The sequence below is a fragment of the Vicugna pacos genome, unplaced genomic scaffold (genome assembly GCF_048564905.1).
Source record: "Vicugna pacos unplaced genomic scaffold, VicPac4 scaffold_131, whole genome shotgun sequence".
Classification (NCBI taxonomy): Eukaryota; Metazoa; Chordata; class Mammalia; order Artiodactyla; family Camelidae; genus Vicugna; species Vicugna pacos.
The window spans coordinates 106,614-170,188 of record NW_027328811.1 but is presented as its reverse complement, the minus strand read 5'-3'; the positions used below and the strand labels follow the sequence as shown (position 1 = coordinate 170,188).

The 63,575-nt window shown below is 41.7% G+C and overlaps 2 protein-coding genes across 2 annotated transcripts in view; both read left to right on the top strand.

Annotated features, from left to right (window-relative positions):
• Positions 1-2,881: 2,881 nt before the first annotated feature.
• Positions 2,882-34,284, top strand: LOC140695080 (uncharacterized). Its single transcript, XM_072958007.1, has 5 exons — positions 2,882-3,212; positions 4,554-4,677; positions 29,488-29,627; positions 29,790-29,937; positions 34,066-34,284. Exons 1-3 carry the CDS (start codon positions 3,157-3,159, stop codon positions 29,539-29,541), a joined length of 234 nt encoding a protein of 77 aa, XP_072814108.1. The 5' UTR covers positions 2,882-3,156; the 3' UTR covers positions 29,542-29,627; positions 29,790-29,937; positions 34,066-34,284.
• A 23,789-nt stretch (positions 34,285-58,073) lies between these two features.
• The window catches only part of LOC140695078 (trafficking protein particle complex subunit 9-like), a 72,870-nt gene continuing 67,368 nt past the window's right edge, over positions 58,074-63,575 (top strand). The window contains exons 1-2 of the mRNA XM_072958004.1: positions 58,074-58,384; positions 58,662-58,782. Coding sequence (XP_072814105.1) covers positions 58,333-58,384; positions 58,662-58,782 — 173 coding nt within the window. The 5' untranslated portion in view covers positions 58,074-58,332. The remainder of the gene's footprint in view (positions 58,385-58,661; positions 58,783-63,575) is intronic.

Genomic DNA, 63,575 nt, shown 5'->3' with positions numbered 1-63,575 from the left:
TCTCAGGACAATTACTGAAGTCATACTTTTCTCTTTGATTTGAAATCCCACCTTTACAAAATACTTATGTACACTAGAGTCTCTTTTTGAGCTCATGGTTCCCTTCTGTCAATCTGCCTTTCTTACTCCAGCACCATAACTTACATATTGTAAAAATTTATTTAATAATTGGCAGTCTGAATTTTTTTTCATTCTTTTCTTCCATCCCAAATTTTCTTGTCTAGTATTATGATTTTATTATTCCTGAAGAATTCCAAAATATTTTGTTCAAGTTAAAAAAAAATCAGATTGGAGTTGTCATGGGAGTTTTCAGTAAGTTTTGAATTATTCTGATGAGAACTTACATCTTTACAAAACTGCTTTCCTCCATGCAATTTGTTGATGTCTCTACATTCTCACCTCTTACTTTACCCCTCAGTACAGCCCTGAAGTTTCTCCATTTAGAACATGGGCATTATTTTTTAACTTATTCCAGATTATTGTTTATGTTTTTGTCAATTTTGTAAGTGAAAATTTTTTGCTATTATATTTTTAAACGCTTAAAACTGAAATTTAGAAAGGAAGATTCGGTTTGTAAATACTCACTTTGTAATTTGTCATTTAAAATTGTAAGTATTAAGTAGTTGTTCCAGAATCCTTTCTTTTTTGTTTTTAAAAATTTGTGTCGAAGATTCTCAAAATGTTCATAGCTAAGTAGTATAGGTGGGGAGACAGATGGAGAGAGGTAGTGTGGCTCATGTACAAACTGTGAGCAGTTTCATGGCTGCCTTTAGGCTGGAGAAACCACAGAAGAGCCCAGGTTAGACAAGGAATGGCTTTGTATGCACTTGAAAGCCAGCTTTCCTGCCTGTATGGTGAAGCCTGGTGGGCGTGGCAGGTAGATGATCAAGGTCTGATCAAGGTCATTTGCTGCACAGAGCGCTGTGTCTGTGAGAAATGGTGACCATTGCCATGGCAAATGCTTGGTGCCAGGAACAATGCAGGGGAGCTGGGGAGCCTGTGTTAAGGATTTTCCAGTCCTGGGAGTGGGAAGATAAGACTCTGCATTCAGATCTGAGTTTGAATTAATCCTCTTTAGTTTACTGGACCTCTGACTTTTGTCAAGTTATGCATCCTGTTTGAACTCCTGCTTTGTTGTCTCTCAAAACAGAAGAATTACAGCCTGCTGCTAGAGTGTTTGATCAGGGTAAATGATTTGTGTCTATAAGATGCCACGTACAGTCACAAGCTCAGTGAGCAATGAGCTGTCCCCTCTTCTCCTGCAACTCAGTGCTCGATAAGTCATCAGCAGAAAGCGAGTCCCTAATTTGTATGTGGTGCAAGGAAGAACAAAACTAACGTCTTGCCTTTCCCTGGCAGTATTCTTACTTCTTTGCTTCATGTACCTCTTTCCTCCTTCACTCTCCCCTTTCACCTCCTCCACCAAGAGCCCGAGACTCTCTCAGAACACTAGATTCAAATTATTTAAATGTTGGCTCATTCCCATGAAATGACAGTGACTTAAAAAAACTGTACACATCCCAGAATTCATTGTATTTGATTTACACACACACACACGTGCACACACACACACACACACATCAGGCTACCTCCCATTTACTGAGGGAGAAGGGCCACTTTTTCTGAGTTTTCATTTACTCAGCGTGAGAGCAGTCTCTTAAGCAGAATTTCACCTGGCTTCGTGCATGGTTTTTTAAATTGGATTTCTGCTTTTTGTCCATAAAAATATTCTCCTATTAGAAGACAGGAAGTGGAGACATAGATATTCTGCTGAGATATTGGTGTTATCATATTTGAGTTTTAATGGACATAAGGCGGCATAGAGTCATACATTATTATGGATGAGAATCCTTGATGATGTAACTTGGACAAGAATCTGGGTCTCCTGCCATCGTGTCCATGCGGGTGAAGAGGCAACTGGGTGGGGGATGGCAGGGAACCTTCTTGCTTGAGTTCCAGGTTCTTGTTAGTTTTCATTGCTCAGCTGCCTTTAGTTTATGTCCATGAGGCCTCTCATGGGAAGGTCACTATGTCCTGAGAGACTGAGTTACTAATCAGCAGAAAGCTCTGGACCCACTCATATTTTCCAGAGTTTTTCTGCTGACCTGCTGACACTTTATATAAATGAGACCTAACAAACTACTGGATATAAAATCCTTATTGTTATCATTTGCCCTCAAGTTCCATAGGAATGGGGTGCTGTCTCAGGCTGTCTAAGGCTAGATCTGAACAAAGATAGGGTGATAGGCTCCGCTGCTGGACCCTCCCCAGTCGAATGGGATTTCCACCTTAGTTTTTAGAATCAGGCAGATGAGTTCAAATCTTGTCTTTACCAGTTATTAGCTTTGTGACCTTGGGGAAATAACTACTTTTTTGGTTCCAATTTTCTTTATCTGTAAATAAGTTCAGAATTTATTTTAGGGTTTTTGTTTTAGAATTGAATGTGCTAATTCCCTAATTTATTCCTAAAATACTGATCACATGGTTCTATGCTGGTGCCTTAGTAGTTGATTGCTAAGGGACTCAACAGTGAGAATGGGGATGGGGCCCCCTGGATCATACAGCTTATATTCCAGGATATGCTTGTAAAAGACAAGATTGCAGTGGATTTTTAGTAAATGTCCATTCCTTTCCTAATCCCCATTGATTGTGTATATATCTTTATACTAATATATGAACAATTTTTTTTTGCAGTTTAAATCTCTTTGTAGTATTTAAAGAATGTAACTATAACAAAAATACGTGAAATAAAATGACTTGACTTTTATTTTCCTTTCAATAAGCAAAACAAAATAAAATAGAAAAGAAAAGAAAAAGTATTGAAGGAGTAGAAATAATTTTATTTCCGTGGAATCAACTCCCTATGTTAGGTTTTTCCATTGTGTTGTTCAACATCATATAAAATTGACAGGTTGTGACTTCAGTGTTGATAGCTAGGTGAGTATAGTTTCTTTTTGTGGTTGTCTTTGATGAATTATTTGCACTAGATCATAAATGATGTGCATGTTACATATTGGAAACGAGGAAACATTGGAGACATACTACCTCCAATGCAGTCATTTTGTTACCGAGTCCAAACTCGTTCTGCTCGCCGCATGACAGGCCAATAAACCGGGAGATGAGGTGTTGGAGCAAGGAATAGTGACTTCACTTGCAATGCTGGCAGACCCAGAAGACGGCAGACTGATGTCCTGGAGAACTATCTTCCCCAAGTAAGAATTCAGTCTCCTTTTATACTAAAAAGGGGCGGGGTTGTGGTTGGTTGTTGCATACTTCTTGCTTTATGAATTGTTTGTCCTTTGAATCCGCTGTTCTTGCAGCTGTCCATGTGGATCAAATCATGGTACCCCTGTAAAACCTCCAAAAAAACAAAGGCTATTCTCTATTATGCAACTTGCCATCTCTACAGAAGTGCAGATGAGCTAACATTTTTAAAGATCAGGGCCAGGAGAATAGGCTTTCCTGCAGATTTCAGGCTAAAGGCAACTTTCTTTTTCAAATGGTGCAGAGCTACCAAGTCTGAGCCTAGGAAACAGGGCACAGGTTTAAACCCAAAGGAACAGATTTAACATAGGGTAAAAACTGTTACATTTTATTACAATTCCGTTTCCAGCTTCATAGATAATATTAGTAAGAAATATGAGCAATTTTGTATTTTTGCTTCTTAATAACCGATAAGTGTACCAACTATATTTTGTGAGCAGGGATGCTGTGCAGGCATTGGGGTGACAGCATACTCTTGTAGGGGGTGGCCGACCCTGCAACATCTCTGATGCCCCGTGAGTGTTGGTGAGGGTCCCCGTAGCCAGGGGCTCTCTTCAGGAACCAGCATATGGGCATTGACCTCTGGAGACCTCTTTTTCGGCTGCAGGAATTTTTTCAGATATTGAGATTGAAAAATCACTCCAGCTGGGAATAATTAGGGAAAAAAAAGAAAAGGAAAAGGGTTTGGAGTAGAGTAGAAGAGTAGGACTTAAGATCACGGAGCCTGAGTGCTTGGCAGCGGGGCCTCGGGAGAGAGGGGAGCAGAGGTGGGGAGGGGCCTGGCTCCGGAACCAGCTCCTGTAATTGTCCCTGCACGCAAGCCACATAGCTTTAAATTGGCCTGGGCCACCTCTCTGGGCTGGATATCACCCTGGGCAGAACCGTGGTATCTGTAAAGTAAAATGACTTCACAACTATTGCACAGAGCTGCAGGTGTAAGAGAGCCTAAGCCTGTCTCAGAGTGCAGGGGACAAGCGGAAAGGAATGGCAAAATTTCCACTGACAATTGAAATTTTGTTAAATAGCCTGCTACAGTTGTTTGCATCACTTGAATGAATGCAGGCATATTTCTGTGGGCATTTATAGGTTCACTGAACCCCACCAGCCCCTCTTGCCCCCATCGGAGATGGGCTTTCTCAAGCACAGTGCCCCTCCTGCTTGGGTGGAAAACGCTGCTGGTCCTTGCCTGGGGCCGGGCTGCTGCAGGGCACTGAATCCCCGAGGCACGGCCTGTGAGACACGACAGGAACATCTCTGCTCTTGACTGGGTGCCTCCGTTTCCCCTGCAGTGTAAAAATGCCGGTGACTGAGTTAGAAGCATGCTTCCAAGCTGTCCATGTCCTTGGCATCCAGAAGCGGAGCCTGGAAGCTTTCGAATTTATCCAGAATGCGGTTTACATTCACCTTCAGCAGGTGAGTGTATGTCCTTACACAAGTGGAGGAATTACTGCAGTTTTCCTGGAACTTTCTCACTACAAGTCCATTTGATTTTTCTGTGCTAGGATTCAGTATGGCCTGCTAAAAACTCTGGAGTGAGATCTTGAAACCCTGATGAAGAGCATTATTTATTTCATTTCTCTATATGATACTCTTTTACTTTTAAAATTCAGAATTTTTGGTTGTTTCAAAAATTTTTGGGGGGGTTGGAGAATCATGTTTACTCTTACCATCTTTGCAACCTGTTGCTTTGTGCCTCTCACCTGTCTTCTGTCACTTGTGAGGCGGTTCCATTTGTGACCCTGTCCGGGTTGTTCATGTTATAAAACATAAAGCCTGTAAAAGTACAGTCCCTTTTCCTCCGAAGACATTCCACAAATACTCCTTTAACCTGGGTGTGGTTTTAAGAAGACAGAATCTTTAGAACATGTCCTTGCAGGTTGCTAGTGCAAAATCCCAAAATCAATAGTCTAGCTCAACATCTAAAATCTTTCTAATTTACCTTGGAATTGTATGGATAAGTGAAGCAGTTTGCTAAGAACTCAGACCAGGTTTAGAATACAGGTTGGTGTAGCTCAGCAGGTCCTCCGAAGCTGATGCTCTGCCAGAGGGTGGGGCCGAGGGGAGAGGGCGGGTCCTGCCCTCCCTGAGGTGACAATTTCATGGCAAAGACTTTCACCTGGCGAAGAACTTGGAGTTTCTTCTAAGAAGAGTGGGTCTTAAAAGAGTCCAAAAAGCGCGGGAGTGGCACAGTCCCATTTGTCTCAAGTAGGGGAGAGCGGCTGTGGACCCACTTAGGAGACTCGTGAGTCCAGGTGGGCAGTGTTGGTGGCTTCCACTTGAGCTGTGGGACGGTCAGTGTTTAAAAGCGAACATATTGAAGGCATGTTTAGATGGTAAAAAGGAAAGGATGAAGGCTGGCTGTGAATGCAGGATGGAGTAAGGCCCAGGTTTCTGGGTGGATTAATGAGGTAAATGATGGTCCTTCTGTGCTCTGAGGAGGGAAAGCTGCAGAGGGAGTTCTGCGGAAATCTGATGAGTTCAGCTGTGGGTAAAGTGAAAGGTTGTTAGATGTGTGGTCTGGGAGCTCAGGTGAGAGCCAGTAGTGAGTAGGGGGAGGTGAGAGGGACTTTCAAATAATTTTGTATTGTGAACATACAAATAAGTATGAGTAATGACACATTTAACACCTCTATATTCTGGATTTAAAGCCCAGTAACATTTTGCTATACTGACTGCAGAGGTTCTTAATATTTTTTAATAGAAATAAGTAGAAACAAAATAGTGGAGTTAGTGAGCATCTTAGAGTAGATGTGTGTCCTTGTATGTATTTTTATACCTCATCTGTTTATAACCATAATCTACAAAAAGTTATCTTGCTTAGCATAAGAGTTAAACACAGGGACGTGACACACATTGTTGGGGGTTGAAGCTGATCTTCTCGGGCAAATTATGGACCCTCTCTTTGCCTTAGTTGCATCGTCTGTGACTGCCCCAGGGCCCCTCATCACAGCTGATTTCCTAGAGTAGATGTTGGGAGGGAGGCTGCTGAAGGGAGTAAGAGGTGGCAACTGCTAGGGATATTGAAGAGAGACAAAAACAGATTAAAGCCGATAAACTGAGTACAAATACCCTCTAAATAGAAGGAATCCCGCAGTGTTTTGAGCCGCTTATCATAAGGGAAAGAAAATCACTTGGATCCAAAGCTCTTGAGCATATGAGTATTGTGGGTGGGAGGGTGTCATTATAAAAGTGTTGAGAAAAGGCCTCTTTGTTTTCCTTGACATTACCAGTAAGGATGGGGAGCAGAAGCGAAACCCTCTGCTTACCGGTTGAAGGTGCTGTTTTGTGCGAAACTGACCAAAGTTTGGAAACCAGTCATCAGCGATGCTGGCAAATGAAGAGGCTTCTGGATTGGGTGGGGCACTTGCTGTGACTTCCAGGTGACCTGCTGGCTGGGGGCTGTGTGGCGGGCAGTAGTTTTGCAGGGTAGCCCGGGCATAATCCCTAGCTCTGATGCTGCTGGTCTGATTAACAGACCTGGGCGCACACTGTCCTAATGGGGCAGCTCGGGATGTGGCCCTGCCGTGCTGAGAGCGAGAAGAGGGCTCCCCTGAGGAGGTGTCCCTGCAGAGACTGGAAACGTCCTCCTGCAGGGGAGGAAGAGCCTCTGAGCAGCGGGCCGGATGCACAGGCAAGACCAGCATGAGCACTGATGTTTCCGGGAGCCGAAAGTCATACAGTGGCCCAAACGGCCTTGTTCCTCAGAGACTGGAGGGAATAGATGCTGAAAAGGCAGGCTAGGGTCAGACCCTGTGGTGGGCTATGAGTGACAGGAGAGGATTGTTCAGGCAGGCATGAGACAACCCTGTGGGCGTCCCAGCTGGGGCGTCACGCCGAAGGGAAGAGCAGAGTTATAGACTTTGCCACTTATTAGCTGTGTGACTTTGAGCAATATCACCCCACCTCTCTCTATATATATCTTCATCTGTAAAGTGACACAGTGACAAGGTCGTGTCATCAGAAGTATTAGCTTAGCTCTGATCCTCTTTGTCGACTCCTGTCAGTGCTTCCCTGCAAGGTTCTGCAACGGCTGCTTTTACCCTGAGACGGGAGGGCATAGAGGGACACTGTAATACCCGAGGGAAGGAAGGGGTTGCTTTAAAAGCAGACATGTAACAGCCTGCAGCTGCAGACCTGCAGGCAGTTTGGTTGACGGTCCTTGAGAGGACTTTGGAGGCCTTAGCGTCGTCTTAAGTCTTGTTTCCTCTTGGGGACCGGATTTGCCTTTGGGGATTGATGTTGAAGATTTGAGCTTCTGCAAAGTTGTTTTCAGAGATGTGTATATACGTAAAATATCATATAAAATAAAATGATTTATTTAACGTGTGCGAATTTGTAGCTGTTAGGAACAGCTCTGTTGGCCTGGTCTCCACGGAGGACACCAAGGGTCAGCAGAGCGTGCAGGAGGGCAGGCAGCCTGCAGTGCTTCTGCGGGGTGTTCTCCCCAGCAGGGTGCTCTGCTGAGTTGAGTCTTCTACGAGTTTTGTTGCCAGAGGAGCAGACAGCAAATTAATGAGTTCTAGAGGGATTGTATAATGACAGGAAGAAATAGGAACCCGGAGATTTTCTGGACTAAAACACGCTTTGGTTCCTGATTCAGTGTGTTCCATTACAGAATTGATGAGTTGTGTCTATTCTGGAACGTCATTGAAATAAACGTTCAGCCTATATGTTAAGGGCTTTGTTTTATTTGGCTGGAGGACTCGAGCCGGGATGACAGCCTCTCAGATCACTCTGAGGGACTGCTCCCAAGAGGTAGGGGAGGAGCTAGGATATATAGAAGCTTACAACAAAGACCAGGTAATTGGAACAATAAAATATTGCTTGTTATCTAAAGAAAACCAGATATCTCAAGTTCAAGTATTTACTGCTTTTCTATGTATGGTGAGAAGCAAACATTTGAGTCATTGAATTCATTCCTTTGGCAAGCCCCTGGCTATCTAGGGCCAGTATCCTGTCCTTTCTTACTCTGAGTCTGCTCAGAGGGCACCACTGTGAGTGGCTGAGAGGCCGGGCTGTAGGCATGTACTCGCTGGGGGTTGGCAGCAGCCGCTGATGACTCGGATTCAGCATTCTTTGTTTACTGTCATGGTTGCAGTATTTTCATGCACATTGTAGTATTTTCATTCACAGTGCTCCCACTTGGTCCTAAATTTGACCAATATTTTGAGAGAAATTTCATGACCAATTTTGTCCCACGGTGCTAGGATGGCTCATTCCTAGTTCAGGTGAAGAATCTTCTAAGTTGCCATTCAAGGTGTAAGTTTTTTTTTGTCAGACCCTGTTGATACTAAAACTTCTCTGGATCACATGTCTTACTAGTCTATTATGATACAGAAAGTGTTTACCCATCTTTGCTCATTCCCATAAATAGAATCACACTATTATATTTATTTTATTCAGGGTTATAAATTTTATCTGTTTCTTCAAGATGTTTAGCCATCATCAATCTTGTGGGCCTAGTTACACATTGGGAAATGTAACAGACAACAATTTTATAAAATAGACAGGATATAAGTAATACAGCTAGTAACGTTAATAAAGTCACGAGTAAGAATTTAATAGTCGAGAAGTTGTATTTTTGGGTTAAAATTTTGCTTGTGTTTCTGAGTTTGATCCTATGAGAAAGTTCATATTTATGGTCAGGGTCAGAGCAGGTATTAATTGGCCAGTTGAAATCTCCCACCTTGTAAGATCAACAGTGGCCTAAACAGAACTATAAATTCTTTTTAGAATAACGTTTCTGAGGGCTATCTAATTAGAGCCTTGGAGTAGGGAAACCCACCAAGGTAACACAGAAGTACTAGACATAGGTAATTTATCATAAACTTAACAAGTGGAGTAGATCATAATCAAAGGTTGGAGAAATTATCAAAGTAATTGGTATACAGTCTTGGTCCGGTGTCTTGGGTCAGCTGTCTAGCTCAGATGTCGTCTTCTTCTCATCCTGGTCTGGTAGCTTTTTCTCCATTTGGGCATTGTTTTAAGGTGAGCAGCACTCGATAGGCCAGTGCAGTGCAGGGGATGTTTCAGATAGGAAATGAATCGGAGACTCCGTTTCCTTCAGCTTTGGTGTGTATGGTCTGGTAAAGAGTACCTGAAAAAGGGTCCTTCCATTCAGGTTGGAGACAGTTCTTTAAGTCATGCCTGTTGCAGTATGTATAATCCCCTGGCTGCAGGTCATGGGGCATTGGAACTTTACCCAAGGATAGATTTCTGAGCTTCAGAAACAAACCTAGAGTATCCTTTTCATAATTCAATTAAACCGTACAGTAATGTGACATGACAGCAAGGAATAATCTGGGAAGTGTCTTAGTAAATATGGACCTCAATTAACAAAACTAGAATTTAATATCGACTAAAATATAATTTATTTTCTCTCTTAAGTTACCCTCAGTTTTCTCAAATATAGCCAAATCAAGATTAATTTTTTACAAGTTAAGTCTGATTATTTGATCATATAGGCTTTTTTAAATTGGCTGTGTTGGAAGTTTTAATACGGAGTCTCAGGGTAGAATGTTAAGGTTTGCTAAGGCCAAGAAAGACACGTCAAGGCTTTTCATGGGTTTCTGCCTTACAGATTTAGGTAAATTCTTTTCTCTTTAAAATCCTTAAAATATCTTTATACTCCTATATCTGTTAGGAGATGATCTCCCTAATTTGTTTGATAGAGCCACTGGGAACCTAAGTGTTTTTAGTCTCTTGAGGGATCAGATAGAGGGAAAAGATAAGTGTTCCAAGTGTGATTACATAGGTATAATTTATCAAATTGCTGTGAACCATAACCAGCTTAAGGAGAAGAGATTATTTACGTCTGGGAAACAGGTTAAAAGCCAGTAGTATTTCAAACAATATCAAAAATTATAACCATATTCAGCAGGTTAATCAGTCCCTTGTAACTAATTCTTTTAATGAGAGTTTTCATTAGAACTTTAAAATGTCTTACCCAGTTTAGTTCAGTGCTATAGTGTGAAATTTATTAGGAATCAGTAAATCTCCTTGAAGAGAAAGCATTTTGCAAAACCATCAGAAGAAAACAATTAACTGTCTATAAATGACAAAAATTTAAAAGCATGGTTAAACACCGTTACACTATAATCAATAAAGAAATCTGTTCACTATACCCATAATTATCACTGGTAACATTTCAGATATACCAGAATTTTAGGGAGTCCATATAATTTCTACAATATCTATATTAATAATATTGTCTCATTCAATATAACCTTAGAAGATTTATGATTCATTTGACAATTCCATGTTATTTAAAATGCCAAATGAAACTTTATAGTTAAAAATCTCTCTTTGGGATGTTTCAGCGGCCTTCTGTAGCATCCCAAACTTAACTGGAGATTAAAAGAATTTTAATTAATTAAATTAATTTTTATTTAATTAATTAGAATTTTATATTTGGGGAGCTTTTTGAAAGATTTCAGAACACTTGATCAGATAAACATATAGATCACTGTAAAGTAGTACTAATTCATTAACAAGAAAATACGTCAAAAGTAAAGGCAGAACATATCAGCTAAGTGGTATAAGAAGTTTTACAATCTGTTACTGAAGGAGGATTAACATTTTAAGAAAATTTTTTCCTCTTAACAGAGAGAAAAACAATTCTAATCTTGTACCAGCTTACTTCTAAGATTCATTTACGTTGCCCAATTTGTTTCTAAACTTAGCCAATTCTGACCATGTACAAAACTCTTCCCTCAGGGTTCCTTTTCCACAAGCCTTCCACAGCTTTCTATACTTATATTAGTGTGTCCCTTATTTTTCTTCTATTCAGAAGTAACCAGGTTCAGGAGAAAGTCACTATTTTTCATTAACAAAATATAATTCCATTCTTATATCTTCCTTTACGCATTTATATTACTTTCCTAGGATACTGAGATCATTCCCTTACTAATAGAGACTATTTCAGTGTGGCACCAACCATTTATTAATATTTCTATATACCTTTAGTTTCACTGTAAGAGGAAGTTAAATGTTAAGTAATTCGTATTTCAATGTTATTTTATCTGAAAATGGCATATCTATTTAATAAAATCTTGTCATTTAACTTAATTTAGCACAACACTAGAATTTAAAGATACCAAACACTTAGAGATTATCTTAAACATACATTTTAAAAATATATTTTAAATATTTACCCAAAGCTCTCATCTCATTTGCATTTAATTTAATTAAAATTTTACCACAGCACATTACTTTTATTTTTTTTTGACAAATCTGCAACAGATATAACAGGATCTTATTTGACTTTCATTAAACCTAGGTACAGTAAAGGTATTATACATAATATTGATGACTTTAAAGATGTCTATATTAATTAGAACATACTTAAACTAAACAATATCAAATATTATCTTAATATTGAATATTTTCCATTTCACATGACGCTGAAAGTCAATTTGTTCAGTTGTTATTTTAAAAATACTTAATGTTTAAGCTCTTATATTTTTACGTCAATTAAGCAGAGCTCTATGACTTTGAATTTTTTTTCTTTAGCAGTAGAAATATCTCACTCCTATAATGTGTACACAGGCTTATAATCAGAAAAAATCTAGAGATCTCATAACTTCACTTTAAAACTTACTTATAAGATAGGTATAATAATAGTTGGAGTAAGCTGAATTTGCTTGCTCAAATCATTAAGGCTTACTATTTATGAAACAGACAGTTAAAATTTCTTCACAATGTCTGAAGGACCCTTCAGAGTTCTGAGTTCTAATATGCCAAAAATTTCTTGGCCTTAAGGTTTATTTCGTTGAGCTAATTAGACTCAGTCCTAGGTCACTGTTTGTTGTATTTATATTTCTGATGGGCAAGACAAAGACACTGTCTTCCAGGTCCCCAGAGAACTGCTCTCTCACCCAGGCCGTATTTTATCTCCTTAAATGGCATTTTTGTATCAGTGAGAAGAGCTGTAAACAAAGAATTCCATGTTTTAAAACTTTAAGGCTTACTTAAATATGTCTTCCAAAACTTGCATAAGGCATTTAGTAAGATCTCTTTTCCTTGTGTTATAAGTTAAACCCAGGGTAAACCTGTATTTTTTTATTAGCCACTCAAATTAGTTTTTAGTTTTACATTATATTGGACGGCTTATGTAACTATATTGGTTTATTTTAATTTGTTCAATTAATATTTTCAGAGGGACAGATATGTGCCTAGCCTTATAATACCAAGAAGGGGAAGTGTTTTTCCTCTTAAACATATGTATCCCACAACACAAGCAAAAGTTTTGTATAAAGACCACTTAAATATACCAATTTCACAAACTTTTATCTCAATTTTATTAAATCTTATACCTTTAATTTTTATATTTATTAAGTTTAATCAATAATTCTTATTTCTAGAAGGAGTGCCAGAAACCTTTTTTTGTGTGTGTGTGCATTGTATATAATTTTATAGAAGTCTCTAGGATGCCCAAGATTCAGCCAAAGAGCTTAGGCACTTCTCAGTTTTTAATTTCATTAATTGGTCTGTTATCCCAATTATTGATCAAGTATTTCAGTCTATATATACATATATTTCAAACTGTGGTAAGTAAAATGGGCTTGTTTGAACTTTAATCTTGGGGGGGAGGAGGTGAACTCTTTGGCCCTTTTTTTTTTAACTTTACGTTGTGTAGTATCAAAACCCTGTATGTAAACCCAAAAATGTCCATTTTATTTATTTGATTCAAAATAACCATATAAAAATATTTATCCTTTTGGGATAAGCCACTTATTTTTTTTTCGACATTTTTACAATCATTTTTCCAGTTATTCAACCTAATTAACATTAATTATTCTAAGTTTTTATTAGCATATCTAGAAACATTTATCAGAAAGGAAAACACAAACGTAGCTTTTCAAACCAGTTTTATTTTTTTAACTAAGTTCTTAGGTTAACCATTAGATATATTTTTCTACATTTAAACTTGATTTTAATAGAAACCATAAAACAACTGTTTATAATGAGATCTCTTTAAACTTTCACCAATTAAAAAGTTTTTCCAAATTAAAAAATCCATCATATGGCCGTCAATTTATATACAAATATAATATATATATAGTGATTTTAAACCAATAAGATGCAGAGGCCCTTCCACATGAGAGTCGGGGTGTTGCCTAAATAAAATTCAAAGGTTTACTCTCCAAAAGCTAAAAGCCTTTGTGGTCCAGGCTGATGCAGCAAAGTTTAAGATGGCAAAATATCTGAAAATTGGTACAATCAAAGAATTGCTTAGAATCCCAATTTATTTGCGTGGCCACCATATGTACACAATACTTGAAACTTTTGTATGGTGGAGTCCAAGGTTTCCTTTAAAAAATAAACTAAACATACATATACATACATACACACACTTAAAACACCCAGAGAAAGATAAAACATTTTTACATTTCAAGGACACAGGAAGAGAAATCCAAGTTACCCCTAAAGGGGATTTTGTTTTTATAAGTTCAGAATGCCAAAAAATGTTTTTATCAGGCCTGGTTAGTTATTTTCAGAGTGAGTTTTTTTTTTTCTTATTCCCAATTAATGTTGTAAATTTTGTATGTACATAAACCTGGCTGGGGTAATAGTTGGAGACTGGCAATCTGTCATTTCTTTTTCTTTTCTTTTCTGTTCTTTATTTTTTTTTTTTTTGAAAGTTCTATTCCCCATTGTAAGGTTGGGTTCTCAGAATAAATTTGCTAGTAAGATTTCCCACAGGGACAACTCTGTGTCATGAAGTCTTTGTGTCTACCACTCCTGGAAGATTCTCTGTCACCCGAGAAAGCTGTTACCAGCCAGGAGGATGGTCCGAATTTTGGAGTTGAAAGTTTCCTCATAGGAGTTTTACTTTTATCCTGAAAAATTCAATGGAGGTAACCAAATTGAGGAAAATATTAGACCAGACTCTTACCTAACCACTCAGTCCTGAACCCAGTGTCTTTCAACTTGGACTCACTCAGGATGTCTCCACTGGGTGAGTATTTTCCTCATATGTTTCCACCAGCCCCACTTTGGACATATCCTCAAGGTGGATATTTCCTGTTATCTTTCAACCAGGCCCCACTCAATATGTCTCCACTGGGTGGGTAATTCACCTCAGTTTCTTTCAACTGGAGGGCCACGTACCTGGATACACCGCCAGATAAAACTTAGGATCATCAACCAATATGTGAGATCCGAGAACCTAGAGAGACTCACCCAAATTCATCTGGACTCCCCGAGGAGGTGGATGGGCACAAAGGGCCACTGCTGGTACCAAGGCTCCAGTTACTTGGAGAGTTCAGGTGGAGAGAAATCTGCTGTGGTGCTTCATGGTGTCCAAAACTGTTGACTGAAATACATGTGCAGCCTAAAAGTTAAGAGTTATGTTTCATTTGGCGGGAGGACTCGAGCCAGGATGACAGCCTGTCAGAACTCTCTGAGGGACTGCTCCCAAGAGGTTGAGGCAGAGCTAGGATATATAGGAGCTTTACAACAAAGACCAGGTTGTTGGAACAATAAAAGATTGCTTGTTATCTAAAGAAAGCCAGGTATCTCAAGTTCAAGAATTTAGTACTTTTGTATGTGTGAGAGGAAGCAAATATTTGGACTCACTGAATTCATTTTTTAGACAAGCACCTAGCTATCTCGGGCCAGTAGCCTGTCCTTTCTTATTCTGAGTCTGCTCAGATGACACCATTGTGAGTTGCTGTAGCAGCTGAGCTGCAGGCCTGTCCTAGCTGGGGGGTGGCGGCAGCCTTTAATGACTTGGTTTCAGTATTCTTTGTTTACTGTCATGGTTGCAGTATTCTCATTCACATTGTAGTATTTTCGTTCACAGACTGATTATGGATAATCTGCAACCTTGGAAAGCAACCGAGATGGAATTACTGCAGGTACCTTCTGCTTTAATAAGCCGTGTGCAAACATAAACAGGGAGGAAGCATACACTTGGATTTGGAGGTGTAGGAAAGGGATCCTGCACATTGCAGGAGAACGCAATGCAGAATTCCTTACGTCCACCTTTCTTTACTGTAGTGGTTTCTGAGAACAGTTTATGGTAATTAACCAACATTGACAAACTGCACAAATTGCATTTAAGAGCTGGCCGGCTGAAACTTGTGTATTGGAGAGGTGGAATTCAAAGGCAAGTGGTCAGGTGGATTGGAGAGAGATGGAGCCAAGGCCTGGGCCCAGATTCCGGTTTAAATTGCCATTTCTTCACCATAGGGCCTTGGAATAGAATTCAAAATCTCTTAACCTGTTGGTGAATCTGTGAAATGGGCATAATATTCGTTTCACCCTGGGATTGTTGTAAGATCTAAAGAGTATTATAGCACACATGAAGCACTTAACCCACTGGCACTTAGCAGTGTTCACTGTGTGGTGCCGCCCCGCTTAGCATGTGTCAGAGCCGTAAAGGCAGCATTTGTCTGTTGAGGATGCACTTGCAGCCCCTTGGCTAGGTTATGAATTTGGTGATTTCCTATAATCCTTGTAATTCTATGTGCCATGGACAGTTATTTTCATGGACAGATGAGGAATCTCATGGTAAAAAGACTGTATAATTTGCCCAAAATCAGACCATAATTTTGGGTTCAGAGGCCTCGGTTCAGCATGGGCCCCTGGGCCTTCTGCCCTCTCTGTTCAGCACCAGAGCCAGATATGGAGTCGGCTGTTTCCCTGCCCAGAATATCCGGCAGGCCGCAAGACACATCTGGCCCTGTGCTGCTTGAGCAAAAACTCCGAAGGAGAGACAGTTACAAAAGGGATAAACATAAAAACAGACGACAGCAAATTGTGATCAGCTCTGAGAAGGAAAGGAACATGTCTCGCCGTGCAGAGCTGGGAGCTTTCCCGTCTGGGCTGCTCTGGGGGTGTTCATCTCAGCTAAACAAGTTCTGCTGCTGCACCAAGGCAGGAAGGCAGGGCGCGTTTGGCCAGGTAGACAGGGCCTCGTTGATCTTACTCATTCCCCATTAAGCGACAGTTGTCTCGGGCACTTAACTAATAAACAGATGTTGGCCATAATCATCACGCACTTTGCTTGGTAGTTTTATTGGCCCCAGCATTGAGATGAGGTCATTGAAGCTGGGGAGTTTGCTGCATGCCCGTGATTACCTTGCAAATACCCCGACTGTTCTTTCAATCTAGACTGGTGTGGCTGTCATGTCCCAGCCCTGTGAATGGCATCGTGTAGCTTCTCCCAAGTGGCCCAAATGACTGACATTGATATGCTTAATTCGTTGGAAATAGTATGTGACAATAATAGAAAAAGGTAGTAAGAAATTGTTTGGAAAACTGGAAAAAACCTTTTCTTCCCCAGCTGGGGGAGCGTAACCTGTATCACTCACCCTACTCACTGCCTGTCACCTCCTCCCCGCCGACTCCGTGTTCATAAGCCACACTGAGTCTTGGGAGAACATTTTGCCTCATGACACTTTTGACTAGGACCTGCAACTTCTTTGTCCCTGGTTAACTCTCTCTTCAAAGCCATTCAACTTTTTTGCAGGCTCCTCCACTCAGATGTAAGAATAGCCTCTTTAAACTTCTTGATGCAGCTCCTTAATGAAGATCTTGTGATGGAAACCTAGCCAAAACTGGGATGTATGCATATAGTGACTGCAAACTCAGCACTTTGTTAGTTCAGAATCATAGGGGTGAGTGACTCAGGAAATGCTTTTTTAAGGTAACAAGGGGAAAGTGAAAGGACGCTTGCTGTGTGAGAAAGAAACATCTCAATCACAGCCAGTAAGGCACCTGTGTTCAGGATGGGGTGTGGCGAGTGCAGAGTTCTCACAAAGAAAATAGTGGTGTGATGGGAGCGAGGACAGTTGGGTACTTTATTGGGGAGGAAAAAAAGTGGGCTGAACATTTCCTTGTTGAACAAGAGGATTGTGACATGATGTGCTTGTATTTTGGAGAGAAGGGTTTTGTGGGGACAAGCCTAGGAGTACGCTGTATGTCTGGGGAGTCAGCACAACAGAGAAACACAGAGAACCGGGCAGACCCCAAGACCCATGCTGGGGGAGAGACTGCCCACCAATTGGAGCCCTGGAGGCTGCTTCTGTCCCTTAGCTGTGGCCTCAGACCTCCCTTCACAGCCCAGTCCTGTTGATACAAGAATAAAAAACGTTGGGCATGAGAAGGGCTGTGTCCCAGGCTTTCATTGAGCCCCTGGGATGTGCCCCACCAGATTTTGTTCCTTAACTTCATGCAGTAAAGAATTCAAGAGAAAGCCAGTGTTGAGTAAAGGTAGATTTATTCAGAGAGATACATTGATAGGCAAGAGAAACTTCACGAGGTGTGGGGGTTTGATGCTCATATTAGAAGTAGGTACACACTCCACACATTGTGGGCCTTCCCCAAAGAGGGAGAGAGAGTGGTGACCGCGAGGTGGCGCTGTGTTGCTTGTTTTCTTGGGCTTGGTGGTTTCATATGCTAATAAGTAGAAGGACCAGCCTTAGGGCAAGGGGCTAGGATTCCCAGGGAGTTGGCCATTTCCCACCCTTTGACCTTTTGTGGCTAGCATTGGGACTGCCATGTTGCCTGGGGCATGTTATTCACCAAGTTACTATTACAATGGATGTTTACTGAAGCTCAAGATCTGCTAGAAGTTAAATCTCTTCATCCTGAGCCTCAAGGCCTATTGGGGTTTGAATCCTTTAACATTTTGATGTTAATTGCTGTGGCCTTCCTTGAATGGCTGTGCTCTTCCCCCTTCCATCCTGTCTCACTGTGATGACACAGAGACAGCAAAGGTCGGGCCCTACCTGTGCTCCTGCATTTAAAGGTGGGAGGTGTGAGGTGGGCTTATGATGACCCTGAATGGTAAGAGAAATGTTTCAGATTTTCCTACGTGAGACATGGGGACCTGACATCAACCTCCGCAGATTTATCTCACGGGCATTATCGCTTGTGTTGTTATAGAAACAACAGGCAAGCCAAGAAACAAGTATAACTCACAAGGTTGTAGTACTGAGATTTATTTCGCTGGCACGCTCAGAGGGGCTTCATTTCCAAAGCTCTGAGCACCTCCAAGACGTGCACATGAGGTTTTATAGGGTTAATTACAAGTATGGGGCTATTAGCCAATAAGGCTCAAACAACAAAAAGCAAGGAATCAGTACACTGAAGCTTATCAATTTGGAACAGATCCCGTTACTGACAATTGTTGTCCTTGGATTTACGTGTTAGCTTATTAGCCCATTAAACTGACACTAAACTTCAGGTTTACCAGGTAGCTCAGCAAAACTTAGATCAGTAAACCGACACTTATCACACTTAGATTTGTGACTTAGCTTGTTAGCCCAGCTGGGGTTTTCCTTCACAGTGTCACTTATATTTTTTATTTTTCTTTTTATCTTTTTTTAAGTATTTAACCCAAATTTAATATCAGGGTTCTTTGGGAAAGAAATTTCTCTTTATCTTTTCTTTGGGGTTCTTTTTGGGGGGAGGTAATTAGATGTATTTATCTGTTAGTGGAGGCCCTGGGGCTTGAAACCAGGACCCCGTGCACGCTAAGCACATGCTCTACCACCGGCCCCTTCATCATTTTCTTTTTGCTTTAGCTGCCAAGAATCTTACAGCTGAATTTGTAGTCGGCCTTTAACACTTGCCCTGACTTCATGGAATCCATTTTTATGAGTTTATCTCCCCCTGGTTTCATTTAAGTATTGAATCTCCATTTTCTCTTCACTCTCCGTTTTGCCTTTTTGTTGTTATGGTTGTTAAGCTGTGTTTAACAGAATTGTTTAAATTCTCTTTTAGCAAGAGGCTGAATGTAAATAAATATGTAAGCAAACAGCACAATTAAATGCTTTTATACATTCTGAGCTGTTTAGTAGTAACTTAAAAACCGAATTGAATATTAAAGTGATAGCATTTTAAAAATATTTTTTAATTTTTCATAAAAATATAGCTGATTTAAAATATGATATTAGTTTCAGGTGTACAATAGATGCTCCATTTATAGTTACTGTAAAACATTGTCTGTATTCCCTGTGTTGTAAGATACATCCCTCTAGCGTGTTTACATTACATGTTGCAGTTTGTATAAGAAAGTTGGGTAACGCAGAGTCTGGAACGTGGCTGTGTATGACTCAGGTTCACGCTCACCCTGCCTGTCAGAGCTCAGGCCTTCACTCCTTTCTGCAGGGGAGCGAGTGGAGGCAGCTCTCATCAGCGCTGGCACCACCCTCTGAGTGGCAGTGACAGCAGTGACTGTGTGTGGACGTGCAAATTGTTTTTCCAAGAGCTTTATATGCGTTTCTGCATTTAATAATTAAAGCCCTCCTGTGAGGAAGCGTTTTTAATGCATAATACATTTTATTTTGATATTGATAGATTTCAAACCTCTGGAAAATTTACAGTAGTACAATAAACGCTTAGATACAGTTCACCTTATAGGCACTATTTGGCTTTCTGTGTCTGGCTTATTTTAGCATAAAATTTCAAGGTTCTTCCATATTGTAGCCTGAATCAGTACTTTATTCTTTTTGTTTGATAATATCCTTTTCCATTTTTTTTGGTTTTAGTTTATTTAAAAATATTTTCATTGAAGTCTAGTCAGTTTATAATGTTGTGTCAGTTTCTTGTCTACAGCACAAGACTTCAGTTAAAAAGGAACATACCTGCATTCATTTTCATACTGTTTTTAAACATAAGTTACTATAAGATATTAAATATATTCTCCTGTGCTATACAGTATAAACTTGCTGTTTATTCTTTACATACTCAGTAACTGTAAATCTTGAACTCCCAATTTATTCCTTCCCCCACCCTCCCCCCTCTGGAAACCACAGTTTGTTTTCTGTGACTCTGTGTCTGTTTCTGTTCTGTAGATAAGTTTATTTTTTTGTTCCTTTCTTTTTTTTTTTTTTAGATTCCACATGTCAGCAATCTCATGTGGTATTTTCCTTTCTCTTTCTGGCTTACTTCACTTAGAATGACATTCTCCATGTCCATTGATGTTGCTGCAAATGGCATTATTTTATTATTATTTTATGGCTGAATAGTAGTCTATTGGACAAATATGCTACAACCTCTTTATCCAGCCATCTGTCAGTGGACATTTCGGTTGTTTCCATGTCTTGCTATTGTAAATAGTGCTGCTGTGAACATTGGGGTGTAGGTGTCTTTTTTAATTAGGGTTCCTTCTGGATATATGCCCAGGAGTGGGATTGCTGGGTCATCTGGGAGGTCAAGGTTTTGTCTTTTGATGAACCTCTATACATTTTTCCACAATGGCTCCACCAAACTGCATTCCCACCACAGTGTAGGAGGGTTCCCAATTCTCCGCAGCCTCTCCAGTATTTATTGTCTGTGAACTTCTCAATGATGGCTATTCTGACTGGTGAGAGGTGATATTTGATTGCAGTTTTGATTTGCATTTCTCTGATAATGATATTGAACATTTTTTCATGTGCCTACTGGCCATTTGTGCGTCTTCATTGGAGAAATGTTTCTTTAGGACTTCTGCCATTTTTTGAATTGAATTGTTTGTTTTTCTTTCTTATTAAGTGTAAAAGCTGTTTACATATTCTGGGAATTAAGCCCCTAGCAGTTTCATTTATTGCAAACATTTTCTCCCATTCCATAGGTTGGTTGTCTTTTTGTTTTGCTTACTGTTTCCTTAGCTGTGCAAAAGTTTGTAAGTTTAATTAGATCCCTCTTGTATATTTTTGGTTGTTTTTCTATTGCTTGAGTAGACTGCTCTAGGAAAACGTTGCTGAGATGTATGTCACATGTTTTGCCTATGGTTGCTTCTAAGAGGTTTATAGTGTCTTGTCTATATGTTTAATTCTTTAACACATTTTGAATTCATTTTTGTGTATGCTGTGAGGGAGTAGTCTAACTTCATTGATTTACATGCAGCTGTGCAGTTTTCCCTGCACCATTTGCTGAAGAGGCTGTCTTTACTCCATTGTATGTTCTCACCTCCTTTGTCAAAGTTTCAATGACCAAAAGTTTGTGGGCCTATTCTTGGTAAATGTGTTTATCCGTTCATTGATGGATGGATATTGTTAGTAACTTTTGGCTCCTCTGAATGATACTGCTATGAATATTGATGTGAAATTTTTATGAGAATATGTTTTCATTCTGTTGGCTGTACAGTTGGCCCTCCATATCTGTAGTTTCCACTACATGGATCCAGATGGCTGATTGTAAAGGGACTCGAACATCCTTGGATTATGGTATCCAGGGTGTGGGGTTCCTGAAACCAACCCCCCAAGGGTATTGAGGGATGACTCTACATATAGGAGTGGAATTGCTGAGCCGTATAACTCTAAGCTTTTGAGGAAATACCAGGCTTCTCCAAAGAAGTTGCACAATTGTCCCTTTCCCCTGGCCGCATATGAGGTTTCTCTGCCTCCTGAACGACATTTGTTATTGTCCGTGATTTGGTAATAACCATCCTAGTGGGTGTAAAATGAGATCTCATTTTGATTTTGATTTGTCTAGTGATGTTGAGCATCTTTTCATATGCTTATTGGCCATTTGTATATGTATCTAAATTCGTGGTAAATTTAAAAATTGGGTCTGTTTTATTGTATTGTTCAGTTGTAAGAATTCGTTATATATCCTGGATGCTACTCTCTTATTAGATACATGTTTTGCAAAATTGTTCTTCTATTCTGCACATTGTCTTTCACTATATTTTTTTAAACATTAAAACAATTTCTTTACAGGGGAGGTAGTTAGATGTACTGATTTATTTTATTTTTCTTGCTGAGCAAGCACTCTCTGACTTGAGATACCCATTTCCCCTGTCATTTCACTTTCTTGATGATGTCCTTTGTAAGAAAAGGGTTTTAATTTTGATGAAGTCCAGTTTATCTGCTTTTTTCTTCTATCACTTGTGCTCTTTGTATTGTATCCAGGAAACCAAAGCCTATCCTAGGACCACAAAGATTTATACTGTGTCTTCTTTTAGAAAGTTTATAGGTTTAATTTTTACATTTCTGTCTGTGATCTACTTTGTTTTAATTTTTATTTGTTATATAAAATATGGGTGTTCAGATTCCAGATTGATTCTTTTGCCTGCAGACACCCAGCTGTCCCTGCACAATTTGTTGAATAGACTATTCTTTCAATGGGGTGTTTTTGGCCCCCTAGTGGAAAACTGTCTGTAAATGTAAGTTTTTCCCCGTGGGTTTTTATTGTGTCTCATAGATTTATTTATCCAAACTTATGCCAGCAACATACTGACTTATTACTGTAGCATTTTAGTACCTTTTAAAGTGAGTCCTCCAACTTTACTCTTCTTTTGCAAGGTTGTTTTGGCTATCCTGGGCCCCTTGCACGTCCATATTAATTTTGGGATCAGTTTTTCAATTTTTGCAAAGAAGTCAGCTGGAATTTTGATAGGGATTCCACTGTATATGTAGATCATTTTGAGGAGTCTTAATATTTTTAATAATACTGTCTATCATTCCATGGAAATGGGATGTCTTCCATATATGTAGATCTTTTAAAATTTATTTTGGTGATACTTCAAAAAGTTCAATGTACAAATCTTGTAAATTTTTGTTAAATGTATCTCTCATTTTATTTTTAATGCTGCTGTAATTGGAAATGCTGAGTTTCTTATGGGTGGGACTATATATCAATCTTCTTATTTCTAGAATTCCTTAACAGCAATTACCCTAGTTATATATTTGCTACTTAAATCTATCCACAACAATTCCCCACCCCGTGTTATAAGAAACCAAGACCCAAGTTAAGCTACCTGAACACCTATGTGGAAATGTGAAATGAGACCCTTGGGTGGGGCTTTGTGCAGATGATACTGGAGCTTATTCAGGATGGCTTCATCGTAATTTCTTTTAAACAACCCTTTCGGTGTATTTAGTCAGATACATTAAGAACATGCCCTTTTGATGTGCGGAGTAGCTAAGACTATGATTTTCAAATAATTTCTAATGAGAGTGTTGTTCTTGAAACCTAATTTGCATCAATCTTTGAAGATTTATGTTTCAGGGGCTTTGACTAAAGAACACCTGTCTTTAATCAATAACGACAACTAAATGCTCAAGCAACATGTAAGAGCTTGAGCAAACTGCCTCTACCCCATAGTGCTGGGTGGCTGCAGCTGCAACTGGAGTCAGCGCTTACCTATCCCAGTACGCTTGTGTTGATCTGCTCAAAGTGGTTCGTCCAACAGTTTGTCAGTAGTCTGTTGGACAAAATCATTAAAAATTGATTGAAGGTTGCTGGAATGCAATATAATCTTATTAATATTAATTAAGCACATATTGAGTGCTTATTGTATGATGGAATTGTCCCTCAGCCTCACATGAATATTATTTCTCATAAAACCTCACATATTTCCTTGTTAATCTCACTTTACAGATAAGGAGACGGACAATTAGGTCTTCTCTCTTTTGGGGGAGCTCATTATCAATGATGGGAAGTTATAAGGAAAAAGATATTGATTCATCATGAGAAAACATTTTTCTGAGGGTCAGCAAAGAAGAAGATGAACACTGAAGAAGGTGATCATTGTTCAAGTGAGACAAGCCCTTGGTTGTGCGGAGTCAGCATCCCTGTCCTAGAGAAGGCACGTGTAGAGCTGCGTACTGGGTGAGGCGGCGCGGCCGCGCAGGGAACGCGGATGCTGGACCGTTGGGCTGTGCTCAGGCCCGGTGGGGCTTTCTCCTAAGGGCAGTGGACCATCATTGACAGATTTTATGTTGGAGAGTGGGGTGCTCTCGTAGTTCACTTTTGTCTTGTAGAGTGCTTGGAAACATTTAGAAGGCTTGGCAGGAGGTGATGTGATGAGTCAGAGTCGGGTGGCTGCGAGGTGTAGCAGTGTTCAATTTTCAAGTTGTTTTCAGGCCCAGGCTTGTGGCTCAGTAGCCGTGTCAGTTTGAATGACGCACTCAAGGAAGTGAAACAATTTATCTAATCAATTGAAGCAGTGATGTACCCAATTCCCAGGACTGTTGTGGAGATCCAGTGAGATAACGTTTGCAGTGTGCAGCATGGTCCCAGCACAGAGTCAGTGCTGAGTGAGTGCCAGTGAGTATCTGGTAGGTCAGGTGTGGGTGGTGGGACTCGGTGTCTGAGGATATCTGGGCCCTGAAGGAGGGGTCCATTCACATCTGTGAGTGATGGGTCTGAGTTGGGAGAGGCACGGAGAACTTAGCCCCGGACCAGAGGCCCTGGGCAGGACGGCTATTGGAGGAGCACCGTGAAGTCAGCTCTTTGCAGGTGGAGTTGGAGGTGCCCTTGTGACATCTAAGTGCAGTGTCACGAGCTGAAAGAGGAGGTCTGGGCCAAGGCTGTGCATTTTCGAATAATGTCAACTCCTGAGGACACCGAAGTATTGATCACTGAACGGAAGTCATACTTTACAGGACAAATGAATAGTAGTATCACCTCTGTCATCAAAGCTCACGTCTATTTATTCATCACTCAGTTTGCTAATTGGGTACTTACAGAGCTCACTTCACCGTCCTCCCGTGGGCTCAGGCTCCACAGAAAAGAGCTGGTGTGTCTTCCTCTTTTCCAGAAGAAGACACATTTAGCTTGTAGACTTCTGTACCTCGTCAGACTTAGGATATTAGTTTGTTGGTTTAATTGTATTTTCTGTTGGCCATGTCCTGACAGGAGAGAAATTTTACCTCATGGTCATGTTTCAATTAGCTGTTACTGAGAATTGCTGATCTGATACATAGTGTATGTATTATATTAACTTTGTAGAGTAGTTATCATTTTTCTGTCTTTGCCCTTTAATTTTGATTGCCCCTTCAGTGTTCTATCCTTTTTGGGGCCTTATTTTTTTTTAATTAAAAAATGTCTGTTAACAGTTAAGAAAACTAAAACAAAGAAAAAATGCACATGGGAGCTAAATTTAGAAAATGTCTAGTGTGTTTTCTATCTCGGCAATGGAGGGTTCTAGAAACTCGTGAAAACTTTCATTACACAAGTTCCTTAAAATGCTGATTAAGAAATAAAACCTTCCTTCCTCATCTTTCAAGCTGCACAACAAATTGTCAAGAAAGTGAGGGGAAATTCTCAGAAGCCAAGACAAATGAGAAAGCAGGGTTTCTGGGAGATATGCGAGCCTTAGAATCCCTGGGGTGCTGGTTCGATCCTGAACTGATTTTCAGTTGCCTTGACAGGAGGGCAGGATGTGAGCCCCAGGCCTCTGACACTAGGAGTTGGATGGGGGATCATATTATGGGCCAAGCCCATACTGAGGATCTTGGTTTACTAAAGGGTGAAATAGGAAAAAAAAATTCCTCAAGGCAAGAAAATAAGGAAAGTCAATTTTGTTGGAAGAGGGGAAAAATAACAAATCCAAAGTAAGGATATAGTTTAAAGTTGTTCTGGCATGAGAGTGACCACAAACACCTGGCAGAAAAGCACAGCTACTCCTTGATTGATAAGTTGTGTTTTGAATGAATCAGTGAACAGCCATTCTGAAAAAGGCCTCCAGAGTCTTGTGGATCAAGATACTGGACAGCAAACACCTCCCTTCCAAGGTCTCATTCAAATAACCAGAAAGGTTTTAAAGGAAAGAAGCCATGATCATAGTTCTATTTATTAACATTTCTATATGCTACGAATTCAGAGGTGACTATGTAGTTGTCTCCTCTATTATGGACCTTACTTTCTCTTTGGGGAGACAAAATGACATAGTTGGTAATCTTGGTGGAGGGAGGTGTTAGTCTGTTGCACTTAGCCAGGAGAGGAGATTAAGAAAACAGTGAAGGGTGGGTGAAATTTTTAGCTGAGGACAGTCTTGTTCACTTGGCTTTTAATTGCAGGCTCAATGAGCTGTCACTGGAGGGACTAGATCTTACAGAGGATGGACTTAGCTCAGGCCTCATTGGAATGGACAAATGAACCTGGAGAAAGACAGTCAAATCTGTGCAGACATTAAAGTTCACTTGAACGTGCTGCATCCCTGAGCCAAAGATAGGACAAATATGCAGCAATTCTTGAGGACAGAAGAGTGGTTTTTAAGGTTCTCCAAGAATGAATCCCATGGAACCGAGATGGCCAGTTGTCAAACTGAGACTTTGTTCTTTGGACGGTGTACCCAGCAAGGGTATTGGCCTTTTATATGTTTCCATTTGTCTTTAATACATGTCTGTTGATGAGGACATGGGCACAAATGTTTGACACTTTGTCGAGGCGATTTTGGATACCTGCCTAGAAGCATGGGCACAGTTGCGGCTGCTTCATACATCTTGCAGCCCGTCCCTTTCCCCGGCTCCGTGATCACGGCAGAGTGGTTCCTTGTTGACCTGTCCGTTTCCTCTGTGACATCATAACCCATGAAAAGACCGGAGCATATTAACTTGGCTTTGTTAAAGTCAAAGAAACAGATCAAATATGGAGTCAGATTTGTTCTTTCCTATTTCAGTAGTACCATGGAGATGGCAGTTTGGGCAGCTTTTTGTAGTGTCCTGGAGGCTTTCTCTCTCAGCTTCTGGGCGCCTCTATTGAAAACCCTTCTTTGCTGTCTGGCCTGCTGGTAATGCACACTGCCTGTTTTGCCCTGAAGATGTGTTCTGTTTATAAACTCATCTCTACTCCTTGGAAAACAGCTCAAGAAAAACTCAGTTGGTTTTCCACCAGCCATGGGCAGGGGTGAGGTATACCATGTTATTATTTCATAAAATAATAGTAATAATAGTAATAGTAATAGTACTAGAAATAATAATAGTATTATAATAATAATAATAATATAAAAGAAGTCTTAAAACAGGACTGAGCACACTGGAGAGAGTCAATAAATGCTTTCTGGCTTAAATCAAAAGTGATGACTTAGTGATTCCATGGCTGCTGTATTTGCTAAGCTAGTTACTCCTTTGCTCCATTACACCTTATTTTAACTGAAAAAGAAATGCAAGCAAATGGTTAAAAAAAAAACTCAGACAGAGCACAAAAATACACAAGTGAAAGAAGTTTTCCCTCATCCTCTGTTCTTTCAGCCCTGTCTGGAGATGCCACTGTTTACTATCTTTTGGGTGCTTTTCCAGATATGCTTTGCACATTCCCACCTATGTATGTAAATTCCTTTAAAATTTTAGTTATTTTTAACTTAAAGAGATTTAAATCCTCAAGTGGCTTCTGCCCGGGTAATAGAACAGAACAAATCTGACTCCATATTAGATCTGTTCCTTTGAATTTAACCCTATGCTCTGTCTCCTAGGCTTCATCTTGCTTGTAAAAAATTGTTGCCTAGAGCCTGAAATACACAGGAGAGCTTATTCTGAAGCTCTGACCTTTAAGGATATTTAAAATTTTTTCATTCATTAAAAGATAGCAAATTGCAGAATAGAAAATAACGTTTGTTTTGTTGGAGATTTACAGGGATCTGACCCACGCAGATAGCTGTAAGAACAAAGGATTCTAACAAGAAGGAATTCCTACACTAAGAAGTTTGCAACAACCAAGCGCGTAGGAAAGGAGCCTGAATTGTGACTTGGGGAGATGGTTTTCCAGAACATTAGTTTGCCAACTAGGTCTACAGAAACTTGCTATTCCAAGCCCCAACATCTAGTTTCCAAACTTATTGGCCTGTCCTGCACTGAGGAGAATGAATTTGGACTTGGTAACACCCCTATCTACCTAGAAAGCTGGGCACTGGAGCTGAGTGTTATGGAAACAGGCCAGCCAAGAAACAAGCACCAATCGGAGTGCTGGAGTACTCAGAATTATTATGCCGGCGGGCTCAGAGGGGCTTCTGCTCCGAAGTTCTGAGCACCCCCAAGACGTGCACATGAGGTTTTAAATACTTCAATACAAGTAAGGGGATATTAGCCAATAAGACTTAAAGAACAAAAAGCAAGGAATCAGTACACTGGAGCTTATCAACTTGTAATAGATCACGTTACTGACACTTGTTGAGCTTGGAATTACGAGTTAGGTTGTTAGGCCAATAAACTGACACTAAACTTCAGATTTACGAGATAGCCCAGCAGAACTTAGATCAGTAAACCGACACTTATCACACTCAGATTTGTGACTTAGCTTTTTAGCCCAGCTGGACTTTTCCTTCACATGAGGACAGCTCTCCCACCCCCAGGAAACCACTGTGAGCCCTTGATGTTTCCACTAGGTTGGGGTATGGTTTACCCAGGAGGGATGGGGACTATGCACCAACACTCAGGCAGTCTGCTCTGTCTGGGGCTCTGATCTTGTACCACACCACTCCCCCCAGCCCAACACCTGGGACAGTGGAGCTAAGGCAGTGATCCTTCCTGCCTGTTTCCCAGCGTGTAAAAGGGGAATATGTGCTCTTCCCAAGGAAGTTCTGAGCGACAACACCTGCGGGTGCTTGGTTCTCAGAGCAACAGAAAACCCAGCTCCGCATGGGGGCAACGGGTGTGATCCCCGTAGTGTTTCTGCAGAAGCATCTGATGGAGGGCTGGATCAGGGAGGTAAAACATGAGCTGCGAGACTTGAACGGTTACAGAAGGGTACAGAGGTAGGTCTGCCATCTCAGGGTGCCCTAGAGGTAAAGCTTTTTCTCTCCAACTCCGCTACGACACTCCCCTATCCAGACCCATCCCTTCTCTGCTCTTCCTGTCCATCTGTATCCCTCCACTTTTCCCCTCTTCTCCACCCGCTCCCATCTTCTCCCTCCCTCGCTGTCCCACCTTCTCTCGCAGAATCCAGAGGATCCATGTCCCTCCTGCGCATGCGCTGTCGGTGCCTGGTGGTCCGCTGGTTCGAAGCTCCATGTCCAAGCCGGGGATTGGCCCCAAATGCTTCTCAACTCTGTCGCCCGTTAGGCCTTTGGTTCCTGCCTGGGGCTGGGGCTTCTGGCTGTGGAAGTGCAAGGTGGGGGGCTCCCGGGAAAGGGTTCAGGCGGCTTCGGGAGGGTGATCCGCCTTTCACAGCCCCCAAGGGCGCCAGTCAGCCCGTGTTCAGCTGAATTTCTCTGGCCAGACCCTTCTGACAGCACCACCTGCCCCGGCGCCCCGGCCACAGCTGTCCAGGTCCAGGTGTGCGCCTGCCACCTCTCACGCAGCCGGGATCCCCTCAGTCCACGGCTGGCGTCCCCTTCCCCTCTCCCGCCCGCGAGTCCTCTCCTCCCGGGCTTCCTCTCCTCGGCCGCCTGCCCGTCCCCACCAATGGGCGGGCTGTTTCCCGGGCGGGCGTGGTCTGCGGACCTGGACGGGAGCGGGCGGCTTATGCTGGTGCTGGGGCTGGCCTCCGAGCGGGGCTGCAGCCCGCACCCCCCCTTTCCCTCCCCCCTAGGGCTGCCCTCCTTTCCCTTTCACCCTCCCTCAGGACCAGCTCAGTGGCGTGTGTGCTGCTCCCGGGGCTGAGGGCCTCTGGCTGTAGCGCCCAGCTTCACCTGGTGGAGTCGGGAAAAGGGAGCATCAGTGCTGAGCAAGCTTCTGTCTCCTCCCTCAGTGTTTCTGCCGCAGGTAAGTACCTTGAACACTTTCAGGTGTTATGATGGCGGTGCTTATTGATGTCACGTGTTTTTATAGTGAGAGGGATTAACAGTGGTGAAAGCAGGGCTTGGTTCTGTTAAAAATGAGCTGAAGGCATGAAGCTGTGATATCCTCCTTCCTTCCCTCTCCAAGGGTGAAACGTGTGACCGTCGATTTTAAAAAGACAGTTACAGTCCCTAACTAGCCCAGCCCAGCTAGTGTGTGTTAACAGGAACAGCATCACCAGAGGCCTTGGAGACCCAGGGATATTGCAGTCCTAAAGAACTCCTGGCACAGTTTGGTTTGTATTGGTTTTTTGTTTTTCTTAAATTGTGGGACAGACTAGTGGTATAAAAAGAAAAATATTTGTCAAGAAATATTTTTTCATATAACAGCGTTATTGTGATATAGTTCACACACCATGAATTCCATCCATTTAAATGGTAAAATTCAGCAGCTTTTAGCATATTCACAGTTGTGCAACCATTATTATTCCAGAACGTTTTTATCACTTCAGAAAGAGCAGTGGAAATTAATGACCTATCCACCCCTCCCCAGTGGTGGTTCTAAAGAAATTTCTTGGCTAATCTTGACCATAAATTCACTTGTTACATTCCAAGAAAAATCTGGTAGGAATTCTAATCAGAATTGCAATGAATCTGTCTATCAAAACAGGAAGAATTAACGTCTTTATGGCACAAACTTCTTCTAACCATGAATATATTTCGGACCCTATATTTTCCTCTGTCCAGAGCCTGGCCCATGGGAAGTCCTCACTACTTGTTGGGCTTGTGAATGATGAGATTCTATACATCGTTAGTTGCAGCTGTAGCCTTTCACAGAAGAGAAAAGAAACCTCAGTGAAACAAGTGACTCTCTGATGGTCAGAAAGAGTGACAGCCATTGCTGGAGTGATCCAGTGGACTTGGTGTTTGCAACCAGAATTCTCCACCACCTACAGCTAAGGGGATGAGAGTGTTCTTTTATTTTTTCTTAATGGCATTGCTTTTATTTTTACTTATTTTTTAAATTATTTTTTATTTAAGTGTAGTCAATTTACAATGTTAGTTTCAGGTGTACAGCAGAGATTCAGTTATAAACATATGCATATGTATATATATATGTTTTAGATTGTTTTTAGTATAACTCATTACAAGAAATTGAATATAGTTCCCTGTGTTATATAGCAGGTCCTTGTCATTTATTTTATATTTACTAATTTGTATCTGTTAATCCCTCCTTTCCTGCCTGCTAAATACAGTTTGCTTTCTATGTCCATGAGTCCATTTATAGGAGCACCATTTTTCCTAGTAATATATGCTCTTTGGCTGCTTTCAGTTTCAGTAATTCCATCTTATCTGTGGGCGCTTTTCTTCTGGTGGTCTTTATGTGGTTTGCACACGTGGTAATAGAGATCTTTATTTGGGAGAACTCCAGGTCTCGTGTAGTCCCTGGTACAGAATGCCCACTGAATTGATGATTGAACTGGGAAAAAAGCACAGTAAATGCTGGAATTTCCACTATGGTTGAGAATTCCAGGTTTCAATAACCTGTTTAGACAACCTTACTATTGGCTGCACCCATACTGGGTAATTTGGTGGAAATTCATGGTATGGTGGTGTAGAGACGGGGCCTTATATTCTTCTTCTCTTTCTATTTTCTAACACTCATTCTCCTGGGCCTTCCAGATCCTCCCCCAGAAGTGCCCAGGGCTGGCTTGGTGCTGCACTGAGGCAATATTTGTTAATAACGCCCTTTCCTCTTCTCCTCTGAGCCTCCGTTTCTTTCTGTGCACAATGAGCGCTTAGACTAGATAAATACTTTTCAGTTTCTTTTAAAGCCATGTTTCCTTTGAGAAACAGAAAATGCAAATATCTCCTCTCAACCCAACCCTTTAGATTTTGGTATGTCCTCCAAGGAGTGACATAGCTCTTTGTGAAAAATTGATGTGATTTTGATTGCAGGTGACACAGAAAAGACTCTTCAGAGATTTATTGCAGGGAGAGGGCAGGAAAGAGGCAGTATGTGACACTTTCTAGTGTGAGCAACGGAGCAGGGACTTGGATTTAAATACGGTGTCTGACGTGGCCTCTCTCTAATCTTGTAGAATGTGATAAACTTCTCTACCTCAGTTTCTTGATGTGTCAAGTTGGGGTGATAATATTTTAAGGCTTCTGTGAAACATTATACAAATAAGACATTTGTGTCTCGGTAGAAACAAGATCTGCTAGGGATTCAGGGATTTGTTTAAAAAAAATTCTTGTCCATAGCACTCTGTCTGTGTGTATTTAGAAGTTCCTGGAGGGTGAGGGTGAGTCTAAAGTCCATTGTGGGACAGGTGGCCCATATTTCTCCGTGTCCCAGTTTACCCCCTACTCCCCAGTCCTCTTCCTCAGTCCAGGATGAAGTTCCCTAGTAGATTTACACAGAGGTCTTGTGGAAATGGCTTTTCATTTTATTGTTTCACCAAGAAGGGCTGCCATCATGATCTCTGTGGTCAGGTTTTGAAGGGCTGCCATCATGATATCTGGTAAGAATTCTATGCAATTTGGAGTTCCAATTTAATGAAAAGAAAAAAATTACAAATAGAAAATTAGAACAAGTGTGGTGACAGGGGCTCTTTTAAGTGGACACCAGTAGCTTTGTTAGCTTCAGGTGCTGTGGCCTGTTGCCACGAGGACCCATCCTCTTGCTCTGAAGTTGGAGGGACTAGTGGGCTCAGTGGGAATGTTAACTGAGTGTATCTCATGGGCTGGGCATTGTCCTATTTGTACTGTGTGTTCCTTATTTGAGACAGTGAGCTCACCTAACCTCGATAACCTCTTTAAAATATTAGACTTTTAATTTTGAGATGTAATGTAGATTCCCATGTGGTAGTAAGAGATTATATGGAGAGGGCCTATGGGCCCTTTGCCCAGTTTTCTTAATGGTTCCATCTTACAGTGTTGGGGTACAATTCATTACTGACTCACTAACAATTTGAGGTTTGTGTTATTGCCCTTATTTCTATTCACGATTAAACTGGGGCTTCGAGAAGCACACAGGCCTGTCCAGGTCACCCACATTGTTAATGCAGAGTCGGGTGAACGTGGGCTTGGGATTTCCAGGCAGTACCATTATGATGGTTTGTGGCAGGGAGCAGCATTCACTTTGCTTGTTTATTCATTCATTCAACAAACATTTATTGAGTAAACTCTGTGGGTCAGATGCTTTCATAGAGTTATCTGATTCTTCAGCAGTACTGAGAATCAGGTAATGTTTATATTTTTTAATCTGAGAAAATTAGCTCTGAGAGGTTATAACCCCCCCAAAGGAAGTATAACTCATAAAGGAGGGATAGAACATGTGTACAGTCACCTCCTTTTATGCAGGTGGTACCCTATGCATTTTACATTTTCAAACATCCGTAATCCAGATATATTCTTGTAAGGCAAGGCTTTTTTTTTTAATTGAAGTATAGTCAAGTTTACAATGTTGTGTCAATTGCAAGGTGTTTTTTGACTTTTGAATTAAAAAATACTTTTTCAGCTGGGTAATTAGGTGTATTTACTTGTTTCATTTTTAAAATGAGGTACTGGGGTTTGAACCCAGGACCTCGTACATGCTAAGCATATGCTCTACCAATGAACAATACCCTCTACCCCAAGGCAAGTTTTCTTATCCATTATTATGAAGCTTAGGAGTTCAAATAAATTGAATAGGAATCCAGATCTTTTGATCCTACTGTGGTCCTTTTCTTTATATTCTGCTGAAGGGGGTTGGGGAAGCATTTCCTTTGTTCATTTCTTTATTCAGCATTTTTGAGCAGTGACTTTGCATCAGGGCCTTGCTAGGTGCTTGGAAATAGAAAATAAGAAATGACCTTTCTCTGCAGAGGCAGGAAGCCTAGACCAAAAGCTGGGTAATGTGATCGAGCTACAGTAGCCATATGCAGACTCTGAGGACAAACTGTACCCTTGGATTTGCTTTGGCTTCCCTTGTCTTCTGGCTGGTACACACCAGGTCACCGCAACCCAGATGGGCCCGTAGCACACAGCAGAGAATGTACCTCGATCTCCTCCCCCTCTCGGCAGGGCCTGCAACATGAGCATCCCTGACTACGTGCAGTGTGCTGAGGACCACCAGACTCGTCCCGTTGTGGTCCAATCCATAGAGATCATCTCAGAGGAGAATTTCTTTTGCATCTATCAGCTACTCACCTCGGTTAGCCATATCAGCCCTTGTGGCTCCCAGTGGACACTCTGTATCCACTACAGGCACCGCTATGTGCCCGAGAATCGGTGGAGCGTCTTCCAGAAACACCCCAAGGTCGTGGGCCTTCTCACCATTACCGAATGTCTCTCTCTGCCAAGGCCTTCGAGAAGCTCCACATGCAGAGGAGCTGTATGGCACATCGCTTAATGACTCTCAGCTTTTTGTCTTTGTGCAGCATGGGGAGGTAGCCGAGCAGACGCGCACCGACGTTGCCTTCAATCTAAGAGTACTGCAGGGTGGTGGAGAAGAGGATCGAGGACTTCACTGAGTCACTCTTCATCTTGCTCAAGTCCAAGTGGCTGGATGGTGGCCCCAAGAATTCTGGGGACAAGATCCCCCTCCCCTACATCCCGTTTGAGAAGGAGGACTTCATGGGACTGGACACAGACAGCAGGTAAGTTTACCTGGAAGCCAGTCCACCTTGGCTGTGTGCTGGATTGCTTCCCTACATCCAGAAAGGGATCAGCAAGGAAGAAGTCAATCTTGTAGCCAAGGGGGGAGGGAGGTGCAGCCCGCCGGTTTCCAGACATTTCAAAGTGAATCCGCCTTTATTTCAGAGAGATCCTTTTAGGGTTAGTGTGGACACTTACTCCCGCTTTACAGCCAGGAACATGGTGGGACCCCTGGAGTTGCTGTCCAATAAAGTAGCCAAAGCCACTGATGCTAGGAGCACTGGGGAGGAGGCTGGACTCAGCTGAGATGTGCTGTAGGTCAAATGCACATCAGACGCTGAGGCTTGTCTAGTAAAAGTACATAAACTATCTCTTTACTTCCTATATTGATTACATGTCAAAATAATAGTATTTTACATACAGTAGATTAAGTAAGATCTGTTCTTAAAATCACATTCTAGTATTTGTTTTTTGTTTGTTGGTTTGTTTCTTTGTTTCAAATTTTAAACGTGGCAACTGGGAAACTTTCTTTACATGGCTCTCATTTCATTTCTGTTGGGCAGCCTGTCCTGGTACATGCTCATCCCTTTGCTTATAGATGAGATGCTGAGCCCCGAGAGGCAGAACGAGGCGCTGGTTGAGCTGCGGCTGGAGCCGCTGTCACCTGCCTCCCAGGCCCAGCACCTTTTCAGCTCAGGCCGTCTCTTCCTGCCCGACAGCCACCATGCCAAGTTAGGACATCAGAAACACCGCCAGGGACTTCCTAATGAACTCCTTATGCAGGGAAAGGCGTATCACGGTGTATGGGACAGAGCAGGGAAATGTTCATTCCCACTTTGTCCCTGTGATTAAGTCAATGGCCCCACTTTGCCTCGGAAGTACAGATGAGCTCTTCTGGGCTGCCTACCCCCCACCTTCTGCTCTGTTTCCCCGTATATCTATCGTGTTTTCCCTCGGGCTGAAGAGGGTGAGATGCCTTTGCCGAGACGTGGTCCCCCTTTGCTGGGGTGAGTGAGGGAAGCTGTGTCCCCCCGGCCTACGGCCTCGGTCCTTGAGTCTGGAGAGGGCTCATGGTGGTCCCACAGGTGGCGGTCAGAAGACCTGGCATGTGCTACCGGGCCCGCTTTGGAGGTGGTGCTCTGTGATTCTTGAACTTACCTAAGATCAGATCCTACTTTCTGGTTGTTGGTAAGTTGGAGGAGAAGATGCTAGAGAATTGATAAAAAGAATGTCTAGACCAGCCCTGTGAGTGAGAAGCACAGGGGACACTAGTCCCACCTGCGAGAGCCCACCTAGCAGGCTCTGGATGAATTTTCTGTTCCTCCCCAGAAATACCACTATGGCTTAAGGAAGAGGAGAGGCATGTCGTGGCCATGATCTGTACTTGTCCTCACAGGGCCCTGTGATCTATATGCTCGCACTCCCCATCTGCTTCTTGGAGATGAGTTGACATGTTTAGGAGCCTGGGCACTGCTGAGGGCATAGCTCCCAGCACCGTGCTACACAGAGTCTGGCTCTGTTCACCTCACCTGTCAACTCCTGCTGAGGCCCCAGACATTAGTCAAGGTAGGTGCATCAGCGAAACCTAAGCAGGGACCACCTTCTCCCCCTGGGCAGAGTGGTGAGTGAGCAGTGGAAGCCTGGAGCCCTGCCCCAGCCCCCACGCCAGTGCCACTTCTTTTGTCATAGGAGGCACTGGTGATATTTTTGCTCAACAAATGCTTGTCTCTGAGTCTGCAGACCCACCAGAGAATGCCAGCTTGTTTTTGCCTTTGAAGTCTGCCCTTGGGACTTGGCGGAGTAGCCGGATGTGTACTTAGCCCACAGTGGTTCAGCGCATTAAACCTGCCTCCTTGTGGGTCTGTCTATTGTGGTACCATAAGGGCTCAGCCAGCATCTGAACGTCATTGAGATAACGCGGCCAGTGAGCTAGGGTCAAGCACATTCTCCTCCAGTCACTTTTACTCCATTGTTTCTTTTACTATTCCACAGTCATTAATTTTTTAAACAATGCTTTGGTGCAGGAGCAGAGCCTCATTCTCTCCTGCTACTCTTGGTGGAAATGAGTAAAACGGTCCAGACTGAAATGCGACAACAATTTGTAGCTCAAAAGCTGCCTAGACACTTGTAGGTCGAATTTTGGTTAGGGGAGCTGAACACGTTGTGGTCCCCCGGCAGCGCCGCTCCCCTCAGGCCCCTGCTTTCCCTTGAGCAGGAGGTGAGGTTGGGCCTCACCATCCCCGTGTCCCTGGCCTCACACACTCACATAAATTCTTGTACATGCAGTCAAAATCATTTTTGTTCTTGTGTGATTCTAATTTTCTCTTGTTCCTCTTTTCCTTTTTCTTTACTCCTTTTTCACTTGTACTGCCCAGTGAGCATGTTGTTGCTTCTGAAAATGTGGGCTGTGCACACCCTGCATTGGAAATAGCCAGATTGCCCTCCGTACAGTCTCCATCACTTTAAAAAGCAACAACTTAACAGCTGTTTTGATCCATCTATTATCTTAGTCATTTTTTATTTTCCAATTTTTTGGAATATTTGCTTTGTTAGCTCATCACCCACTGGTGTTTGATACCTGTTGAAATCCTTGCTTTTGAGGAACATGTTTGGTCCTCCTTTTATTTGGTGACAAATACGCCCTTATTAAATTTGTTTGATTGTTTTGAAGAAGTAAGATGCGAATTGATTTTGTCGGGTGCTCAGGGATTCTTTTCATGGAGTATTTAAACTTGTAAGGTCAAACTCTGCAGCATTTTGCTCGATTCCTGCTTTTACACAAACGTGCTCGGCACGCGGTTCCTGGCTGTCGCTGTGTGACGTGCATGACGGCGCTTCCTGGCCGTCATGAGGAAGTGGTCGCCACGGAGGTGACAGCTGCAGGGGACGCTGTTGGAGGAAGCGGTCACCGTTTGTTTCTTTAATTTTTTTTTTTTGCATTCAACTTCCCCGTGCCATTTACTTTACTTTGCCTTCATAAAGGGGCAGAATTGGGTCTAAAATCCATGACACTATTTGTTCCCTTTATGAGGCTGGTTTTTCTGGGTATCAGGACAACATGACCTTCTCCTAAGTAGCTGGCTCACCTGGATCTGTTGGACACAGGGACAGCTAAAAGGGCCGTAGCTTCCTCTCTAGTCCAGCCAGTGGGCATTCAGAGCTGGGTCTGTGGTTTGCCTCAGCAGCCGTGCAGACCTCCCTGCCCCGGCCTTTACTTTTAACCCATGTTGGCAGTAAAGAGTTGAATCCGTTTCTGTTGCAGCTGACATCCACCACTGACAGCCGTGTCGTTAGTTTGTGGTAGTCAGTCTCCAACACCCCAGACAACCGTGAAGGAAGATGATTTGGCCGACATAGGACCCTGGATTCTCACCCTCACCATGGTTCATCTCACCCGGTGGAAGGGTTTGGCCACCACCATCATGCTGACCATGAGGCCTTGTTTCTCCTTTCATGCTCTGGTCCAAATGTGGACACTTCATTTTTCACTGAATTTGTCTCTCTTGAGACAGGCCAGAATATCTGAATGAGTCCATCACATTCTGGGTGGGGAACAGAACAGAAGTAAGTGTCTCAAGTAGATGGAGTCTAGGCTGTCCGGGTTGGCAAATGCAGGCTGGGATCTGTGATGGCTGGGCTGTACACTGGACACAGGCCTTTCCCGTGGCTCCTGAGAGCACATGAGTTGAAGTGATAACAGCCTTGCGTGGATTCCCCCATCCTCATCTGCTCATTGGCAAGTGTGTCTGCTAATTAGGAGCTCCCCCAGACCTCGGGCCCTTCAAAGCTCAGACCATGGGAGAACCTTGAGTCCCTTCTCCTGGACATCCTGTGTGAGAATCCACTGCCTTCTGAGGTGAACAGCAGCAGGAGATGCCTCCCCCTCCAGGGAGCACCCTACGGAGGACTGTTAGTGCACCATGCTGTGAGCTTGTGTGTTTCCGGCCATGGTCCCTACAGAACTACAGTTGAGATGGGCTTATTGATGGAAATAACAGGACTGATTCCAGGGCAGGGCCTGGGGGAGGGAACAGTGGAAATTGAATGTGACCTCAGACACCTCGGTGGGTGCTGGGGCTGTTACTAAAATGGGGAGTCTGGGAGATACCTGCCAGGAATGGAATTCTAGAGTAAATGGTGGACATGAGGCATTTTTAAGATGCCATTTGTCATCCAAATTAGGACTTCAAAGAGGCACTCGGGTCGATGAGCCTGGGGCTCAGGTGAAGGAGCCGGACTAGAGATACACGTTGGGAGTCGTCATTCTTAGCTGGTGTTCACAGCCTTGCATGTGAATTAGATCATCTCGAGAGCTGCAGACTGAGGCTGAGGGGGGGCAGGGCTGTGTCTTGGTTGGAGGAAAGCCCAGACCATACAGCTTTGGTGTGTCAGTCAGTGGCGTTTGCCATTTTCAAAGCAATGCCAGTTATCCTTAAGGGGCCAGGGGCTGGGCAGGGCCAGCCAGGAAGAAATCTGAAGGGAGGGTCGTGGCCACGTGTGCGTCTTGGGAAGGTGCAGAGTCTGCAGGGTACGGGAGGGTAGACTCCTCAGATGCTAGAGTTGCAGTGAGGAATGGGGAGAAGTTAGTCACAATCACCTGTGAGGGAGGGAGGGAGGTCTAGGGAGCCCCACCTTACTGGACTCGCTTTCCCATGAACAGAAGGCAGTCAGACAGAGGATCTGAGGTGAGAAGGGATGGGCACTGGGAGGGGAGCCAACCTGGAGAATGGTGCTTGCAAAATTCTGGAATAGTCTCCCTGAAAAATAGAGTTAAAAATACCCAGACTCTTAAGAACATTGTTAGTGACTTGGGAGGAGGCAGTTGTTTTTCTGGCCTCCTAAGGGTAAGGCATGTATCCAGGGATACACAGAAGATACGGGCAGTCTGTTCCGGGGGCTTGATCGTTACCGGGGGAACAGTGCAAGTTTAAAGGGGGAAAAGGGCAGCGGAGGGAAACTAGCCAGGCCCCGTGTCAGGTACCAGTCGGCCGCCCTACTTGCGTGTTGCATTCACATCCATGCCTCCCAGGTGGGCGCTGACAGCCCCCTTTTGGGGATTGGGAAGCCTTCTCAGAGGGGTTAAAGAATTGGTCCATTTAGTGACTAGTAAATGCTGTAGCAGGATTCAAGCAGGGCCTTGTCAGAATTCAAGGGCATGTTCTCTCTACTGTTTCCAGTACTTCCCTGTTATACCTGGAATGGTGAAGTGGGTCAGTTTTGGAGCCTTTCAGAAAAAGTATGATTTAAGCGCCTCTGGACTGTTTCACAAAGCTCAGCATTCTTTGATGGTTCTGAAGCACGCAGTGATTTTCGCCCCAGAGAGGTAACGTCTAACTCCTTTGATGATGACGTGGTTGCAAATGGTGTACAGGTGCAAAACCAGACTTTGCAGCTTCTGAAGGGAAACTCTCCAGTTCTCCCTTGGTCGGCTTTCTTCCTCGGGATGTATCTGTGCTGCAGCATAGGCCTGAGCTTTCCATATGGAGTGAGAGTTTAATATCCGATGTTAGCATAAAACGGTCAGATGAAGAAAATCGACGTTGACAATTTATTTTTGGGTTTCATTAGTCAAAATATACTATCAGTTAATGGCCCATATAGCAAATGAAATTGAGTACAGGACATTGCATTTCTTACTTTCTATTTAGAGTTCTCTTACAGAATAATGTTGCCTGCTTTGGAACATCAGCTCCACCACTCACGGCACCTATCAGTGTGTTGGTGTGATTGCATTTACAGAGTGAATGTAATCTGGGCTTCCTCAGCCCCAAACACTTCAGTGCAGAATCACGGGCTGTAGATGTCTGTTAGTCACGCAAATACTTCTAAAATTATATGATTCCAGAAAAGAAAGAAGAGAGAGAGAGAGATTGTCTTTATCAAATTTCCTTTCAGTTCTAAATGAAAACTGTTGTTGAGCAGCTCTGGTTTCCTTTGGATAAGAATATATACATTTCTTTGCATGTAACCTGGGTTTTGGGCTAGAACACCAAGTTCTTGCTGTCCACAAGCCACAAAAATAGTAGCCAAATTGCACACGTGTGAAATAGTTTATACCTTTTTCTGAGAAAGTATCCTTGAATTTGGGACTTGGGCTGTGATTTCTGCTTTTTGCTTCCCCCACCTGTCTTGTAATCTCTCACTCCTTCCCACGTGGTTCCCAAGTGTTCGTGGTCTCAAAGGAGCGGGCAAACACCCAGTTGGTCACCATGTACTGCTGTTATAGATAGAGCCCAGACAAGACTTAAAGGACATTATCAGAGAGGACTTCCTGGAAGAAATGGGCTGTACATTCAGTTGTGAGGACAGAGTAAGAGTCAGCCAGGAGAAGGAGTCAAGAATGTGTCTCAGATCGCAGGGGCAGCCCGGGCAGAGGCCTGGAGGCTTTTGGCGTGGGGACCCGGGGAGAGTGCCCTGTGCGGTCCAGGGTGGAGGGAGCCCCTGCTGGGGAGGACACTGGAGAGAGTCCGGGGTGTAGGGCTTTGGAAGAAGTTGAGTTTTACTAGAACTGACACAGTAGGCAGTGAAGGGTGTCAACAGAAGTGACCCTCAGGAAAGGTACTTCTGGTTTTGCTTCTGATATACTACAGACAAAAGGGTCGGGACGGGCGAGAGCAGGTATGTCTGTCCCTTTGAGATCCAACCCGTCATTCATTTATTCATAACACGTGCACTTCAGTGAGTCTAGGGGAGAGAGAGTGTAGCCACATAAATAAGCAAAATGTATTTGCTTCTTGAGAGCTTAGCATTGTCAGAAGTTGACTTAGCCTAGAATGTTCTAGGAAGAGAGGAACAAATTGTGGAGGTTGGAGGGAGGGAAGGCTTCCTTGGGAAACAGTCAAAATGAACCTGGAGGCAAGTGGGAAGTAGGAGCAGGTCAGGGGGCTCCTGAGGTCACTGGGGACCTATGTACTGAGATGAGGCTGGGCGAGCAGGGTCTGGGGTGGGGCTAGAACTCTACCAGGGAGCCTCTGAACTGTTTGAAGTGGGGTTGATGTAATCAAATTTGTGCTTTGGGAAGGCTGTCGTGGCTTTGTGTGTGTGTGTAGCGGGGAAGAGGTGGAGGGTGCCACCAACTGGGGGATCATTTGAAGACCATTCACAGGCTGGGATATGGGCTTCGGGGCTACTTGGGGACGGCAGGGGCAGTGTGGATGCCGGCTTTTCTTATGGGGGACTTGTTAGCGGGGCTGCCCTAGAGGCACCTTGTGGCTGGAAGAAAACTGATGGAGGCTGCCAGGTGGACATTCCTCTTCTCTCTTTCCATGCCTAGTGTGATTATCTTAGCTCAGCCAACATTTGGAACAAAAGAGCTAATCTCCAGGGTTGCCCAGGCCTTTGTAGAGCTCCTTCGAGTGAGATCTGATAGGATTTAGGTTTGTGTTCAGATCTGGATGTTCACTTAGCTAGAAACGTCCTGTCATTTCGATTTCCATAGGGGTTTTTATTCCTGATAAAGATTGCTTTCTTGGTGAGAGGAAAATTATTACAGCTGTTGTCTTTTTCAAAAAAAATCATATGTTTTAAGAGCTTTAATATTCAAAAGAATAGGAATATATAAAATATTTAAGGAAGTCTTTGGTGTGGTTTCTTTGCTTTCTGAGCTAATGTGGACTTAGAGCCTTTGTATTACTTAATAGCACATCCTTGTCAGTATTTAAAGAGCTGTTAGTGAGCACCCCAGGCCCCACCTCTCAACGAATCGTTAAAGTTTGCTCTGAAATAGTGAGGTCATAAACGTCTTGTTTTCAGAAATCAAAAGGTTTTAAATACGCACCATAGCTCCATTTATAAAATAATAATAAGTTCAAAATTAAGAAAATGGAGGATAATTGATTTTTTTTAAAGCCTAAACATAAACTTTCTTGTGCTAATTTTGCAACTGGAAATTTTGAAAAGAAAAATCCTACTGCAATATCATCTACGTGGTATATATATATGAGTTTCACGTTTGAAAAGTAACTGCGCAGTGGTTTTCAAAGTCAGGAGCATTCCAGCTCAAATACTGGCAGTGGTGGCTGCTGGTTTTCAATGGAAGAGCCTAAATTTGCCTTCTTAGCTTTTTTTTTTTTTGTACTGAGAAGGTTGAGTAGTGCTTTGCCAGCATGATTTTCGGGCAATTTGAGGGCAGATGTCGTGTTCCAGCAGTGAGATATTTCCATGCATTTTATTTTCTGGACATCACCAGGGCACATGTGGGGTTTGTGCCTGCAGGCTGGAATGCTGCAGGACTCCCTAATCCATCACCATTATGTCCTGGTGCTGCTCCGGTCAGTGAATGATTTTCTGTGACTTGGAGGTAATGTGGTCTGATGGTGATGATCAGACGTGCAGTTAAATGCTATTAATTGAAATAAGAGTAACCTAGAAACATTGCTCTAACAATACAGGATGAGGGAGGAGGATTGGCTGAGCTGCTTGCAGTGGGATGTCTTCTCAGGTGACTCCCTCACCGTGATTCCTGCCAATATCCGCCCCAGCCCTGCACGGTAGTCCTGCCGAAGCAAGCAAGCACTTTGCTCAGAAACGCACTGAATTTCCTTGCGCCTCTGTTTGTTGGCTTTTTTTTGAAAACACATTTTGCCCTTTGCTTAAATGCCATCCATGCTAGTCACCCCTTACACTCATTCTTCTGGACCTCGTCCATACATAGCTGCTGAATGGATGAACAGAATGTAGTATCTCCATGTAGTGGAACATTATTCACACGTAAGAGTGAATAAAAAAGAAAAAAAAAGAGGAAAATGAAAAATGCCACCTGTTTTTGGAAGTCCACCCTGACTGTTCAACCCACACTTTTCCCTTTGAAACACAATCACTTATGCTCCACTCTACTCTTTTTGATAGTACTTACCACCTTCTAATAATCTTTAACGTTTCCAAAAAAAATAAAAAATAAAGAGATGCTGATGCCACTTCAAAATATACAAGCCTTGCTAACAGCATGTTAATTGAAAGGAAGCAGACACAAACGGCCAGATATTGTTGATTTCCGTGATCTGAAAAGCCCAGAAAAGGCACATGCAGAGGCAGAGAGCAGGTGATGGTTGGAAGGGGCTGGGTGGAGGGGGATTACGGAGTGAATCTAGTGATAGGGGGATTCTTTTGGGCTGATGAAGTGTTCTGGAAATAGAAGGTGTTGAGGGCTGCACAACTGTGATTGTGCAGAAGACTGCTGAGCGCTGTGTCTGGGAGTGCCTGTTGTTGGGGCATCTTTATTTTGTTCACATCCTGCAATGTGAAGGGCCATCTTCTGCTGTGGTCATTCTACTCCTGTGAGTGGTGAGGGTCAGGACTTTGTAGAGTCCTGTTTCTTTTCTCCCTCTGGCTGAGTGTAGGCAAAAAAATTTAAGCCTGAGAAAGTGCTCCATCTACAGAAATGTCTTTCAGTTTTGCCTGGTGTAAAAATCTTGAGAGCTTTTAACCGTTGAGGCTAGTCTGTGGGGGTAAATAGCCTATGAAGCCTGGGTGAGCCCGGGAAGAGCCGCGCTTCCCTCCCAGACACGGGTGGGGATTTCACCCCCTTTCAGGCAGTGAAGGGCCCAGACCCGTGGGCAGACTTGACAATCGTGAATATTTACTTGTATCCGCTGCTTCATCTTGGATATTAATTTCAAGCTGAGTCAGTTTGTGACGGCAGCCTCATCCTACATCAGGAATTTATAGTATCTGCTCTTTGAGGTGAAGACCTGACAGACTTGATTATTTAACAGTCTGCTTTGAATTGATATCTCAGATTCCTTTGTCAAAAGCAAAACAGCAGAAATACAGACGTCCTTTAATTCCAATGTGGCCTGGAACGGGTTTAGTGTCTGTGCCTCAGTGGCCTTATCTGCGGGTGGGGAAGATGATAACAGTGCTTCCCTCAGAGGAGCTGGTGAGGGGAGAGTGAGAAGCACAAATGGAGGACTTACACGAGATGCTCATAAATGACCGAATTTAGTGCTCTCCGCCTGGTGAGGCCTTAGGGGTAGAGATGTCAGAACAGAGCAGTCCTAGCCGGAGCTCGATACGTGATGGTAGCTGTTATGATCAGTATCACCACTGTGGGTTATCAGGTAGTTTTAAGACTTGGTAATATGATTTCATGAATAATGTTAAAAGACTAGACATCTCAGATCCAGTTTACATAGTCCTCAAGATTTCTTCTGAGAATTGGATGGTTTCTTCCCTATCTTAAATCTGAGATGAGTCTCTAAAAATTTCCGTATTCCTCCATCCTTTTGCTTTAATTCTCTATTTCTTAAAAAACAAAGTTTTTAGATGGAGTTACTGGGGACTGAATTGAGGGCCTCATGCATGCTAAGCACATACTCTCCCAAATGAGGTATAATCTCTTCCCTGATTTTTTTTTAAATTTACATCTTAATTTTCAGAGGTTAGAGGCCTCTAATTATTTTTCTGGAGACTTGTCCATGAACCTGTAAATCTACAATTAATGGACAAAATTTGGTTTATTAAAAAAAAATCTATAGAATATTCTACAGTCCACCCAAAAGGAAATACTCATGGACTTAAAATGTTTCTCCTTTAAGGTGATTTCTCCTGTTCGGTCGAGCTTAATTTGTTAACAGCCATCCTCATCATCATAATGACCAAACTCGCTGTGAGTGGATGCCTAACTGAGGCTAAAATGCTTTGCTCATATTTTACTTCATAGCAAGTGTTTGATTGTAGGTATCAGTGTCTCCTTTTTTGTAGCTGAGGGATTGAGAGATGGGTCAGCTTGCCCCAAATGACACGCAGCTGGCGGTGGCTAGCTCGATGCTGGAATCCAGGCTGCACAGGATGAATTCTCAATTGCTCCTCTAATCAGCTTCCCGTTGAGTGTTTTCCCGAACTCCTGTGAGCCCATAAATGACCGATTTTAGCTATCTCAGCCTGATGAGGTCTTCAAAGGAGAGACACCAGTGAGAATGAGAGGCAGAGTGGCATAAATTAAAATTGTACATTTTCACAAATGTTTTATTCTCAGGTAATGACTGTAAAGGAAATAGTTTTTTAATTTAGTGCTTTGTGAGAACTAAAAACAAAACATTTAAAATAACTATTGTGCAAGAGAGAAGTGGTCTTTGAAAGTCCAACTGTTGCTAATGATGTTACTTGTTTTTTCTAGTGGTGCTTATTTACTGAAAAATTTCCAAACACTGAATTTGTTTTATGTAGTCTTAGTATGAAAGAAAACTTTGTCAGTGAGTATTGTAAGTAAAATCCTTACTCTTTTCTTTCCTGATGATGAATATCTTAGTTGTTTACATGGCTTAAGTATATTTCGTCATTTGTGAAATTTGAGTAATATGGTTTACCTTGTCTGACTGTGAGAGCTGGACGCCTTGTATACAAAGCACCGTAGAGGTGCTTAATAAAAATGTGCTTTCACAGTGACTGATAGTTTAGAAGTATCAACTCTGAATACTAAAAAGGGTAGCTTATTTCTGATGCATATTCAATATGTGTATATATGATATACATTAATATGGCTTAAAGTAACTAGGATTGTTTTTTTTAAGTGCAGTATGAAGCTTTAATGAAATCTGTGTCATTCTAGTGAGACAGGGACTACTTAAATTGCCTTAAGCAGACGACCTTGAAGATTATTTACACAGAATGTAAGCTCAGAATTCATGTTGCCGTGTAACCATCCATCAGACATTTAATTTCTCGGGATTCTGACCAGAACCATTAAGTTTAGAAAAATCCACATTGATTATTATCAGGGAATAAGCTTCTCTCTTTTGTGACTAAAGAAAATTTTGATTTTTTTCTGCACTCTTTTCAGGTTTTAAAATTTCAAAATTTTGATTTGACATGTCACTTTTTTAATAGAGATAATAAAGCTCATGCTGTTTTAATATGTAAATAAATGTTTTTGTATTTCAATACCCTTCTATGATTTCCTGGCTCTTTGAGAAGTATTTTGCAAGATACTTAGATTACCTACTGTTGGAAAAATACAGACGTGACTTTTATGAATATAGGCGTAGTACAGTTCTGTTGGTTTTTACTACAGTGCAAGACATGAGACCTAGGAGAGCTTTGCTGCTGATTGCCAGGAGGACAGATCTCAGGTCTCAGTCTCCCCTCGTGTAAAATGAAGTGGCTGGACTGGATTCTTTCCTCTTCTAAGATGAGCTTCCATGAGCCTATGTCTTTTGTTTATATTTAGGAGTATTAGCAATATCAGATTAAATACTGAATACCCCTCCATCCCCCCGAAGCAAAGTGCAGTATATGCTACATAAGCTTCTAGTTATCTGATTCTCGTTTCTCATCTTACAGTCAATTTTTGTGTTGCATGTTTCCCGGCAACCTGGAAGGTCTTTTTAGCCATAGGTGGCGCTGTTGCAACTTTTTACAGTCTTAATTTTTCTGTTTGTAAAATAAGGCTTAAACAATGTGATTTTATTTTGATTCCTTTGCTTAATGCTTCAGAATAGCACAACGTCCATTATGTCTTTCTACCTGGAAAATTTTTTCTGCTTATATCATAGTTTTATTCTTTTATCTCGCTGTGAACATTTCAGACTTGCTGTGCAAACAATGGCAAAATCGGGCTTTTCTTCTAGTGTTAGAAACCAGTGAGCCGGGATATTATAAAACAGCTAGAAGCTGCCTCTGGAGCACCATAAAGCTGAAAGGTGTGTTGAGTTCCCTGAGTATTGACCCCGCCGCTGTGTGTTAATTGGTGGGAGTTGATTTGGTACATATATGATGGGGTGTAGTTTCTTGACTTGGGTTTGCCTGCACGTGCTGACACTGAACCATGTGATCCTGAGTCAGCTCGTTCTGAGTTTTCCCCTCGTCTGTGAGAAGGGGACACTCATATCTGCTTTGTAGAATTGTGAGAATTAGTAATTATGTAACATGTTTACCACAGTGGGTATGTCAAGAGAGCTCATAAACTTTAGCTGCTGTTTTGTGTGCAGCCATCATTTTATAGTCTTTGGTAATTACAAAGAAACAAGAAAATAAGAAAAGCTGATTTTATGATGAAAGATATTTGAGGAGGTTCCATAATTCCTACACCCATAATTTAGCATCAGCAGAGTCAGAACTGTTACACAGTCGCCCTGGACCAACGTTAAGCCACAGAAATTTTTGTTACTTCATATATGTTGGGGCCTAAGGGGAACCAATACTTATACACATGTTGTCTCCAGCAGCCAACTGAGAGATGACACAAAAGAGTAGGCAGGCGATAAATGTCTTCTTTGTTACTGATGAAGCCACGTTCTCCATGAACTTCAGGGCTGTGGATAAATGAGTGTCATGATACTGTGTCCCAGAAGTAGAGACTCACCCTGTCCCAGGTATCTCTGGGCCACAGCAAGCCTTCCCTTGAGAGAATGAGCCCCATCATGCACAGGGCTGTTCTGCAATGGAGCTGAGCATCCAGGGTGCTTCCCTAGGGTAGTCAACACTGGAGGGAAAGGAAGGGTTTCACATGCCCTGCTTGTCTCCCCGGAATCACAACTCAATCTGTTAATGTGAGGAGGGCTAGCTGTGGGCCAGGGGTCAGGGCTGTGAAGGGAGTAGCACTCTGCATGGCCCAGAGGAGTGGGGAGGAGGTATCCCTTCCATCAGTTTAAACAGGTGGTGGGATGGAACAGAAGGGTGCATCCCATGAGTTTATAAAAGGAGAAATAAGAATTTCCTTTGGGTATTAGTCTAGCCAGGAAACACAGAAGATGATTAGGAAGGAGACTTGTAAACCACTGTAATATTAATTTGACATTTGTTGAGCACCCAAAATGTGCTACATTCTTTTCTGAGCGTTTTACAGAAATGAATCCTTCAATCTTCTCAACAAGCGAGTAAGGAAGGTTTGATTGTTATCCCAGTTTCACAGTGTGGAAATTGAGGCACACAGAGGGTAAGTTGACCAAGGTCACAGAACTAGTAAGTGGCAGAGCAAGTATTTTAACCCTGGCTGTATGGTATTGTGGCTCCCAGAATGGGCTTTGGGTGTTTAGATGTATCTGCATCCCTCGATTTCTGTACGTCTGTGCATCAATTAGCCCAGAAAGGACAGGGAAAGGAGAGTTACACAGGTGCTCACAGTCGTGTCTCGGCAACTGTCCACGAAGAGTGCACCGTGATTAGAATTAATTGTTTTCCAGGCAGCAGATCTGTTGGCATAACAGAAATTTAGTCCATTGAATTCATCTAGAAATCCTTCCTGCTCTGCTTCTGTCCACACTTGCCATGTGACTGCCTGCCCGTGTTTGGGCCGTGGAGGAGAACATATACTCATGGTTGAACTCTGATATTGCAGTCTGGTTCATAGTTTCACATCTTCTGTTACATTAATAAGTTAAATTTCTGGTTTTCTTGCATCAGTGTCTCATGAGTTTGGTTAATGTGAAACCAGTCCATGGGAGCCCAGGGGTTATGATGGTATAAATTTTTAGCACGTTGTGGCACTTCTAGCCATGCAGACATGACTGGGGGATGTACGCCTTTCTCACTGATTTCTCCCAACAGCAGGGTCCTCTCACAGATGTGAGGCTGGGAGCTCTCTGAGTAGCTCAGTCAGAGGCCAAGTCCACCAATCCGAAAATGATGAAGTACCTGGAAGTGGGTTTAATAAAAGTAAAGGGCTTCCAGGTAGTCCGATGGGCTGTTCAAGAAATTTGGTGAAAAGCTGTCCACTGTCTGTGGTTTAGCTGCTTCTTTGCTATTGAAAAGTCTGGAGTAGATGAAGGGATTTTAAAAAGCAGAAAGGAGTGATTTCAGGTGGTACATCCACACCGGTGAGAAGTGATGGATGACCGCCTGTGTGAGGCACAGACAGAGTCTTACAAACTTCATAAAACAGCTTCAAATGCTCTGCCATCTGAGTGCGCTTCATATGGGGTCCAGTTCATCACTGGTCACGCTGTGAGGGCAAGTAACTGACGATGGCAGAAAGGACACGGAGGCATCAAAAAGGTCTCACTCATGTTCCCTGTTTAAAGAATGTGGCACAGTGTATTATATTTGAGCTGGTTTTTCACTGAACAGTTTTTAGTGTTTTCTGGGACTCCCCAGTGCCCCAAGGTTCCATGCAGCTGGGTGTCCCCTCATTGCAGCTCCGTCAGCGCTTGCCCTGGGCTGATGTGGTGTCACGGGAAGCAGGACGGTCAGCGTCCCCGGCTCCTCTGAGCTCCGTCTCCTCATCTGCAGAGCCTGGTTTCCCATCCGTGTCTACTTAGTAGGGTTGCTGAGAATCACACGTGATGGTTATCAGGTGTGATTTCTGGTTGTCTCTGCGATTGGCAAATAGCCAATAATTGATAGAAACTCTTGTTTTTTTTTATTGTAATTGTGTCTCCTAGATTGCAGTGGTTTTTAGTCTGCATTTTTTTATAACTTTACTCATTTTTAAATATGCCCTTATTTTATTTATTTTTTTTTTTGAGGTACTGGGGACTGAAGCCAGGACATTGTGCATGCTATGCAGGTGCTCTACAACTGAGTAATACCCACCCTCCTTTTCTGCACTTAAAAATAAATATTGCAATACACAAAATAGCTCTTAAACTCCATCATGGGACCTGGTCTCTGTATAGGCAAATGAACACGTATACTATTTCAATAAGAATAAATGCTGTTGAGACATAAGTTTCTGAATCTGTTAATGTGCTTAAAAACGATCATAGCTAGTGATAAACACGAGACTTAGATCCAGGACTTTTTAGGGTATGTTTTGCCATCATGGGAAATTACATTCTACCGAGAAGGCTAATTGGGTCTCTTTGATATTTGGATGGTTTAGCAGGTGATCAAGGCTTTCCAAAGCTGACAGTTTTGTATTTTAAACTAACTACAAAGTTATCTTCTAGAAGATGGAAATCCTAAGTTTGTGAATTTCCCAGTAATCCAGGGGGTATGTGTCTGTGTCTGTGTCTGTGTCTGTGTGAACGTTTGTGTGTGTGATTTCAGGAATGTAGAAATAAGTTCCATATAGACTTCTGATATCTTTCTCTTCCAGTTCAAGGTTTAAGCACATACTTACACAAATAAATTGATTTTCTTTTGTCATTTGGCATATTGGCGGGAATAAGAGGTTCTCATACTTGTTTCAGAAGGGTTGGGAAGCATGAGCTTAGAAAACGGGAGGAGAAAGAGGCAGGGAGACACTTCACACTTTGTGCAGTATATGAGAAACGGTAGCTTTTCTTTTCTCTTTTCTTCTAAAGCAAACTGGCTCTGAATTGTAACACACTATTACTCAGAATTGCTTTTCTAATCAGATACAAGTGCCTCAGATTTTTCAAGGCAACATGAATGATGAAATGTGTTTTAGCATTTATCTTTAAAAGTAGTTTTATTTCTCAAGTAAAAGACTATAGCCTGTTTCTTCCAGCGTCTCAAGAAATTCTCATTGATCTATGTATATGTTCTATGTGCTTATTTTCTTTTCTTTTTTTTTAAGTGCTTGTTTCATTGTGGTGTGAATCAATGTTTAAAATTTCTGGATTTTGATCTTTAGAAAATGCTGATATATCAGAACTGTTAAAAACCTGATTGTTCTTTGGTCCTTGTTTGGTGGGGCACCCTATTGATTACTCTTGTCTGTTAAAGAGAGAAATTCTTCCTCTAGCCTGCAGATCATTAAGTGTATGGTTTGCAGTATGCCTTTAAATTTCATTGAATGCATTGAACATGATTGTCCAGTGAATTTTGAGTTGACTCATAGTAATGACTTTGCTTTGATTCTGTGGCTTTTGCTCCTCTCCACAAGAGCTTGAATTCTCTGTTGCATTTTGTATACGTGTTCTTCACAGTGGAAGAAATTTTGCATTTTTTACAGAGGTGGTTTTTCCTAACACCTCTGAATGCCTTCTGTAATTGATACAACAAAAATCTGTTATTTCAATGCTTAATTATTTCATAAACTAGTTTTTGGCTTAATCAGAAACAATGACAGAGTGATAATAAAAAATAGGAAAACTTTCCTTCCTTTGAAGAATAGAAATCAGGTGGTCAGGCTCACCCATGCTTTGGGCCTGACACACTTAATCTCATGTCATTGTGTATCATGATTCGGAGATGGAGTTGCTTCAGGTTTATTGATTTTTGTTTTAACATTTGTGTTGAATTCTTTCTCCAGGCTTATGCATCCTGTTGGGTTTGTTGAAACTGTAGAAGGGAAACAAAAGCTTTTTTTGGTTTCCGGAGGCCTGAGTTGCTGATGATAAGGGTTGAGGGTGGGCTGAGGAACAGAGTGACACTCCCTCTGCTCCCAGCTGAAATTGATGAACAGTGAAATCAATTAAGTGTATCGGTATTTGACCAATAGAAGTTAGCGAGCCCAAACTGGCTAGTTATGCCCAAAGAAAGTACTGAATTCACCTGCAGAATTAGGTGCTTTACCAAGAAGAAGCAGCTTAGAGCAATCAGAAAAATCAGTCCTATGATGAGATATAAAGTAAATATAATATCTTTTATTTCTGAAACTTTTCTACGTTAAGTTGTGTAGAGCTAAAATTAAGTTTCAAGCACCAGGAGTTAACAGTGTGGGTGGTTCTGTATGATCATTATTCAGGAATGTGCCTAGACTCTGCTAGAGTGGCTGAAGCTGGCAGGAAAAGACCCAGAGCCAGGATTTGTCACCTTAGGGTGTCCTCCATAATGGTTCCATGTGGGAGCCCATGATTGGGTTAACAAATTGTAACAGAACCCAGCCGCCTGTCAAATTTAAGAAGAAAACGTATGCTTAGTAACTGCTTTGCAAGCAAGTGCCTGTGCATCCTCACTCCTGTCTCCTTGCCTTAAAAAGCAGAGATAATGCTTTGCTTGCGTAGATGATGTTTTAGATAGCACTCTGCTCATCGCAAAGCAATGACCCAGGCCCACAGCTATAAAGGCTGGGCTTGTGTGCAGTTAGATACTCTATTATCCCCCAAGCAAGGACCTAGCTGGTCTGGTGGTCTGCTTTGTAATTCACATGTCTAAAGAATGTATCTTATTCCCCTCACCCCATGACTTACCTAAAGATACACTAAGCCTTTGTACTCATGGTGGATTCTACAATCTCTGTCTCATCCTTCTTTCCCCAAGTTCCTGCTTACTATCACACAACTGTTAATGACGTTTTCCTTTGATTATACACAATAAATATGGGATCATTTGAGAGGCTCGTGGAGTTGGGTCCCTACGCCCTCTCTCTTTCGTGACTTTTTCCACAGAGTCTTGAGTATTCATTCCCTGTACGTAAGACTTCTGCCAGCCAGAACCCACAGTTCCAGGTGAGAAGGATGCAGGCTTTATCTCTCCTACCTCTAGGGAGAGAGAGTAGAAAATTGAGATCTGCTCTTCCGTGGTCCCTTCCTGCCCCAGGTCTGCTCCAGTTCACCTGCAGCCTTCTGGCCTCTGCTCACACTGCCTCTGTCCCAGGACTGACAGCAGCCTTTTCTTCCCTGGTAAACATTTCCTGTGCCTTTTAGAAGTTGGTCTCTTCTCTGCAATACAACCCTGGCAGATGTGATGGTGGTAAACGTGCTGGAGGGCAGTCACTTGGGGACTGCCAGGAGCCATGCTGATTCTCCTGAGTCTCTCATTCGGGGTTACAGAACTGTCGAGCAGCAGAGGAAGCCCTTTAACGTGAGGCCAGCTCAGCATTGCATCACTTTCATTTTATTTTTGAATTTTCAGTGGAGAAATTATTTGTAGCAAACTGTTCCAGATTTTTGGCTGCCTGCTTTCCTCACCACCATTTCCTTGTTGGCTCTGGTGCTTGTTGTAAGAACCAGGTTTCTTCTCTGGTTATTTCTAGCAGCTGGGCTTGCCGAATCCTTGATCTGCATTTGAAGCAGAATGCTTCTTCGTGATGTCAAGCTGATTTTCCTATTTCTGAATATTTCGTGTACACTCAGCAACTCTTTCAAGTGAAATGCTCTTGTCCAATTCTGTTAACCCATATTTGCCGATCTCCTGCTTTCATGCTGAGGGCAGTTTCTTTTTCCTGTAATAAAAGTTAGCAATTTGCATTTACTATTTGAAGGTTCTGGCCCTAGGTGCTTTTGTCCTTAACAGTTTTAATACAATTCACCCATTAAAATGTGCAGCGGTTTTTACTCAAAGCCCAGAATTGTGCATCGCAGTCAATCTTAGAATATTTTCATCCCCCAACAGGAAGCCCTGTATGCACAAGCAGTCATTCCCATCTTCCTCATCCTCCCCCAGCCCCAGGCAGCCATTGTTCTCTCTCTATGGATTTGCCTGTGCTGGACATTTCATGTAAAACAAGTTATTTCATGTAAATGGAACTGTCTATTGTGACTGACTTCTTTCACACTGAGTAACTTTTTCAATGTATTTCCAGGTTGTGGCCTGGGTCAGTACTCTATGCTTTGCTATTGCTGAATTATATTCTACTGTATATCTGGGCCCTACTGTTTACCCATTCATCAGGTGATAGTCGTTTGTGTTGTGTCTGCTTTTTGTTTGTGAAGAGTAATGGCGCCGTGAATACTCCTGTAGGAATTTTTATGTGGACATTTGTTTTCAGTTCTCTTACTTGTGTGACCAGAGAGCAGAAATGCTGGGTCATTCATAAACCAAATGTTCAACTCTCTGAGGACCTGCCAGGCTGTTTTCTAAAGTGCCCACCCTGTGTTACATCCTCAAAAGCAAGGGCTGCGCGCTCCGCTTCCTCTGTGTCTTCATTAGTGCTTGTTACACATTTTTTTTATTATAACCTATTGTAGTAAGTGTGAAGCGGTTTCTCCTAGTGGTTTTGACTTGATTTCTTTTACAGCTAATGATATTGAACATCGTTTGATTGTGCTTATTGGCCATTTGTATATTTTCTTTGAAAAATACATTTTCAGATACTTTATACAAATTTTAATTGAGTTCTCTTTTTCTTGTTGAGTTGTAGGAGTTTTTTCTTTTATTTGAAGATACAAATACTTAATCAGATAAATAATTTGAAAAAATTTTCTCCTCTCTGATGTTTTTTCACCTTCTGGATGGTGTCCTTTGAAGCAAATTTTTAACATTTGATGAACTCCAATTTATCACTGTTTTCTTTGTTCCTTGAGCTTTTGGGGTAATATTTAAAATCTGAGGTATTTTATTTAAACTTTTATATAAAAAATAACTTAATTCTTAAGACCGTTCTAGGAGATGGGTGCTGTGGCTGTCCCCAGTCTATGGATAGGAGACTGAGGTGCAGAAAATTTCACTGAAATATCAGTGTCACAGCTACCCAGTGCTGTGGGATTTCAGACCCTCATGTTTGTCCCCAGCATTTGTGATCTTCACCACCATGCTCCACTACTGCCTGGAATCATTAATGAAAAAGTTTTCCTTTTTTGATTTCTTGATTGTTTGTTTTCTCATTGGGGAACTCACCTCTTCATTTTCCTTGCAGAGATCTGTGTAGGTTTATTTTAGATCTCATGTACTTATTTATTACACAGGCTCCAGTGATGATTGTGCCTAGTTGATCTAATCAATTCATACTCAAGTCTTTCCTGCTCATGACACTAAAAAGAGAGTCATGATTTACATAATGCTCAAAGAAGAATGTACTTGAGTGATTTTATTTTTCTAACCAATCAAACAAATCAAATAAAAACCCGGTGTTGGAACAGATTATAAGCCCTGCAGAATAGGGTCACTGTCTTCCTTGTGTTTCATTTGATTTGTCACAGTGTCTGGATAGTGCCTTGCTGTCCAGCAGTTTTGTGAGTATACGGTGCTCGTGAATCATTGTAAGGAAAGAATTTTGACAACAGACTGTGTTGTTCATTTCACAAGGGAAAAGATCATATAGAAATACTGCTCAGATTTATTTTAAAATTAAGCTTGGTGTTTTGAGAAGGGTTCAAGAAACCATACAAAAATCTTTTTCACTAATTTTAAATCTATCTTAGACACATTATGCATACATAGCAGAGTAACTTATCAACTAGTTTTGACAAGAGGAGTGTATTATTGATTATCTATTTTAGTTGAAATATTCTACCTGGGATAAAGTAATCAGTGCCCATAAATGAACAAATATGTTTGTATTTCTATGCAACATGGGGGCAGACTTCATATGTTTTTATATAATATATATGACTGTGTGTTTTAATCTGTCTGTCAGTGTTTTTATAGTTTTTCATCAATGTTGTAACTTTAGAATTCTTCTATGGAAATCACCCCCAATTCTAGTGCAGTTTGTACTGTGTATCCTGTCTTATGCATGGGATTCCACTGTCCCCTCACTGAGGAATTTCCTCTCCTATTGAGTTAGTAGCAGAGTTAAAGGAACTGTGATTTCTAGGCCTTTGCTCTCCATGTGTTTGCAGTTGGCTGTCAATCAAGATTTTCTCTTTCTTGAGTTTTCATTGTTCAATTAGAATTTTGGAAATAACAATTAATATGTTGCAACACTCTCCCTAGAAACTTGATGTGTTTGTGCTTTTCAGTTTCCAATTTACAAAAAATGTAAATGCACTCTTGTTTTTAAATAGTCCTTTTTCACTAGATATTTGTTTACTTCTTTATAGTCAAAATATTTTTTTCCCAATGAATGAATAGGTTTGCATGTTTTAAAAGATACCTTACTTTTTAAATTTCTTATTCTAACAGGTATATTCGTTGTACAGAATTTAGAAAATAAGGATAAACACAATTATAACTTAAAAATGGCCTCTAATCTCACCTGGAGATACAGTTGTAAGGTTTGAAATTGAGAATTACAAGTCCTCTCAAACTGTTCTTCTATTTCAAGTACGGTTTGGTTACTGAGATCCTCGAATTCCCATATGAATTGTAGCAGCAGATAGTCAGTTTCTGCAGAGGAACTCACTGGGATTGTGATCGAGTCCACGTTGAATATATGGATCGCTCTGGGGAGCACTGCCATCCCAAGAATGCTGTCATTTGATTCAGGAATGTGCGTGGTGTGTCTGTCCATGTATTTAGGTATTCTTTAATTTTTTTCAGCATTGCATAGAGTTTACATTGGATTATTTTACTATATATTTTGCCTTTATACTGAGGACAAGTGTGCAAGGTACCGGGATCAGAAGTGTATTGGAGCTCCGCAGCTTGCTGCCACCATGGACGCTGTGCTCTTGCTTCGCCCACTGTACAATGTTGCACAAAATAGGACCTAAGTAACTCTCTCTTGAAAGAATGATTATATGATTGCTGGATGATGCTTGAGAGTCCTTGTGATGATGTCTTTTTCCCAGAATTTCCCCTCTTCTTTACTATGCCCTTTCCCTTCCTTTCCTCCAGCCTGTGTTTCAGCCTGCCTGTGGCATTGATTTTCCTTGTCTGTGGACTCTTCCTTTCACTAGTTCGTGATAATGTTACATGTGAGATGTGGAAACTTGCTAGATGTCAAGAAAGAGGAAATCCATTGCATTCTAGTTTTTTTAGAGTGTGCTATTGTATTATCGATTGAAATGAAATCAGGCTGACCCATTGAGCCATCCCCTGAGCTCTTTTTGCCTTCCTACAGGTGATACTGCTCTCGTTGCTGCATGTGCCCTTCCCCCAGACTTGGTTTTGGGGTTGAGTAAGTCACCGTCACTGGAGCCCTCTCTTTAAATGATGAAGAGAACATTTGCTCTTTCTCCCTGTTTGGGGACTTGGATGAGATGAGGCAACAGATAAAGAATGGAGCCCCACCTCATTCTGACCCCCGCTCTTTCCGTTCCTTTCTCCAGGGGAAGAGTACAATTCAAAAATATAAAGATTGTGAACTAATGAGATAGACAAGACAACCGATCATTTATTAAATACCCTTTCATGCCAGAAACAAATGTATTATACACACAAAAAGCACATAAAATACGGTAGTACTGTGGTTACAAACGTGGGTCCGAGTTCGAGTCCTGGTCTGGAGTGACAAGTCCTGTGAGATGGAGAATTGGTAGGTCGGCTTAGCCTCTCTTGGACTTGTTTTCTGTCCTGCAGAGATGGGGCTCGCTAGGCGTCCCTCCCCCGTAGAGGTGCTGAGGGGTGTAAAAGACACGTGTAGGCAGACCGAGCACAGCTGCTCTTTCCTCGTAAGTGCAGGATAGCATCGCTTTTGCGGTGATGGCTTTATGACTGCACCCTGTAGACTCTCAGTGCTCCAAAGGGATGCCTTGCAGATTGGAGATGGGATTCTCACTTCTGTATATACCCAAGGATTGTGTTATTGGGCCTTGCTAATTTGACTCTATTCTTTAGAAAGTACATAATGTAGATATATTTTTCAAACATGCATGATTTTTTCTTTTATTATTTAGAGTTCTACCCTCTCATCTCTTGGTGTGACTTTTCATGGAATCCAGGAAACAGTCCTAAGCAACCTGCCTCTTCACACTTCTCCGTGGTGGTTTCCTTCCCTGACTAGAAGAGGGTTTTGCATAGGTAATTTTGATTGCTCCCCTTCTCTTGGAGACTCTCTGTTTTTCTGCCCATCTCTCACCTGTCCATCTGTCCATTTCTCTACCCACTCATTCTTCTGACTTGTTTCAATAAGCATTTCAGGCAGCTTACAGAAGAACAGGTACCAAATAAACAGGTGAGAAAATGGGGCCAAGTTCATACAGTGAGGCTAGGAGTTGAGCCTGTGTGAGAGTTGCCAGCGTGAGACACACGCCTCTGCCTTGTGACTTATAAGATAGACAACATCAATGTGCCTGAAGCTCCCAGCAGACACAGGGAAACAGGGTTTGTGGGAGATGCTCATTGGCTGTGAAATAAATAAGTGGCTTAGTAGAAGCCCAGCCTTTCCAAGTACTAAGGCTTAGGAGAATATTTTAGTGTCTTCCAAAATCAGATTATTGCATCTTTTCTTTTTCAGAGTTTTATGTATAGTTGGTTTACATTCTATACCTGGAAATTTCTCCAAAACTTCTGCCCACGTGAGTCCCATGACTCGGGAATGGGGTGGTTCTGCTCATTGACGGGTGTTGGCCAGAAACGGAAAATGACAGCCTCAAAGGAGCCTGGGATTTATCAGTTATGTTTTGTCAGTGCTGTAGATTTCAGAAAATGCTTTCACCTTTTCTTTCCATCTGAGGCAGCAGCGCGCTCTCTTACCAGCATCAGGAGCTCAGGGCCACGGGATGGTGGGGGCTGACTGCACTGCCGTCAAGACAGCTGAGCTAGTCACTGCAGGTGTGGTTCTTTTACATACTGCAGTTCATGCTCTTTACTAGAATGTTTCAACAGGGAGTTAATTAACTGAGTTAATTAACATTTTATAAATATGATGCTTTGTTGAAAAGACAGTCATAGGCAGAATATAAGTTGTGATCACTTTAAAAATGGTTTCATTACTGAAGTTTCAGTAGGAAAGATCCAGTTTATCTTATTTCCGCCTCTCTTTAAAAGTAACAAAGAAACAAGACAGAAAAAGCAGAGGATGATTTCTGTTCTTCCTCTCGGCTTGCAGGTGCCCTCACCTCCAGTGGCATCCATCCAGACACCAGCACTGACACTGGCCGTGCTCAGAACTGCCTCAGCCCTGAAGACACATCTGACAAATGGAAGGGGGCCGCGCCCTGTTACAGCAGGTGCTCTCACTTTGTGGGTCCTTATGTAACTGCGCGGTGTTATTCAGGATCGCCCTTTCTACACTTTGTGACGCTGCTGCGGTGTCTCCTAGTTATTTGTTTCTGTAAGTACTCGTGTAATTTTCCAATGTGTGGTACTAGACATCTAAAAATGCATTTTTCAGATGAAAAATAGTGTGTATTTAATATAAATGTATGAAAAAAGGGTCAAATGGATCTATCCTGGTGCCAGTACTCAGAGATAATAATTAACACATTAACATCTATTTTCTGTTCTTTTCATCAGTGTGTATTACCTCTGTCATAAAAACCAGCGAGCAATGTGTGCCTGTATACTGTGTGGAGACCTCCATTTTCCATTCGGCTTATTACACATTTTTCTACAATATTCTATCTCCCCTGGCATGATTTTTAATGACTAGTATAGCATTCTGTCTTGTGGAGTCCTCGTCCATTTTACTTTGGACTTAAATAAACTTTTAAATTCCAAGTATACTTAACTGAAATTCTGAAAAGAGATCTGTTGTGGTACCGAAAGTCCCCTACATCCCTTCCCCTTTTTTCCTGAGAGTAAAAACTGCTGACAATGTGGAGTATATATTTCATGACCTTTATGCCTATGTCATATAAATAAACACATACATACACGTATATGAGAAATCTATGTCTATGTGTGTGTATATATGCTTTATTGAAAAATAAGGCCATACTATATGTTTTCTGCAGCTCGGTTTATTCACTCAGGTATATATCACAGACGTCCTCTCTCTCCAGACTCACCCGGTCCTTTCAGATAGAGTAGAGGGTTTTCCTGATATGCAGGTTTGGTCTCTTGTGTAAGGACACCTTTCGTGGGAGCGTACTGTGGACAAGGCCTTGGACCACGCCGAAACACCGGAACTTTAGTGCCCACAGCTCACCGTGATTTACCGCATCATTGTCTTGATGGTGGACACTTAAGTTTTCTCCATTTTCCACTGTCAGAAAGGGTGTTTGACTGGCATACTTCTTATACAAACATTCCTGTGATCTTGTATGAGTATTATTTTCGTTAAGTTTTCTGGAAATTTAGTCCTTGGATGTGACAACTACATAAATCACAGGCTCCTTTCAAGTGAATCTAGAAATTCCTTCTCCTGTGGGGCATGAAAAGATGTAGAATAACTTATGTAACCAATTCTCTATCGCTGGATATGATTTCACTTCAGCTTTTCTTCTCACCATTGTAAACAGTGCTGTGTAAATGCTCTGATAAGTACATCTTTTTGAACTGAATTTTTCTAAATGAAACGATTCCAAAATGTGGAGTTCAGCCTGTGTGTACACACGTTTTTCAGAGTTTACATATCCATTGACATGTCATCCTCCAAAAGATCGCTCACAGTTTGTTCTCTCAAAGATGGACACTAGCTAGAATATCTTTTAAAAATATGTGCCAATATGATGAGCAAAAGTACTTTTTCATTGTTTTAATTTGCACTTGATGACCAGTGAGGTATTGAGCATTTTTCACTCATTAGCCATCTGACTTTTAAAAAGTGAATGATCTCTTTTGTCCTTTGCACACATTTAAGTGAGGCAGCTTCTTGTTGCTTTGTGACAGCTCTATGTATATTATGAACATTAACCCCTTGTCTTCATCAACATGTATCAGAGAGCTTTTCCTTGTCATATTTTGCCTTTCATTTTGTTCAGTAGGTTCATTTTTGTTGTGGCCCAAAATAATCTTAAGATTGTAAATGTCTTCTTTTTGGGTTTTATTCCTGATATTATTCTTAGAAATACTTTCTTATAATGGTATAAATTTCTTCTGTAGGTTTTTTTAATCTCTAAGATGGAGATGATGATGGTACTTGTTATAGTGAAGAGAAGTTGAATTAATATGAGCAAAGAATTATATTCGCTGTTATTAGTACTTTCTAATATTCACATCACATTCTGTAATTTTTCTTGCGGTCATTATGACTGGAATAGAATTTGTTTTTTCCAGGGGATTCTCTGATTGTCCCAAGACAATTATTGAATTCCTACTTTGCTTTTTAACTTGAAATCCCACCTGTAAAGAATACTTATGTACACTAGAGTCTCTTTTTGAGCTCATGGTTTATTTTTATCAATCTTACTTTCTTACACTAGCACTATATCTTACATATTGTAAACATTTATTTAATATCTGACAGTGCGATTTTTTGATTCTCTTTTCGATCCCAAATTTTCTTGGTTAGTATTATGACTTTATTATTCCTGAAGAATTCTAATATAATTTTTCAAGTTAAAAAAAAAAAGAAGTGCTGTCGTGGGATTTTTTAGTACTTTTGAATTATCTTTAGGAGAACGTACATTTTTACAAAACTGCTTTCCTCCATACAAAATGTTGATGTCTCTACTTTCACACCTCTTACTTTACCCCACAGTACAGTCCTGTACTTCCACCATGTACAACATGGGCATTATTTTTGAGTTTATTCCAGATTATTGTTGATGTTTTTGTTAATTATTTAAGTCAGAATTTTTTGCTATTGTATATTTTAACTGTTAAAACTGACACCTAGGAAGGCAGATTCGGTTTGTAAATACTCACTTTGTAACTTCTCATTTAAAATTGTAAGTATTAAGTACTTGTTACAGAATCCTTTCTTTTCTGTTTTTAAAAATTTGTTTCCAAGATTCTCAAAATGGTCATAGCAAAGTAGTATAGGTGGGGACAGAGATGGAGAGAGGTAGTGTGGCTCATGTACAAACTGTGAGCACTTTCATGGCTGCGTTTACGCTGGAAAAGCCGCTGAAGAGTCCAGGATAAAACGGGTGGCTTTGTATGCAGTTGAAAGCCAGCTTTCTTGCCTGGTGAAGCCTGGTGGGCGTGACAGGTAGATGATCAAGGTCGAATGGAGGTTATTGGCTGCACAGAGCGCTGTGTCTGAGAACTGGAGAATATCGCCATGGGAAATGCTTGGTGCCAGGAACAAAGCAGAGGAGCTGGGGACCCTGTGTGTTAAGGAATTTCCAGCCCTCGGAGTGGGAAGATCAGACTCTGCATTCAGATCTGAGTTTGAATTCATCTTCTTTAGTTTACTTGTCCTCTGACTTTGGTCAAGCTATATACCCTCTTTCACTTCCTGTTTTCTTATCTCTCAAAATAGGAGAATTACAGCCTGCTGCTAGATTGTTTGATCAGGTTAAGTAATTAGTGTCTATAAGATGCCACGTACAGTCACAAGCTCAGTGAGAAATGGGCTGTCACCTGTTCTTCTGCAACTCAGTGCTTGACAAGACATGTGGGAAAGCCAGTCCCTAATTTGTGTGTGATGCAAGTAGGAACAAAATTAATGTCTTGCCTTTCCCTAGCAGTATACTTACAGCTTTGCTTCATTTACTTCTTTCCTCCTTTCCTTTCCCCTTTCCCATCCTCCACCAAAAGATCCTGAGACTCTCTCAGAATAGTAGATTCAAATTACTTTAAAGGTTGGCTCATCCTCATGAAATGATAGTAACATAAAAAAAATCTGTGCACATCCCACAATACATTGTATTTGATTTACACACACACGTGTGCACACATACACACACACAATCAGGCTACCTTCCACTTGCAGAGGGATAAGGACCACTTTTTCTGAGTTTTCACTCACTGAGCTTGAGAACAATGTCTCTTACACAGACTTTCACCAGGCTTCGTGCATGGTGTTTTTAATTGAATTTCGGCTTTGTGGCCATAGATATAGTCTCCTAATAGAAGAGAGAAAGTGGAGACATAGACATTCCGCTGAGATATTGGTGTCATCATATTTTAGTTGGAAAGGACTTAAGACAGCATAGAGTCGTAATATTATATGGGTGAGAATCCATGATGTTGTAACTTGGACAAGAACATGGACCTTCTGCCGTCTTGTCCACAAAGGTGAAGAGGCAACTGGGCAGGGGATGGTAGGGATCCTTCTTGCTTGAGTTCCATGTTCTTGCTAGTTTTCATTGCTCAGTTGCCTTTAGTTTATGTCCATGAGGCCTCTCATGGGAAGGTCACTCTGTCCTGATAGATTGAGTTTCTTATCAGCAAAAAGCTCTGGACCCACTCATATTTCCCAGAGTTTTCTGCTGACCTGCTGACACTTTATATAATTGAGACCTAAGAAACTACTGAATATAAAATCCTTATTGTTATTGTTTGCCCTCGAGTTCCATAGGAAGGGGTGCTGTCTCAGGCTGTCTAAAGCCAGATCTGAACAAAGATAGGGTGACAGGCTGTGCTGCTGGTCCTCCACAGTTGAAGGGGATTTCCAACTTAGCTTTATATTCAAGGCAGATGAGTTCAAATCTTGCCTTTACCAGTTATTATCTTTGTGAATTTGGGGAGAAACTGTACTTTTTTGTGTCCAAATTTGTTTATCTGTAAGTAAGTTCAGTATTTATTTTAAGGTTTCTGTTTTAGAATTGAATGAGCTAATACTCTCATTTATACCTAAAATAGTGATCTCATGGTTCTATGCTGGTGCCTTGGTAGTTGATTACTAAGGGACTCCGCAGTGAGATTGGGGGTGGGGGACCCTGGATAATAGAGCTTATATTCCAGGATATGCTTGTAAAAGACTGGATGTGCAGTGGATTTTTAGTAAATATCTACTCCTTTCCTAATCTGCATTGATTGTGTATATATCTTTATACTAATATATGAACAATTTTTATTGCAATTTAAATATCTTTGTAGTATTTACAATATCTAGTTATAAAAATACGTGAAATAAAAAGATTTGAATTTATTTTCTTTTCAATAAGCAAAACAAAATAAAATAGAAAAG

Bases quoted from the DNA above. Each gene is read 5' to 3' on its own strand.
- LOC140695080 (XM_072958007.1), top strand. From the start codon at position 3,157: ATGCTGGCAGACCCAGAAGACGGCAGACTGATGTCCTGGAGAACTATC. The intron at 3,213-4,553 runs GTAAGAATTCAG...TTTCCCCTGCAG, and splicing joins TGGAGAACTATCTTCCCCAA to TGTAAAAATGCCGGTGACTG. The intron at 4,678-29,487 runs GTGAGTGTATGT...ACCCTCCCTCAG, and splicing joins TTTACATTCACCTTCAGCAG to GACCAGCTCAGTGGCGTGTG.